The sequence below is a fragment of the Pezoporus flaviventris genome, unplaced genomic scaffold, assembly GCF_033815535.1.
Source record: "Pezoporus flaviventris isolate CSIRO_AGI_PZ_B2104156 unplaced genomic scaffold, CSIRO_AGI_Pfla_v1 ptg000178l, whole genome shotgun sequence".
NCBI classification, from domain to species: domain Eukaryota; kingdom Metazoa; phylum Chordata; class Aves; order Psittaciformes; family Psittacidae; genus Pezoporus; species Pezoporus flaviventris.
The window spans coordinates 390,799-462,887 of record NW_026892726.1 but is presented as its reverse complement, the minus strand read 5'-3'; positions in this window follow the sequence as shown (position 1 = coordinate 462,887).

Sequence of the window (72,089 nt, the reverse complement as noted above, 5' to 3'; positions counted from 1 at the left end):
GCTAACTCAGAGCATCCTTGGGCTCCCTGGGGCTCCAGGTGAACCCCATGGGAAACAGTCTGAAGCAAGCATTGATGTTCCCTCCCTCAGACGGCAAACACACTGCCTCCCTGCAGTGTCATTTCTCTGATGAGACAGTTTGGTCTAAACAACAAGATTTTGTAGAATCATGGAATCGTTTAGGTTGGAAAAGACCCTTAAGAACATCGAGTTCACCATTAACCGAACACTGGCAAGTCAACACATTAACCATGTCCCTTGTTCAGAATGTGTTTTGAATACCTCCAGGGGTGGTGACACAACCACTTCAGCAGGCAGCCTGTTTCTTGTCCCCTCATCAGACAGGACAGGCAGGCCAGGACAGGCTGGGATCTCCTTTACCCCTGCTGAAGGAAGGGATTCACCCTGGTCAGTTGAGGCATCTCATCCTGGGATTGTAGCCCTGGGGGTGGAAGGGGACTCAGCTCCCTCTCATGAACACCACAAACCCACACAAGGTCTCACTTCCTCAGAAGGTGAAAATGTACCATTATGTAGATGATGTCTTAATCAGAGGAGATTCCCCCACAGAGGCAGGGGAAGCAGCACCAGCAGTGTGGGAAGCACTACATGATGTCAAAGTTCCATCTGAGCACTGCCAGAAACCAAGTAGAAACCAGCAGATCAACACTCACACCCAACTTGGGGTTTTCCGCAAATTTACACATCACAGTATGGAGCAGTACAGACCAGTTTGCACCAGTACAGACCAATATAGGCCACTATGGCCCCAGATACTGCTGGGGTTTCAATATCCCAGTGCTCCCAGTCCCTGCCACACATCTTCCCGCTTGAGGCTGTGCCCAACTCCCAATCCCTCCCAGTGCTCCCACTACCTGCTGCAGGTGCTCCCAGTCCCTCGCAGTCCTTCACAGTCCCTCACAGAGCTTCCAGTACCTGCTGCAGGTACTCCTGCTCATCCCCCACGTGACCTACTTGGGGGTGGTCTTTTGGGGGGGACACCCCAAATTAGGCACCCTGCTACTCTGGGGCCACCCTCCCCCCCAGCTCCCTGATGCCAGAGGGGGAGGTGGCATTGGGGTGCCCCATAAGGTGTGGTTTGGGAGCAACAAAGAACAATTTGGGGCTGGGTGGCTTGGGGGGGGGGGGAGCAGATTTTTGGGGCACTCACAGTTTGGGGCAGGGTTGTTTGGTGAGGGACTTCCAGGATTTTGGGTCCCTGGGTTCATTTGGGGGGGCCTCTGGTGATGGCAGAGTGCAGTTCACTTTGCGGGTGCTACAGGCCCCCCATTTGGGGGTCCTGCCTGCTAGTCTTTTGGGGTTACCCCAGGATTTTGGGGGCACCACGACTGCTTTGTGTTCAGTAGTGAATTCAGTGGGCCAGAGGGAGTGGACCCTCCAAAAGTGTCACCCCAATAAAGGGGCACCCCAAAACCACACTGCCCCTCACCAAAGGGCCCTGGAAACATCCAAAGCAATGTTGGGGTCCCCCCAGTGTATTTGAGGTCTCAGAGCATTTTGGGAAACCCCAGGGCAGGTGCTGGGGGGACCCCACTTTTCAGAGCACCCCTTTCTCAGGAGGCTTCTGGCCGCTGCACTGAGCCGGGGTGGATTTGGAGCTGCAGGGTTTGGGGGATTTGGGGCTCCCTGCTGGGATTTTGGGGTGCAGGGGGTGCCAGATTCGGGGGTGCCGGGTTCTGGGGTCCCACCTGGCTGCCAGGTGCTTGTGCAGAGCCAAGAGGCTCTGGAGGTGCTTCTTGTGCAGCTCCTTCAGGTCCCAGCGCTGCTGCTGCAGCAGCTTCACGTTGGCCTCGTGCTGCCGCAGCTCCTGCAGTGACTGCGGGGACACCTCTGCGGGGGGGTGCAGGGGCCAAAGCTCCCAGGGGGCAGGAATCTGGGGGACCCCCATGTCCTTCAGTAGAGGCACCTTTGTCCCTCAGTACCCTGAGTCTCGCCAGATGCCCTGTGCTTCCCCATGGCAGTAAGTGCAGGGAATTTGAGGGTTCAGAGGAAGATTTGGGGATTCAGGGGAGTTTTGGGGTTCAGGGAGGTCCCCAAGACTGTCCTGGGGGTGCACAGATTTGGGGTACCCCCCATCTCCTGAAAATGGACAGTATATCTGTCCCAGGCTGCCTGGGGCATCACTGGATGCCCCATGTGGTCCCTTTGCATAAATGTGAGGAACCTGGGGCTTCAGAGGTATTTAGGGGTTCATGGGAGATTTCAGGGTTCATGGGGGGTCTCCAAAAATCCCCATAGCGAGCACAGTAATTTGGGAGACCCCCCATGTTCCACAACATGGTCGTGTACATCCATCCCACGGCACCCCGAGTCTCTCCTTGGTGCCCCATGTTCCCCAATGGTGGAGATGTGTTGGAGGAAGAGAGCCTGGGTGTGCAGAAGGGATTTGGAGGCTCAGGGGGGATTCTGGGCTTCTCCCCAAAATTCCCCAGGGGGGTGAAGGGATTTGGGGGACCCCTCCATGTCCCAAAATAAGGGTACATCTGTCCCAGGGCACCCTGTGTCTCTCTTTGGTGCCCCATGTTGGCCAATGGAGGTGAATGGGAGGAATTTGGGTGCTCAGGGGGAGGTCCCCAAACTCGGGGGGGGAGAGTAATTTGGGGACCACCAGAGCCCTCAAACAGGGGCTATAGCCACCAGAAACCACCCTACAGATCACTGGGGAGGGGGAACTGGAGATCTGGGGGGACCCATAATAATAATAATACCAATAATAGTAATAATAATAACAATAATAATTACTATTCGTGTTGTTGGTATTATTATTAATATTACAGTATTGTACTTGATTTCAGTTCCTGATCTGTTCTCATCTCCACCCCCAGGTTTTACGTTGTTCCCATTCTCCTCCCCATCCCACCCAGGTGCTGAGCGAGCGGCTGCTGGTGCTGAGTTCCCGGCTGGGTTTCAACACTGACCCTGTCCTGGCCCCTTTGCTGTGACAGCAGGGGCTGGACGTTTGCACTCCTGGAGCTGGGCTCTTTGTACGGGCACGCAGCTGGAAGCAGCATTCTTTGGCTCAGGAAGCGCAGCTCCCGAGTGTTGCTGGGGCTGGGGCAGTGCTTGCCAAGGGCAGGGGAGGCCCAGAAACAGCTCCTGTCCTGGCCCTGTTGCTGGGGGAGCACAGGGGCTCCCACGGGCATTGCCCCAGTCAGGATTGCGCACGTGTGCCCAGACCCCATCAGCTCCTTCCCACCTCGCGCAATGCCCGGTGGGCTTGCGTGGGCATTGCAGGAGCCAGGCAGGTCCCCTTGTACTGAGCTCCCAATGACAGCACCAGCAGCTGCACTGCCCAGGGGCTGCTCCTGCCCTGACACCTTCTCAGCACCTCTGACACCAGCAGCTCCTGCACACAGAAGGCTCCTGCTTCGCCTCCAGCACCTCTTCAGGCAAAGCTGAGCTCCAAGCACATGAACAAACCCAGTGCCTCCTCCTCACCCATCCCCTGCTCCTACAGCTGGGATGGCACCAGCTCATCTCCTGACAGCTTCTCCTCCCTTCACAGCACGCACCCACAATGTGTTTCAAGCCAACACTAAAACAGGATTGCAAAGTCAAAGAACACGGACCTGGATGCGCAGGGCAGCCACGGGAGATGCAGCCTCCCGAAGGAGGGCTCTCCTCTGCACTGGTTACTGCAGGGCTCTCGCTCCTTAAAGAGCCCACGCTCACCGTGGGGGCCCCATCACAATGGGCGTCTCCACAGCGACTGCCACAGCTTTGTGATGGCAGCAGCATTGTGCCTATGGCACTGGGCACCCAGGGGTGCTCCGGGAGTCACCGCGGGGGGACCAGCCTCTGCTCTCTGCTGCCAGAGCCGCAGACTCAGTCTCAGTGGGAGAAAAACCTCCAGGCCCTGCAGCCAGTCACACTGTGCTCCCCTGCACGCTCGCAGCATTCTTCATCCCGCAACCCCACAATAAAGGGATGGCTCCATCCCATCAAGTGCTTCCTTTTATTTCAATCCGCATGAAAAACAAACCAGATTCCTGTGTTCCCTACACTGTGCACTATTAACTGTGAGCACAAATCCCACCGATTCAACATGCGGTCCCACGGCCCGACCCGACAGTGCAGACCGTCTGGGCCAGCTCCCCGTGCTCCAGCTCCAGACAAGACCACCCTGTGGAAAACAACCCTCAGCTGCAGGTTGAGAATCTGTCCATGGCAGGGAAACAGCAGTGACCACAACTACGGCCACAGGGAGCTGAGGAGCAGGAACCGCTCCGCACCTCCGCCAGGCTGTGGACAGAACGCTACAGACCCGGGACAGGCACAGGACACACACGGAGGGAAGGACCCACATGGAAAACCTGGCAATCAGCAGCTGAAGGAGCAAGGCACGGGTTGGAAACCTGCAGGAATTATGAAGAGAGAAATAACTCACCCACCAGCCAGAGCTCTTTAAAAAAACAAGAACAAAGTCATGAAAATAAGTGAAAAACCAAACCTGGAGCAACAACAGAAAAGGTAAAATCTTCCATTGATGCAAAGGGTTGACCAATGTACAGGGGGGTATTGATGCAAAGGGTGGACCAATGTACAGGGGGGTAGTGCAGGGGGGGTAGTACAGGGGTTGTGGTACAGGGGGGTTGAACGGGGAATTGTGCAAGGGGGTTAGAGGAATTTGTTTGCTAGAGGAATCTGTTTAAACAAATAGACTACCTGTTGTAAATGCCTGCTAAGCAAAACAGAGGCCTCCGGCCCTGTTAATGAGCAGATGCCTGAATCTACTGATAAAGGGAAAAGCAGAAGGTTTACGGCTGGAACACTGATCAAACTCTACTGATAAGGGGAAGGAGCAGAGAATTTATGGCTGGGAAACTGACCAAACTCTACTGATAAAGGGGAGAAGCAGAGAATTTACGGCTGGGATAATGACCAAACTCGAAGGCCACATGTAATGACTAGAAAAGGTGAAAAGTGCAAGAAGAGGAAGACTCATTTACTTCATCTTGAAGACCCCTGCCCAGAGGAGGAAGACTCATTTACTTCATCTTGAGACCCCTGCCCACGACCGGAGGGGGGCACTGAGCAGGCGCAGAGGACTTTCTGACTCATTATAATACGAAGCAGGGATAGGACATGAATATGTATAGGCGTATTGTGTAACCTCATGAATATATATAACTTTAGAGAATAAATGTAGAGGCAAACAACACTGAGATACGCATATCTTTGAGGAATTATCCCTATGCGTCTCAGCGCTGAATAAAAAAGCATACCTACTTTACAACTTTTAACGAGTTGTGGAGTTTATCCGCGCATCACCATCACTAAAATCACTATTAAGAGCTGTACAGCAAACTTTGCTCCTGTAGAACTGTTGTGGTTTAAAAGGGACAGAGCATAAAACTAAACAGGGGAAAGGAAAATGCTAACCAGCAGTGACACCCGATGTAATTGCTCAGCACCCACTGAGCGATACCCAGCCTGACCCAATCCCATCCCTTCTGGGTGACTCCCTGTAGTTTCTACACTGGACATGACGTGCTGTGGGATGGAATACCCCTTTGGCTAGTCTGGGTCAGGTGTCCTGTCTGCTTTCTCCCAGCTTCTTGTGCCCCTCCTCACTGCAGAGCATGAGAGACTGAAAAGTCCTTGATCAGGGTAAGTGCTACTGAGCAACAATTGAACAATCAGTGTGTTACCAGTGTTAATTGCCACAATAAAGCCAGAACACAGCACTGCACCAGCTACAGGGTAGAGAATTAATTCTATCCCAGCCAAAACACCACCCAGGGGGCTGGGAGCTCAGCCCTGAGGCCAGCACCAGCCCTGCTGCCTGACCAGGGGATGGGAGCTCAGCCCTGAGGCCAGCACCAGCCCCCCTGCCTGCCCAGGCAGCCTTGAAACCCTTCACACCAAGTAACTGCTCCACTTCCCAAGACAAGCCAGGGCTGCAGCAACCAGAGGAACTGTGGGTGCCTCTGGAACAGGGACTCCCAGGCAGAGGTTGGAAGCTCCCCACAAACCCTGGAGCCATCGTGCAGGGTTGATGCAGGGGTTCTGTGGCCTTGCACACCTTAACATGGGGTGTTCCAGAATCAGCCACCCCTGTGGTCCCCATGTCACCATGGTCACTGTGATGTCTGTGTCCCCATGGTCTCCATGTGACCCACCATGTCCCTACGGTCACCATGTCCCCATGTCCCCAGCGTGTCCCTGTGGTCAATGTGTTGTAACCTTAAATCTTACACTAACAGTATGTGTGCCTTTAGCATAGGAGAATAGGCAAATTGTTCTACCTTACTAACATGTAGAGAGAAAGGAAGGTTTGGCTGATGGGGGAAGGAACATCATGGGACTGGTAACACCTAAGGAGACAGTAAATAAGACCACGAATGCCAGCCTTCAAGACAGCAGAGTGGTGCCCAGCGTGGGGCGAGACTGGAACAGCAGAAGCAAGGACATAGCAACTGCTAACTGGGCACTAGGACCTTGCGAGCTTGAGCAAGCACTGAGGTCATTCAGTAAACACAGTGAGGAAGACTATCGGTGCCCACCAAAGACCCCACTCAGCAAGAAAGCACATGCGTAATTAGGATGCAAATATTAGAACTAGTTGCTGGAAAAGCTGTGAATATGCATGAGTATGTTAAATACAGAGCTGCTGTTGGCAAGTACCAGGTGTGCTCACCTTTGTGAAAGGACTCATGTGTGTGCCCAGCGCTGCAATAAAGAATGCTGCTTTCTGAAAGTCCAAATTGAGCCTTAGAGAGTTTCTCTGACCGACTTTTAGGGTAACAATTTGGCGCCTGAACAGGGACACTCAGCCGTGTTTCCCATGGATCCGGGGAGTCCCTGGGACCTTCACGCTGGCATCGGGGAAGTTTGCCTGAAGGATCAACGCGGGACCTCGGGGAGACCCCGATTTAATTTCTTTAAAAAGGCATTCCTTTTGGTCCCTTTCCACGTAAGGCAGAGAGGGACGCCCTGCGCGGTGGGTAAAAGGCAGAATAGTTTTGGTTGTCTGGACTTTGGTATTTAGTGGAGGTCAGGATCATGGGTACCACTGCCTCCAAAGGGGGGTTTGAAGAAATCCCCACTGGGTTGCATTTCACAACACTGGAAACAAATCGGTGAACCCCTGCGTAGTTCAGTCACTCGGGAGACTGGAACAAAGTGGTGGACCCCCAAGGGGTTCAGTTACACAGGAGACTCTGGTAAAATAATGTCACGTTATTCTTGAGACGAGAAGGAAAGTGGGATGAAGTAGCTTATGCAGAAATGTTTTTTACTTTGAGATATCATCTGGAACAGCAAAAGGATTGCAGTTTTCATTTTGCACTCCAGGACCTGTCAGTATTGTCCTTGGAGAAAGACCGTGAAATCTGCTTAAATGCTATTGGTCTTTGTGCACCACAGGGCAGTTATGCACTAAACATTTGAGGAATGTGGAGGAGGATTTGGATTTGATGGTAGGCCCCTGGAGAAGGGGTACTGTGAATAATGGGGCTGAAGGTGCTGACAATGAGAATCAAGCACAAGCACCAGCACAGGCACCTGAGATATAGGGGGGTCGCGCTGAAGGATTTTGCCTTACAGCAAGGCAAACTAGGGGAAAATGAGGGGAAACTGTGATTGCACCTTTAAGACAAGCGGTGCGTAATGATGGTCTGCTCATGATGAAGATTCCCTTTACCATTATAGATTTGAAGAGTTGGAAACAAGTGGCTGGTAATTACACATCCTGCTTTCGAGAGTGTTGACAGAAATACGATTATTCGTACGGCTCGGACCGCAGTACAGCAACAAATAACAGCAGGCACAGCGATAGGTACAGTGAATCTTCACATTCCTACCCCCAATCCTAACTGGGACAGGCAAGCTTTGAAACAATATCGGAGGTAGATTTTAGTCAGTACTAGGAATGCGGTCCCCAAGGCAGTGAGCTGGTCTAAGCTACATGAAATAAAGCAAGATGTAAATGAATCAACTGCTGGATTCATGGGAAGATTAAAAGACGTGATGCATAAATATACTAATATAGATCCTGAATCGGAGGAAGGAAGGAAAGAGTTAGGCCAGTTAACAAAAAGTCAATCTGTGGAAGACATAAGGAAAAAGGTACAAAAGCTTAAGGGGGAGGACCAACGTGAGTTGGTAAAAATAATGGACGTGGCTTTGGAGACTTACCACAATCGGACCAATATTGCTGTGGTGCAAGTTCTCTGCAATGGTTCAAATGGTTCAGTGGTACTGGGGAGGGCTTTCAGTCCCTGATTATTAATATATATATTATTGATAGAATTAATATAATTATTAATATAATACAATATTGTGTTTTGTGGGTTATAGTGTGTCAGGTTTCAACTAGGAATTTGTTAATATATATGCGGGAGCATAAGATAAGCTGCAGAGTAAAACTGGAATCTTTAGGGGAAAGAAAAGAGAGAAAAATTGCTGCCTGTAGCTATCCCCCAAGAAAGGGAGGAGAGGAAACAAGGATTACATGGAAAGGTTTGTGAACAGACTCCACAGGTTGCACTCAAAGGGAAAATGCCCTCAGAATCAAAATAAACACCGGAGATTTAGTGGAACGTCAGGACAGGCAAAGAGAATTATTACTTTAGATGAAGACTGAGGAGGAGTGGGGAAGATTTGAATCCCACCCCAGCAGAGCCCCTGGCTACAGTTAGGTTGGGGAATGAGAAGGTAAAAGTTCTTGTAGAAAGAGAAACTACTTATTCTGTTATAAATACTTGTAATGGGCAATTAAGCAAACAAACAGCTTCAGGCACTGGTGCCCCAGGTGGACAGGAACCCGGCCTTCCTTTGCATTTGAGAAACTGGCAAACAGATGTTGAACCATAAATTCCTTTGCATGCCCGAGTGGCCTGTGCTGTTATTGGATAGAGATATACTGAGTAAATTACATGCAGCAATTAGGGTTAAAGAAAGAAAATTCAGGTACATGTTCCTGATGAAAAGGCTGTGGAGGCCCGAGTTTTTATGTTACAGAAACCAGGTACTGAGCCGGATATCCCAGAGGAAGTGGGTATATCTGCAAGTATGGGCTGCCAGAGCACCAGGACAATCACGAGATGCAGCAGCAGTAACTATTCTTCTAAAACCAAACATCACACTGCTAAGACAGAAACAGTATCCTATAAAACTGGAAGCAAGAAAAGGACTAGAGCCTCTAACAGAAAAAATTATTGAATACACTGGGACAAAAATGGTCTGTATTTGTACTTCACATGCTAATAACCATTCTGGAACAGAAAAGTAGTCAGTGGCTTTCCCCAGGCAGGCTGCGCTTCTATGACAAGAGGACACAGAGTTGAAAGTATCAAACCTTTAGAACCAGCAGCGGTTTTGACAACAGATCCAGAAGCAGGAGTGCTGACTCACAACTGTTTACAGACCTTAACATAATAGAGCTAAACCAAACATAACAGACACTAAAGCCCTGCATTCCTCCTCCCCCAACACATCAGCACAGAAAGCTGAGCTGGTGGTGCTACTGAGACTTCCGAAATTGTCAGAAAGTTAGAATTTGCTTTTAAGGCACATCAGTTTGATAACACTCCAGTGAATATCACATTGCTGACAAAGCAGCCAAAGAAGCTGTGGGTGGGGACCTTCACTAATATTGCCTCATCAGTATCAGAGCTTGGATAATGAAGTTCCAAGTTATCAAACAGATAAAAAAAAATCAAAGAACACGCACCTGGATGCGCAGGACAGCCCCAGGAGATGCAGCCTCCCGAGGGAGGGGGTCTCTTCTGCACCGGTTACTGCAGGGCTCTCCCTCCTTAAAGAGCCCACGCTCACCTCGGAGGCCCCGTCACGATGGGCAAATCCACAGCGACCGCCACGGCTTGGTAATGGCGGCAGCATCGTGCCCATGGCCACTGGGCACCCAGGGGTTGGGGCTGGGTGAGCTTTAAGGTCCTTTCCACCCCAAACCAGGCTGTGACTGTGTGACTGCAAAACACGATCCCCATTTGGCTGCAGAAGAGCTCTCAGCACCGAGTCAGGCCCAGGATCAGGTGCAGACATTTGTGCAGAACATCCTGTCTCTGCTGCTGGCCTCGGCAGAGGCCCCTGGAGCCCCCTGAGGGCAAGTCAGGCCTGGAGAACAGCCAGGATCGAGGGCAGCACCGCCACCTCCTCTGAAGGAAGCCCAACGGCTGAGGCTCTGCAGTCTCTCCTTTCCTTTCCCTGCACCACCCTTGGCTTTCAGCCCCACAGCAGAGCCCTTCTGCAGCCGCTTCTCAGCTCTCGTTGTTCGCTGGCAGCTTCCCGAGGCAGTTGGTGTTTCTCGGCAGGAACCTCCGGTGCCGCCCTCCCCTCGGCCTGCACCGCCGCCATGACACCGGGCGGCGCGGGGGGATGACGTCAGAGCCGGCGCCACGGAGGGGAGGGCGGGAAGGGGCGGGGCGCGCGGCGACTGTGGTAGCTGGAGGGAGGGGGGGGATGTGGAAAGGGCGGGAGGGAGCCGGGATGGAGCAGGGTGAGGGGGTTGTGTCCGGGATTGAGTAGGAAGGGCAGGGCTGTGGGTTGGGATGGAGCCGGGGGGCAAGGGGTACAGCAGGGATGCAGGGGGGTGAGGTGGGCTGGGCTGTGCCAGGAGGGCACGGGAAGAGGGGCCTGACCCAGCAGGGAAGTGCAGGCAGGGCTGGAGGCCACGCTGGGGCAGGGGCTGGGAGGCTGGGGATGGCGGCAGGACCATTGTGCCCCACCAGGGCTGGGCTAAGGAACCCCTGCCGTGCTGAATCAGCGCTGTGTGCGATGGTGACCAGGGTAAAAGGTGTGTCTGGGGGATTCAAGGGGTGGTCACAGAAGGAAACACTGCAGTGCAGACGTTTCCTGGCCCTGAGTATCAGTTCCCAAGATCTGGAGTGCATCTTTGTGTGCTGTAAAATGTTACTGTATCTAAATGCAATTTGTTACTCTTGAATTGTGTGACATGGTAATGACTATGGAAATGATGAAAAGTCAGGTTTGGCTCCCATTTGATAGGTATATTCTTAATGCATACAGAAGCTGATAAGCTTAATCAATGGCTGTCTTGCTTTAGTCCTTTGCAGGACATCTTGTTTCTATTCAGGTGGCTGCAATGAAACGAGGCTGGCTCCAATGTGCCATCAGGGTGGAGAAGCTTCCTTGGGACTCCCTCCTGCCATGTCGCATTGATGTGTGATGCTAAAGCTGTTTGCATAGAGCACATGGGAACCAGACCTGAGCAAGGAAGGTCAAAGTGAAGTGAAAGCAGCAGAGCTCATCTCAAGCTTTGTTCACAGTTCAGCAACAGGAGCATAAGTGGAAATTGGGATGGTTGTTAGGACCTTGCTCCTTTCTGATGTGAAAATCAGGCCACGAGGAATAACATTTTAAAGAATCTGGTGTTCTCTCTTGTAAGGGAAACAAAGAAAGACAGGAATCCCATTCAAAGACTGTCTCAATGCATTGTTCTGCTCAGAAACATTATTGTCTGCGTTTTTGTTTTTCTTCTTTCCAGAGCACTGTGGAGAAAGTGGTGGCTGGCTCTGTCTCCGTTCCTGAGGTGATCTCACTTGGAATCTCTCTTCCAGGGAAGGCTAACCATGAAGGAGACACAAATGTTCTTGCAGAAATGAAGTCAGTTGTTAGTAAGAGCTCTGAACCCAGGTAAAAACTTCTCTTATGTGTTCATGTGGAACATTGAGCCTCCAGACTTTTGTTTGCATTTCATGATTTTTATGAGGGTGCATTTCATTAAGTAACTTAGAAAATTAACCACCATGTTTAAATACACCAACTCAACTTGCACTGAATTCTGTGCATTCAAACAATATTGCTGAGATATGAGCTATATCATACATGGTAGCAGTCTTGATTACTTTTAAGATCAAGTTCATAAGCCATTGCATTTTGCTTTGACTGCAAAAAAGAGTTTGTGACAGTATAGTATATATTATTAATTTCTCATCCATGTCCCCTTGTGCATCATTGGCCTTCACCCCAGCCCAGGAGATAAACATCTAAGACTGAGAGAGCTGGGCTGGGTCAGCCTGGAGAAGGCTTCTTAAGGGGAGACCTTAGAGCAGCTCTCAGGGCCTAAACAGGCGACAAGAAACCTGGAGAGGGGCTTTGGACAAGGGCCTGCAGGGACGGTACAAGGGGAATGGCTTGAACCTGCCAGATGAGCTCTTAGGCAGAAGCTCTTCCCTGTGAGGGTGCTGAGGCGCTGGCACAGGGTGCCCAGAGAAGCTGTGGCTGCCCCATCCCTGGCAGTGTTCAAGGCCAGGTTGGACACAGGGGCTTGGATCAAACTGCTCCAGTGGAAGGTGTCCCTGCCCATGGCAGAGGTTTGGAACTGGATGAGCTTTAAGGTCCTTTCCAACACAAACCAGTCTGGGATTCTGTGACTTTGTTCAATACCTTTAGCACCGGATGCAATTCTTAAATGATGAGCAAAATGAACCATAGATTTCTTCAAGTGCCAGACATGTTAGTAAGGGTAAGACTGGAAAAGTAAATTGTGTTTTCTTCGCAGTGTCAGGAAACATGACCAAATTCAGGTTCCTCTTCATGCTGCAACAACAACCACAGCATCTTCAGGACCTGCGCATGCATCTTGTTCCAGTGCTAACTAGTGCGGTTAGTTAGTAACTACTGCTTGAGTCATAGCTATAGAATCATGCCTCAAACTTTGAACAGTGGCAGGTGTGGGCATATATGTAAGAGGACCACGTTTTTACAGTGGTGCCTGTAACTGTCTTCTCTCTGGCTTTTTAATTTTATTGAAAACTAACTTACTACCTTTCTGCCCTAGTTTTAGTTGTCAGTAAAGTACCTCTTTACAGTTGTCTTCATATTTTCTCAATAGCCTTTGAGCTGTAAGGATCGGTACCAGCAGCTGTGGCTATCAGCTTCAATGTTTCTAGTGACTTTGCTGCTTCAGACTCTAACCAGGAAAATACTGAAAACCTCTTGAGAGCCTTAATGACATGATGTGATGTGGCTTTTTCCTCAGATGGCACCACGTCTTGAATGCAGACATCTGCTGCCAGTGACTACACCCACTTGCATTGGATGGGAGTCACCAGTAGCTCCAAAGGTGCATCCCCAAACCAACATCTGCATAAAGGGAATTGAGAATAAATCTAACAAAAGAGCACTTTACCTCCTGGCATGCATGTTTCTAACAGGTGACTTCTGTAAAAATAGTTTGATCCAGCTTGGGTTGCTCTAATTGCATTGTGAGAGCTTTAAGGGTTAGTAGGATTCAAACCACCTTGACTAGAAATAATCATTAAAGGTAAACCGTGTAAGCTGAGGAAGGCATCTTGAAAAGTACAGGATGTAGCAGTGTGAAAGACAGGACACATGCACTTGTGCTCAGTAGGGAGGTATTCTGTGATTCTGTCATTATGGCCTTACCATTACTGATCATTTTAAGTTTCTTAAATACGTCCTCATTACTCTGCTTCCCTGAGTTGATTGTAAGTGCTTGGCACAGATGGGCTGGCAGGACTGGGGCAGTGGGGAGATGCCCAAAAGGCTCAAGCGCCGCATTAGTCAGTGATCCAAAAGTGCTGGTGGGCCTAACTAGACAAAATCTGCCCTCCAGAATACTCCCTACCTAAGGGCATGGGGACTCCACCCTTGCAGTCAGGGGAAGGGGTGTGAGAAGGAGTAAACTCATACTGCATGTCCACCGTTGGTAGCTTATACACACTGCCCCAAATTGGGTGTTTTCTGGCAGTCCTGATTTGCAGGTGCAAATGCAGTCCTGAACTATTTGGTGGCAGCCATCAAAATAGCAGACTCATAATTCTCAGCTCTGGTGGAATTTCACTTGTGAGATACAGTGACTGTGCTCGGGCACCCTCATGCGGATAAGAATCATTTTCCTTGCAGACACTGGACTTGCTGTTTTGTGTGAGTGCAGTGGCTAAGCGAACTGGCACTAGTCTATAGAAACATCTGGAGGTATTGATGCTGCACCTACTGAGGGAACTGTACCGTAGTTTAAAATGAATTGTCAGCAGGATCCATGGATTTGTGATGGGCAGGCACTATGGCCTAACGAACACCTGAAGCCCACGGCACAGACTTGAAGGATCTCTTCTATCTGCAGGACTGAATAAGCACAGTACTTTGTAAGATCAAGTCCTCTTCTTATTAGTGTTGTTCACAATTTGCAGATACCATGTGAAATGCATTCTTTCTCTATTTAGAAGTGCAAAGTAATTTGTCAGGCATGTGGCACAGGAAATCTTCACCATAAACACTGTGTGACTTGTGCAAGCAAGCTGCTTGAAACACAGATGCTGAGGCTTCTTCCATCAGTCACAGTAGGGTTAATCAAATCAAAGCACAACATTCTTTTTCTCTGGAAAACTGAAGTCATAGCCCTGTGTCCCTGTTATAAAAGCAGAGATGCCCTCCCTCATGGGCTATTCAAGGCCCGTACTCCCACAGATCATCCATCACAAACGTCCAGCTAAACAGAAGCTTACGTTTGAGTTTCTCCTGTGGAATTCAGGATTGTTTGTGCCATTATGAAAGCTCAGAAGGCTCTTAGAAAATGGGTAGTCTTGGCTCCAAGGGAGTTTTTTTGTGTTCAGATTACTTTCAATTGCAGTAGAAAACTTGAGTGTCTACATCAGGAAGGCAATTTTTGTTGTTTTCCATTCTTTTGTGAAAATAAAATATTCTTTTCTACTATTTTTCTTATCTCCATTTGCATCTCCATCTCTGTGTGCATACAGCTCTGCTTGGATTTTGCTGTGAGCGTGTAATGGATGGGAAGCTCGCTGAGAGTTGATTCCCTCTCATGACAGAGACATAACACAGTGTGATTTTGTCACAGTGTGTTTCGCAGAGTGCATATGTATATGTTCATGGTGACTGTTTGTCAGAAAGAGGCAGGAAACCATGAGGGTGCAGCTGTTTTAAGAGCTTCCCACTTGGGCAGGCCGGGGTGCCTGGCCAACGCTCTCACTGCAGATGACGAGAAACTGCACGGCCCCACGAGTAAACAGTGACAGCTGGCATAAAGCCCCTTGTGTTTCTAAGGGCATAAAAGCAGGAGCCCTCTTGTAGCCAAATCTGAGGCCTCACCTGTGGGTGGATGGACCTTATAGGAACTTTCCCAGTAACCTGAGACTCCCAGCATCAGCTGCAACAGGGCTTTCCAGCTGAAGTGTGGGCCTGGAGGATGGTTGGGTTCTGATTGGTGATGCATTTTTTCTTAATCTCTGTTCTCTCTATGCAGTATTGATTTGATGCATAGCCAAATGTCCTCTGTACTTTTCTTATACACAATTTGTTTTAGTTATTTACTGTATAGAAATATCAACAAAGTTGGCTTTACTGTGCCTTTTTGCTTTAGTGTGCTTGTTTAATCCACTGTGCATGTTGTACAGCGAGTGTGTGATCATTTTGTTGAGTATCCTGCCTGTCAGCAGAACACTTGTGTACCCAGCAACCTCCCTGCCTCTCTTACAGACATCAGGTCCTACTGCATTCCCCAAGGTGGAACTGGACGTCTACAGAAAAGGGGCTCCCATGTACATGATGGAACCAAAAGCAGCCTTGGAGGAGACAAAGCAGGGAAGCCAGGGCCAGCAGACTACCACCCAGGAAAGGTAAGGCAGCCTGCTCACCTCTCCTCCTCTGCTTTGCAACTACCAGCCTTTGAGCATCCCCACCTTCTGTTGGGGCTTCTGAGAGCACACGACCACCTTAGCACAGTGACCAGTCACAGGACAGCAGGCCTGCTCTCCTTCCTTGGCCCAAAGCTGAGCAGATGGAGTCCAAGGAACACATCTTTGCCTCTCCACTAGCTCAGCTTCTAAAACCCCTTGAGGGATGTTTTTTATCTGCCCCTTAGCTCTGTCTCTCTTGCCTTCATCTTCCTCCCGAAAAAGAGGAGAGATGCCAGTCAGTACTGCAGCAGACCACTAGCCACATCATAATAACACCAGAGATTTCATGTGTGCTGCTGGGACAGGGGGACTTTAGCCAAAGGTGTTGTCATGATTTAGGACAGCCGGTAACTCAGAACCACGCAGCTGCTCACTCACTCTCCTTCCTGTTCTCCTCCCGGCGGCTCCCAGAGGGAAGGGGAGGAGAATGGAAAGAATGTAAGTCCCATGGGTTGGGATAAGAACAGTCCAGTAGCTCAGGTATAACACAAAACCACTACTGCTACCACCAATAATAATAATGATAACGATAATGGGAGTAACAAGGAGAGAGAACACAATTGCTCACCACTTCCCGACCAATACCCAACCTGCCCCGAGCAGGGATCTGGACCTCCCGGGTGACTCCCCCCAGTTTCCCCTGGGGTGGCTGCGGGGGTCTCTTTGCCCCTCTGCGGGATGGAGCGATGTGGGAAGGCGGAGAGAAGGGCAGCACGTGACCACGCTGGGGAGTGTCACAGACCTGGTCACAAAGGGCCCCGCTGTGACCCCACCACCAAGAGCAGGAGGCGTGGGGCATCCAGTGCAGGCTGGACCTGCAGCTGGGATAGTGCCTGTGCCAGGAGCTGTCCTGCTCTCGGGATCCTTCTCTGCAGCTCTCTTTGTTCCCAGCCTGGATGTGCTGGGCTTCCTCCATCTGCCATGGCCCTCAGTGGGGAACGGGGACATTGCTGGATCTGCTGCTGCACACCTGAAGGGAAGTGGACTTAGAGCTGTGACTCCTGCTTCACAGGGGAATGGTTCAGAGAAGTCATCCTTGTGGGGATAACTGAAAGGGCCTTATTAATTACCAATGGTAATTGATCAGGGACAGAATTAAAATCAAATGGGAATCCAGTGATATAGCATTAATTGAATTTTAATTCAACTGTGAATTCACAATGATTTGAAGATGATGTAGATGATAATTTAGATGATGACTTAGAGAATGAGTTTGCCTTCCAGTATCTGATATCTACAAGAAATCTGGAGGGGGATTCTTTACAAGGGCATGTAGTGATCAGACAAGTGGGAATGGCTTTAAGTTAACAGAGGGGGGTGAATGAGACCTTAGGAAGAAGTTCTGTGGGACACTGTCACAGGCTGCCCAGAATTATATCTGTGCAGCAGAGGGTCTTTCTGGTTCAAGGCATGCAGAGAGGCAGCTCTGCCTGGATTTACCACTGATTTAATATAGGTTTCATGAGAAGGAGAGAACTGCTATTGAATAAGGGTCAGGACTGATAAAATGCTCCCTGCTTGTGGCAAGATTGGAGTAAAAAAAATCAATAATGCCATGGTTTTCCAGATTTGGATGGGATTTTGTCTGCAGTGACCCCTAAAGCATGCCCAGAGTATCCTCAGGACCGCAAGAGCATCCTGTGGATACCCCTAGAGAATCCAAGAGAGTGCCTGCAGCACCTCCAGAGCACCCCATGGACCAAACCAGAGCTCATGCATCACAATGACCTTGGGGACATGGGGACCACAGGGGTGGCTGATTCTGGAACTCTCTGTGTTCAGGTGTGTGAGGCCATGGAACTCCATTCAACCCCTCAGCGGAGGCACCAGGAGATGACAGCTGCCCCACAGAACACAAGCTACCGGTGGAGGAGGCAAGAGCAGCTCCTCTGCTGGTTCCCATCTTGGTGTCTTGGAGCTGGTAACGCCTGTGGACACAGGAGCGTGGAACGAGGTGGGTGGTGATGGCGATCTTGGGGTGCTTTAGGAGTTGCCAGAACACTTCAAGTGACTTCCCCAGAGTGGCTGCTTTGGACTCGGTGTGCGAGTTGTGCTGGCTGAGCCGGCAGCGGAGCACTACGGGTGCTGATGGGAGATCCTGGGATCTGCCCTCATTTCTTGTGTGGAGAAGCAGGGCCTGTGGGGATGGGACAAGGGGAAACAGCTTTAACCTGACAGAGAGGGGAGGTAGAGATGAGGTCTTCGAAGTTGTTCCATGTAAGGGTGGTGGGACACTGGCACAGGGTGCCCAGAGAAGCTGTGGCTGCCCCATGGCTGGCAGTGTTCAAGGCTAGGTTGGCTGGGGCTTGGAGCAAGCTGCTCTAGTGGAAGATTTCTGTACCTGTGGCAGGGTTTGGAGCTGGATTAGCTTTAACATCCCTCCCAACGCAAACCGTTCCGTGCTTCTGTGACACCCTCAAGTCCCCAGGGCTGCTGGGTGGCAGGAGCTGCCCCTCAGGAGCTGTGCGCTAACGTCTCCTTTCTCCTGCAGGCCACACACTCGCTCCCTGCTGCTCTGCTGACATCAGGCTGGCGTCAGAGAGACTCGTCTCAGCCATGGGCTGCACCGTGTGTCTGACAGTTCCACCGCTGCAGGTTGGCAGAGCTGGCATCTGGGAATACAGAACTGCTCAGCAGGAAGCAGCCACCCTCAGTTATGCTTTTGATGGAGCCAGCACCACTGCTCACCCTACGAGAACCATGTGAGGTTCAACAATGAACTTCTTGCTGCAGATAGTGCTGCAGCGGGGGGAACACTGGCTGTACCGCTTCAGGTCCCAGCTGGAGGCCAAGGGCTGGTTGCAGCTGCACGTTGTGGGTGAGTGATGAGATAGAAACCTTCCTCCTCCATAGCCAAAGAGCTTGAAGGTGCTCTGGGTCTGAGACCTGTTGAACTGTGGGTTTGAACGCTTACAGTCACTTTGTCTCTCCTCGAACCACTTTCCAAGCCAGAAATTGTGGGCAACTCAACTGTGGAGGTAGACTTTTGCTTGGAGTGTGTTTGGGGGGCTTAAATTCAGTCTGGGTGCAGACACTGTGGATTCTCTTCTCCACAGATACAGCAAAGGTTTTGCTGCCCATAATGCTGGCTTGTAGTGCCATGGGCTCACTGGCAGGTGAGTGCTAGGCATGTCTCTTGCCATGGCTTTTTGGCCACTGCAGTGGCTGCTGCATAGAAGGAGGGATGTGGGAAGAGGCTCTGTGCTGGCTGAGGTGACATGGTCATGCTGGGTCCTAGGTTTCCCCCGCAGTAACCCTGTGGGCAGGGACTGGGCCTTGTCACTGCTGCCATTGCAAAGCAGGGCATCCCCTATCTAAGGAGGTTGTGTTGTTCTCCCCTCCCTTCCCACTTCTGCCTAGGACAGCCCTTAGCTGCAGCTCAGCGGTGCTGCTCTGCCTCCTTTGGGCTGCATGTACTCGGTCCAATGTTTCCTATATTCCAGACTGGGAAATGCTCTGTGTTGTCTGGGAAAGCCTGAGAGTTCCTTCCATCAGCCCTTCGAGGGCATCCTCTCCTCAATGTGCTATTGACTCATGAATTATGGAATCCCAGACTGGGTTGGGCTGGAAGGGGCCTTAAAGCTCATCCAGTTCCAACCCCCTGCCAGGGGCAGGGACACCTTCCACTAGAGCAGCTTGCTCCAAGCCCCTATGTCCAACCTGGCCTTGAACACTGCCAGGGATGGGGCAACTCCAGCTTCTCTGGGCACCCTGTGACAGCTTGGCATCCCTGTCCCCATGGGGCACACAAGAAGGGTTCTGTGTTTGACTCTGCCTTACTGATTGTTGTAGTGTTTTAAACCCAGCCAGACAGCTCATTCACTCACTTCCCCCCCTTCTTGCCCTCCCCCTACTCCCGGAGGGACAGAGGGGAGAATCAAGAAGAATGCAACTCCCACGGGTTGAGATAAGAACAGTTTAGTAACTAAGGTATAACACAAATCACTACTGCTACCACCAATAATGATAAAGGAAATAACAAGGGAAGAGAATCCATCACCTCACCCCCAGACGACCGATAACGCACCCCCTCCCCAGCCTGACCAAGCACCGACTGATACCTCCTCCAACCCTCCTGTCCCTCTAGCCTTTCCGGGTAACTCTCTGTTACCTCCTGGGCATGACGTGCTGTGGTATGGAATACCTCTTTGGTCAGCTTGGGTCAGGTGTCCTGTCGCTGCTTCCTCCTGGCTTTCCCTGCTCCCTGGCAGAGCACAAGGCTCACAAAGTCCTTGGCCAAACCAAAACATCATTGTTATCAGCTCTGTTCCCAGGCCGAAAGTCAAAACACAGCACTGCACCAGCTACTAAGAAGGAGAAAAATGACTGCTACTGCTGAACCCAGAACAATTGTCCAGAAGAGTTTGTGTGGGTGTGTTCTGTGAGAGCACTGCTGCTGCCTTTGGAGCAGTGCCCCCCATGTCCCTCCTGTCCCCTCTCCCTTTTCCCCACTGACTCTTTGTGCCCAAGGCTGCAAACCAGGGGCAGGTCCTTGATGATCCTGGCCTCCTCCTCTACTGCTGGAGCTGAGCCAGAGCCCCCGGCCTTTGCTCGGCCCCCCCAATCCCTTGGGTGTTGCAGGGCCTGCAGGAGCGCTGGGACGGAGGGGGCTCGCTCCGTGCAGTTCAGTGTCTTTGAAAGAGGCAACCTGAACATTGAAGTTCTTTTTGTTCTGTCAGGGCCAGTTTGAATAGGTCACAGGAAGAGCCATGCTCAGCAAAACCCCATTCTACTATGAGACAGTGGTGGGAGTGTACAGGCCAAGTGAGTGGTATGGTTTTAATTCCTGTATTAGCTACTCCTGCTTCCTCATGCTCTGGATTCCATTCCCGTGGCTTTCCCTTTCATAACAGTGAGTACAGTGGGCGAGCAATGATAGAGAACCCAGGTCCATGTTTCCTCCAGTATCCTGGAGGACCCATAAGCTGTTGTAATTCCTTCCTAGGCTGGGGCGTCTGCCCTTGTTCCGTTTTTCTGAAGGTATCTGCAGCAATCACTGCACTGCTGCTATCCACCAAGTACCCTCCGATTTGACTGGTTTCTGCTTGGTTTCTGACATTCCGTAGGTGGAACTTCAACTTCTGCACCACAGAGTGCTTGCCACACTGCTGTTGCTGCAGTTCTTTGGGGCAACCTCCTCTGATTATGGCATCATCTATGTATCGGTACATTTTCACCTTCTGAGGAAGTGAGACCTTGTATGGGTTTGTGGTGTTCATGGGAGGGAGGTGAGTGCCCTTCCAGCCCCACGGTTACAGTCCCAGGATGAGATGCCTCAGCTAACCAGGCTGAATCCCATCCTGCAGCAGGGGTAAAGGAGATCCCAGCCTGTCCTGGCCTGCCTGTCCTGTCTGATGAGGGGACAAGAAACAGGCTGCCCGCTGAAGTGGTTATGTCACCATCTCTGGAGGTATTCAAAACACATGTTCTAAGGGACATGGTTAATGTGTTGACTTGCTAGTGTTCGGTTAATGGTGGACTCAATGTTCTTAAGGGTCTTTTCCAACCTAAATGGTTGCATGATTCTACAAAATCTTGTTTAGACCAAGCTGTCTCTCATCAGAGAAATGACACTGCAGGAAGGCAGTGTGCCTCCCAGCTGAGGGAGGAAGCATCAGTGCTTGCTTCAGGCTGTTTCCCATGGTGCTCCCCTGGAGCCTCAGGAAGCCCAAGGATGCTCTGAGTTAGCTGGTGACTGAATGTTTCAACAGCCATACACTGCCTGCTGTCCTCTGCAAAGGGCTCCAAGTGTAGGTCCATGACAGAGCACGTCTGTCTTTACTGCTTTACACTTGACATTGCTATCTTCAATGACATGTCAGTTTTCATCCCCTGCTACTTATGTATCTATGTAACTTGTCTGACCCACAGACTTTGTGTCAATGGGGGTCTGTCACTGTATTTGAGCTGGGAGTGTCCAGGCTGGCGAAGAGGAGGCTCCAGGGAGACCTTACTAAGCCCATACCTAAACAGGGCCTACATGAAACCTGGAGAAGGGCTTTTTACAAGGGCCTGTAGGGACAGGACAGGGGGAATGGCTTGAACCTGCCAGAGGGGAGACCGAGATGAGCTCTTAGGCAGAAGTTCTTCCCTGTGAGGGTGCTGAAGCGCTGGCACAGGGTGCCCAGAGAAGCTGTGGCTGCCCCATCCCTGGCACTATTCAAGGCCAGGTTGGACACAGGTGCTTGGAGCAACCTGCCCTAGTGGAAGGTGTCCCTGCTCGTGGCAGGGGTTGGAACTGGATGAGCTCTACATAAATATTTATTGCCCCTGTACATAAATATTTATTGCCTCTACAACTGAAGTGTTCTAGGGAGGTCACGTTTTCACAGTATGCTAGAGATTGGAAGGGACCTCAAAAGATCATCTAGTCCAATCCCCCTGCTGGAACAGGAACACCTAGATAGTGTTATACAGGAATGTGTCCAGGCGAGTTTTGAATGTCTCCAGGGAAGAAGACTCCACAACCTCCCTGGGCAGCCTGTTCCAGTGTTCCGTCACCCTCACTGAGAAGAAGTTTCTTCTCAAGTTTAAGTGGAACCTCTTGTGTTCCAGTTTGTACCCATTACCCCTTGTCCTATCATTGTTTGCCACTGAGTAGAGCCTGGCTCCATCCTCGTGACACTCCCCCTTTATATATTTATATACACTAATAAGGTCACCCCTCAGTCTCCTCTAAACTATAGAGACCCAGCTCCCTCAGTCTTTCCTCATAAGGGAGATGCTCCACTCCCTTAATCATGTTAGTTGCCCTGCGCTGGAAACACTGTGGTGTTTCAGCTCTGTTGGGATGTCTTACCCCTGGAAGGGTGGACAGTAGAAAGAATTTGGTTGTTCTAAGGTAAATGAACTCCTCAAGCGAACAGGGTACCTGGATGTCAAGTGTCACATTTTTTGTTATGTTTTGTAGTAATACAGTCTGATGCAAAACCAATTTGGTTAAACTTCAGGGTGTATTGAGGTCTAGTAAGAATGACTGTTCTTAACTCTTGGCAGTTATGAGTAACCTTGAAACTCTACAAAATAGGACATGACAATTAAGCCACAAGTTCTCTTGACTGTTTAATGGGGGTAGGAGGAATCCTGTTATGTAAATGAGTATTTGCAGTACCTGAAGTATGCATCCAGTTCTTAAATCTTAACAACTAAAGACTTTGAATCCCACCTTTGACTTGAATAAATGCAGACATGTTCAAATGGCCTCCAGATGTTTCTAGTGGATGTAACAACATGTTCTTGTGAAAACAGAGCAATTGTAGAAAATGGTAAACTACTGGAAATGGTCAAGGAAGCTTGTGTCCATGTCATGTTCCTAGCAGAAGCATTTTATCAAGGTTGATACCACTCCAATTTAGGAGGAGTTAACACTGAACAAGTTAATGTGACCTTGTAGGCTAGTTTTGATACGCTCATTCTTACTAGCTTCAGGAGACAGTGATTTGTTTGTAGCTGTTTAAAAAAAAAATAAAATTTTTCTGTTAATACATGTATAAGTAAATGTTAAGAGGCTTTTCTGTACCTTTTCCCCTATGCTCTGCTTTTGGAAGCCTTGACGTGGCAGCATATTGCTGAATAGTGATCGTCATGAGGACTGAAGTAATTCTGTTCAAAACACTAAGAAATGGCAGCAAGCTTGTTGAGGTTAAAATAGTTCTATTATATGACCCTTTTTTAAAATCATCTTAGTTAAAACTACCTTGAAAGTGCTTTTACAGCACTTTGTTTAAAAAAATGGGTTGAAGATTAGACTTCACCTAGAGGTGAAGTTACTAAACTAGGATTAATTGCAAATGTTTAATGGTCTCTGTTTTTTGCCAGTACATGATTTGATACAGTTAGAACCAGATGTAGGGTACTTCAACACAGGCTTCCTGTGTAAGAATATTAGCTGGGAAAGGGTTTCAGTGTTGGAGTTGTGGATCACAAGTACTTTGACCCCTTTCGGGCACTGGGGTGGAGGGGAGAGATCATTGTAAGGATTAGGATGTACAGGCTGCTCTGATTTACCCCCGTTCCCTTCACTGGCATTCTGCCATCTCAAATGATATGGGCTTGAGAGTGAATCACAAAGTCCCTTCTTTGCGATCATTGGTTTTTAAGAACAGATAACTGTTGTCTTTCCATGGCCGTCTGGTGTGTAAGGGAAGGGTGGACGGACAGGTCCTATCAAGCTGTATCCTGGGTCTTCTTGCCGTCGTCATCTCCAGTTGCTTTCTGAGACTCTTAATTCATACATTTCTATAGTCCTGTCTTAATGCATAACCATACTAAATATGCATATGTGCTAGCTAATAAAGTGTGAACTTTGTAAAGGAATAAGATAGATTACACCTTCCAAATCTGTGTAAAAGTCCATGGTTATATGTAAGACTGATACTAAGTGTGAACAAGTGAGCATCCTTACCCACATGACAGTAAGATGTTTTGGTACAATGCTTGCAACAAGCTGCATTTTGAAGACTTCCAGATCCTCTGATTACATTCCTGGCTAATCACCAGTATTTGTTCTCATGTTTTAATGTATTTGCAGGTTATGCAACAGCCTTAGGGAATTGAACTACCAAGTTGCAAGCTTGGTTTTTACTCTTAAATACACTTGGCAATAGCTCTTAAATTTACTGCAACAGTTACTGTATATATTGGCTGCTGTCCATGTGCTTTATATGGCCAGGGAGGTGCTGCAGACTTTGATTCTCCCCTTTGAACAGTTTTTAGTGAAATCCTCTCAGCTGAGGCAGACTGCCTTTCGAAATGTGTCCTGTCAAAGTAGCAGAGATTTGGAGCTTTTTTCCTCCATGAGAAGGACAGACCACTTGGCACATCACTTGGTAGCAGCCACTGAGCTTTGACAGATGGGGCACAGTGGTTGCTGTTGGAGTGTATGAGATACTCCTCACCAGGAGCAGGCTTCAGCATCCTGGGAATGGCCTGGCTCTGTATCGCTGCCAAGGAGCCCTTCCATCTATCTACCTGGCAGTTTGTTGTACTTGCTGTTAGAAGTGCTATGCCCTGTTTTTTCCACTGAGAAGAGCGAAGTGGAAGGAGGCATCCCACAGGCTGCTGGTTGGACAGCCCTGTTGTGTTTTATTTCCTTCATGCTCTAAAATAGTCACATAATGCCAGTGCCAAATGAATGTTATAATAATCAATAACATGGATTGCTTGAATGTTTTTAAGCCCTCAGGACTCTGTTAGAACCCATTATAATGGCTGTATGTTTCAGGGGTGTGTGTGTAGGATTGAATTTTGACCCATGTGGGTCAAATTGTTGGGATTTATTGTTGGGTTTTTACTGTGTATTTTCTATGTCCCAGGAATGCTTGACTTGTGCTTCAAGCCCTAGTAAGCCAGCTTGCAACCCTTCCTGCTGCTGCCCTTTGCAAAGAGTAAGACCTCTATGAGCTCATATTTTTAGATGAGTTTTCTGCCTTGCTCAAAAGCAAAATTTCTTAATCTGACATGATTAATAGTAAAATGTTCCAATGTTTGTGCTGCTGTTTTGAGTGAAAAGGTAACTTTAGTGAGTCAGGAGGATAAGGTGTATATATTGCTGCTGTCAAGTGTGTCTGAACTTACTCAGTATGAACGTACCCAAAGCCGTTGGAATTCAAGGGACTGGTGACCCCTTCAGTCTGTCCCTCTTGTGCTGCAGAGACCACCAGTGCAGTGTCCCATGCTAAAAGCAGAACATAAATGTAAGCTTGAAGAGATAATTTGAGGTTTAGGGGTGCTTTTGACTAGGTGGCAGCTGCAGCTTCAAATACTTCATCTCACAGAGGCAAGGTGCCTGTAGCAGCTGCTTATGATTGGTGTCTCCCCTTCTAAAAGCAGCCTGGCCTGGCACAATGCACTTGTGACAAAGTATCTGTGGGTTTAACGAGGGTGAAACTTGGCAAGTGTTGCCCAGAAAAGCACTGCCAGGAGCGGGAACATTTTTCAGATGGGTTAATGCAGTTAATGATCAGTTGTTTCTATCCAGAAAGTAACCTTGTGAGAAACACATTGCCCCTTGGATTAAAATGATCTGCTCAGTTCTGTAACTGAAGACAGGATATACTCTTGCATCAGTCCAAGACTGTCCTTGGTCAGCAATTTGTATTTTCAAAGCATGATTGTGAGGATGTCTGAATGATGAATGTTCAGTGTGATCCTTACTTGTGCTTTGGTTTAGGCTCTGTGGATCCTTTTAAATGGGCAAGGAAAAGGAACTGGGTAATAGTATGCTCTTGCCTAAGGAAGGGAACAAACTAGAAAAACAGATGGTGCTAAAAATAGTTTATTACCAAGGTTTAAATATGGGTCTGATTTTATTCCCCTCCTTATAAATAATGCAGCTATAAATCCTGCTAGATATCAGTAACTATTGAATTATCTCTAAACTGCTGAGTGTTACAGAACCTTCTGGCAGCTTTCCAAGCTTGGTGTTGCCCTTCATTCATAGGATCAACATTTAATTCCTTAACAGGGGAAACCTGAAGAATTCATCCTCTTTGAATGGCAACATAGACGCAGGGAGCTTGAATGAGTGCTACAGGCTAAGGCATCCCATTGCAGTGGAAGGGGAGCCGTGCTTGATGAGTTCCTGCTAGGTCGCAGCCAGGATGAATCTCCTCTTTTCTTTTCTGCAACGCATGAACAATCAAAGGCTCCTTTTTTATCAATTGTTGCCATGGAGGGCGTCCATTTAAAGTTCAAATTCCAGCAGGCTTGGGAAGAAGGAAAGGAGATAGAAGTAGGCTGGGCTGGGAGGTGGTAGGCAAGCATCAAATGTGAGCTGAAGACAAGCCAGCACTTTGTGCTGGTGACAGGACAGACCAGGCTGGGGGTACTTGGTTTTGAATGGATGCCTGGAAGTTTGTTGGAGTAGTGAATGAAATGCTGCTGAGGTAGCAGGCACAGAGAGCATCTGGCGTTTTGCTTTCTATGCATCAGCAGAGTGGGTCACAATGTGAAATTATGCCCAGAATGGCATTTAATGAAGTGAGCCCTTGTGCTGGAGGTTCTCTGTGCTCTGACGGTGAGGGAGTAAAGCCTTGAGGATAGTGAAGGAAAGGAAATCTCATTAGGGATAGAGGTTTTCCCCCTCTTTTGTTAATAGCAGTCTGTAACTAATGCCTTGCAAATAGCTGCAGCTCCTCAGAGCTGTTCAGTGCTGTGTTGCTTTGTCATACCTGAAACCAGCTTTGTAAGTGTATGGCACTTTTCTGTAAACAATGTGCTAAGAGGAGGAGGAGGAGGCAGCTTAACATACGCTGCAGATTTGCTTTTCTTTTCTGGCAAGTTGCTGTATGTACAAGTGTTCACTGTTGAAAGAGCTAATGAGTCCCAGACCAGCTGCATTTGACATTATGAGGAAAGGGGCCATCTATTAAGTCCAACCAGCTGTGGATATTTTCTTTCTTAATTATGACTTTGCTGTCATAAAATTGGATTATGCTAAAATTATTGGTGATGTTGTTTGGGATACAATGCAATATTGAGTTAAGAGCCATGGTTCGGTGTTATATATAGGGTACTTAATGTTCCTAAGCTGCACCAGAGGGTTTAAAGAGAGGTGAGAGCACTTTACTCAGGTTTTACCATTTGGGTTTTGGCAGGTGGCAGGGGATTAGGTTTGGTTTTTTTTTTCTTGCTCTGAACCACATGAGATGGTGGTTAGCAGAAGAGGTAGAAGTGTTTCCTCATTGATATAGGAACTTTTCCCAGATCTCATGGCAAAAAAAAATGAAATCTCAGTGTAACTTTAAAAAACTTGTTAGGAACTGAGTTACATCTCTTTAACTTGGGGTAATTTGGGGAGAAGGGGGTTCCTTCAATATTCAGTGTTCTTGTAATAATACATTAAATCAGTTTATCTTAAATGAGTATATCTTATCATAGATCAGTGAATCTTTATGGTAACAGAATGGAAGGATTCTGAACTCTGAAACTAGGCTTTGGTCTTCCATACTCTGAATATTGTCTCTTGTGAACCTTGCCTTGCTTTTTGACAGTCAATTCCTGACTTGGTGCATCATCTTCTGAAAAGAGACCTGAACCGAACTGATTCACCTGAGTGTTTTTCTCTGCAGAGAGGTTTATTGAAATGGCTTTGGAAAGTCTTATGTTTAACTGTCACTTTGCCTCCTGTTAGGCTTGTACTGCATAGATCAGTTCCTGCTGCATGTGTATACTGGTATGTAGGTGTGATAAAAGCAAAGCAGATGTCTGAAGCACATAAAATGAGCTGATTCATTTTATCTACATCAATTAGTAATGTCAGTTTGCCCTTCCATTGTGATAGGAAGTATTGACTTGTTTATTTGCTCTTTTTCAAGTATTTTCAAACTGTAGAGAAGCTTGTATGGCTTTTTAAACTTACTGTTAGATGTGATTTTTAATGGAGTACAGTTTTATAAGCAGATGTTTTCTGCATACGTGATCTGGGAGGTGATGGCTTAGCGTTAAGGTTAGCTGCAGATAATCAAGTAGCTGATCTGTTTGTATACCTGAAAGTACTCAGTTCTTACGCTGCTGATGACACGTGCTTCTGCAATAAAACTGAAGTATTACCAAATACTGAATTTTAAGTAAATGAGAATTCTGACTAATTTCCCAATTTGTTTTCATTATAGTAGCAACCATGTGACTAAAACATAAAAGGCATTTATGGTATGGTAGGAAGCTTGCAAGTTGTGGTAATATAAACAAGTTTGAGTCTTTAAAACAAAGTGTGTGCAATACTTGAATGTATGGCTTTCTGGATGTTACAGCTTTTTCATACAAACTGATCCTGTTACAACATAAAGCAAAACCGAAGTTGGCCATACAGTGAGAAGTTGAGCTCAGTTTTAGTGTTACTGTAGTGCGTTAAGATTCTGAATGTTGGCTCTGCCTTACACAAGTTTCATATAGAATCGTAGAATACTTTGCTTCTCTTCTGACTTGATATGATGTATTTTAAAACATGTATTGTTTCTCAGTGCAGCTGAAGGATAAAGGACCACATATGTGGTTTCCTGACCTAACTTTTCTTTTGAGAAACCACTGAGCATCAACTGCTTAAGTGCTGTCAGCTCTGGTATTTGAACAAATAAACTTGTCCAAATCGTATTTATCAAGCAAGTTTTAGCACAGGTTGACTCGGTATTAAAAATACACGTTAGGCTTGCCACTTGATGTCAAGAACACTTCTTGAGCCACACTGTTTCAGAAACTTTCAAAATGGTCCAAAATCAGATACTAAGCTAGAAAAATACAGTACACGTATCGGAAATTGAAGGTGAACAGTGCTAATTCTATTCTTTCTAAACAAATGTGTTGTGTTCAATGTGTCTCTGGAAATAATTAGTGGTGAGAGTCCACCTACAGTTTGAGTTAATGCTCCTACAAGAATTTATTGTGGTTTTTGCACGGAGTTGGACAAAAGATTCCTGACATCACTTGCACTTTGTCCACACGTGTGTGTAGACACCTATGCGTGCATGTGTGCACTTGTAGAACAAGATCGTAAGGCTTTGTTTTGGACAAGTATTTCTGTAGTGGAAAATGGGTCTGAAGAAGGGGAAACTGTTCCTAAACTGAAGTGTTTCGCTTTCTATCCCATCCCCCTTCCCTGGCAAAAGTGAACTTTGTGGTCCAATTATAGAATCCCTTAAAATGTTAATTATGATAGAGCGCCAGCATAACCCAATAATATAGGTGAGGCTGACATCTATCAGTAACTAATGAGGGTAGCTTTAGAATCAGGATTTGGAGTTCACTTCTCTAATTTCTTATAAATTTGACCCATCATATCAAGTTAATATTTGACCTGAGAATAAAAAATAACATGCTGGAATTTTAAGAGAACCTGGTACATGGGTGTACTCTGCAAAAATCAGTACATATGTGATTCAGTTGTGAAAGTAATTGTTTGCAGCTCATAGCAAAGTCATGAAGGAGTGAGACCTTGGCTAAACTGCTCAGGAATAGAAGTTCTCTATAAACATAGATGACACATAAATGGCAGGAAATGAAGCCAACATGGTCATGTTTTGAAGCCACAAGGGTCAAATCCTGTCCTGTGTTACTCTGGTGCACAATCAGTCAACTTAAATCATGTTACTTGAGAAGAGGGTTTGGCATGGTGAAGTCAACTTCAGAGTATGACTGATTATTAGGAGTTTTGTAGAAGCACAGGCTACAGCTTTTTCTCTTCTTGTTAGAATGCATTTAGCTAGAAATTTAGTGCAACTCCATTGTGTTGTATGTAATTTTAGAGCTGACTGTAGTATGCAAGTCTGTTGATTCCCCTGCCAGAGGATGAATGCATTAAAAGGCTTTGGCTACCCAGGGTGGTCTTTGGTTTTTGGATTTTGAATGCTGAGAGATGATATTGTCAGAAATAGTATTCTTGTTAAGCAGTTTTACTGCTCATTTTGAGCAACTGTGAAGTGTGTCAGTGTATATCTGTGTGAAGGGAAGTATATGTAGCTCATGTTAATGATATAAGCATGCTTCCTTTATTTCCCAGTTTAAAATGTAAAAAACTAGATGCATCTTTCTAAAATCTGTATGAATTGGGCATCTTTTTAAACCAAGTCTCTATAAAATTATTCATATTTTTAATGAAGGTGGAAATGTGCACTTTGTTTCTTGTTTCCAGAGACTCTTCTGTTTCTGAAAGGAAAGGTAAAAGATCTTGAACCTGAAAGGAGGGAACAACTCTGGTAAAACATGAATCATTTCTGCTGGGGGAGAGCATGTGCTTACATTGTTTCCCTCTGCGCCCTTCTGCTACAAAACCAGATGTGTTCATCATCCCTGCATGAGCACAAATGGTGCAGCTGTTTGTTCGTCACATCGTCACACCACTCATTAATGCAGTTGGATGATGTGAATTTGCTGGACTGAAGCCTCTCAAGCTTGTGCTTGGAACTGGAGGCCTAATTCCACACTGTCCAGCTCTCCAGTTTATCCATAAAGTGGATAAATCCACTGTCCATATTAGAGACGTGCTTAGGGTCAAGCAGGAAGTAGGAACGTAACTACATGGTGTACAAATACAGTTGTTAAGGCAGAGCAGTTGCTTTGGTTCTGCAAGAGACCCCAGACTGCAGCTGCTGCCTAAGAGCTAGAACCCACCTTCCAGGGCACTCTTCCTGCAATTTCAGTACCCTTTTGGGTCTTTCTTTCTGTGGTGCTTCTTTCCTTTTGAGAAAACCTCTATTCTAATGCATCAGTGCATTGCAGACAAACACTGCTGCAGTATCCAGTAGTTGCCTTGTTTGGCTTTAATCGTCTTTCTCCTTGGCCAAAGTCTTGTACTGTACTATTAGCTGAACAAAACAAATGTCATTATGTTCTACTTTGTATGATGCTATATTATCAGCCGGTTCAGAACAATTGCATCTACTGTGTGAGCCTCTTCTGTTGTAGTTCGTGGAGTAATTCATAGCATCTGTAGATATTTATGCTTGCTAGACTGGTACTAAGAATAGTTGCAACTTTCTACTTAATTACATGCAGGTGAAATAGGTAGACCTGATGTTTGTAGAATGTAATTCCACGTTCTTATAATAAAAACTTGCATGATTTATACTTACTCCAGCAGGAAAGGTGAAAGGTTGCTGTTCATAAATGCACTGAATTAAAAAATGTAAGATGCCAGCATCTTAATTAAAATTCCATACAGTAAACTTTTTAAATGCAGTTTAATGTTGGCCTAGATTTTATACAAGGGGAAAATTACTATATATGTTCACACTCCTCATGGTAGTACTGGTGTTAAATCATGTTCTTGACTGTATTATGTTAACTCAGCTTCCAGTTTGTCTTTAAAAACAAACAAGTTAACCCCTATGATGAATGGTCCTGGACTGCTAAACCCCAGCACCTGAATTTCCTGCGCTAAACTGCCCCCTTCAACCCAAATTTCATGTAGAAAGGGATGAATGAAAAGTAGCAGCAGTGTTTTGTCTGCTTAAGTTCAGTTTAAACACCTTTAGACTGCCAAACTTTAATCTGCTTGAATTCCTGAGTTTCTTATGTTACTTAATGTTGGAACTTAATTGAGCACATGTGCATGCAAAGCATGTGATGGGGTCTGTGAATTTTCTTCTCAGATGTTCAGGTGATCTTTGCAAACCACTACAAGGAACAGAGGCTATTTGGTTTGAGTGTGAAACTTAATTTCATATATGGAGTGCCTGTCATGAATAATTTTGTCTGAATTTGGGGCAAGAGGGAAGCAGGTGGTTGTAATCCTTGCTGTCTCTGGAATTTGCTATGCCTGTGACTTCACACGTGGCTGTTTGGCTGTTTTGATAAAAGCTTTTTTGATAAAAGTACTGAATGCACAGTGGGTTGGTGTGATTCTGAAAAGGGAATAGAGCTCAGCTGAAGCAGTGACCCCTGATGTCACAGAGAAGAGTGTGTGTTTCCTTCCTGTCACTGGTGGATTCCTTGGGAGAAGAGGTCCCAGCTATTTCTGGAGTCCCCAGCTGTGCAGTTCCTAGCAGGGCACTGCAGGTACAGCTGAAAATTGCCTGCCTGTTTCCTTGGTACATGATTGAGTTGAGTTGGAGATAAATCTGACTCTGCAGTTCTAACACCAAAAGGAATTGTTCACCTTCATGTGCAGTAGACACGCGGATTACCTTGCAGTTACTGAGGAAAGTATCCATGGGCTGGGAAAGGAAACAGAGCAGGAGGGAACTTTTAGTTAATTGTTGTTCTTCCTGGTAAAACCTGTTGGGCTTTAGCATCTTGTTCCATATCTTCAATGGTAATAGGAATGTATTTTAGTTATTAAAAGTTATATTTCATTTTCTATTCCCCTGTGTTCTAGGAGAAACATGAGCAGGGGTCTCCCTCAATCCATCCTTCTCAGAGAGTGGTGTGGTCACCTCTTGTCTCTGTGCCTCCAAACAGAGTAGTGCTGAATTCCAGTTATAACTTGAGGGAAATGTTTGGTTGGTTTACTCAGTTAAGAGTTTATTAAATGTGTTTCAGTCCCTTATCTATGCAAGGAGTTTTCTGAAATTATGGTAGGATGTAAAATTGTGTAAAATTCACAGGTTGCTCTTGCTGACCATCCAAACAGGGTACCCCACCAGTGATGTTCTCGTGGTAAGTGTGTGGACTTGTGAGGCACAGGTTAATGGTTGGCCTCAATGTTCTCAAGGGTCCTTTCCAAATTGAATGATTCTGCAATTCTAAGAAAAGTTGATTTTTGGACTCAGCTCTGTCCCTCATCAGAGAAATGGCACTGCAGAAAGGCAGTGCGTCTGCCACCTGAGGGAGGGAACATCAGGGCTTGCTTCAGGCTCTTTCCCGTGGTGTTCCCCTGGAGCCCCAGGGAGCCCCGGAGGGAGCCCAGCGGGGCAGAGGCAGAGCCACCTTGGGCTGGGCGTCTGCTGCTGCTGAGCTGGGCCGGGCTCCTGGGACGTAGATAGATGCTGGCAAGCGGGCAGAGCTGCAGAGAGACCTCTCTGCCCAGGAGCGGGGCTGGGGCACTGCCTGCAGGCACCCAGGGGGAGACCTGCGAGCCTTGGAGAGCTTAAAGGCACTCTGCAGTGGAGGATGCCAAGAGGTCTCTGCAGGAGAAACGTTCCGAGCCGTGCGCGATAAGGCTCTGGGTGCAGGGCAATGCAGCTGCAGCTCCTGGAAGGATCTCCTCAAGCTGCTGCCTCGGACAGTCCATGGGATCTGTCAGGAGGGCTCTCTTGGTTTCTCTGTTTAGGTAAGGAGGAGGATGTGATCACAATGATGAAAAAGAAGAAACAAAGGGATAATCCTTCTTAATCAAACGCTTTGTTACTTTAAGGGGTACTTCGTTTAACTACTTGAATGTCTAAAACGTTTTGCTAATTAAAGGGGTACTTTGTTTAACTGCTTGAATGCCTTAAGGGGGTTAGGTAATCGAGAGATCCATCCTGTCACAGGATGAGGTGAAACTTGTGTATTGAATAAGTAACTATATAAGAAATGGAATTTAGGGGGGCTAAAATGGTGGTTAAGCTTGTGATAGACATCCCCCGTTACTGCATTACCAAGGAATTCAATAACTCTTTAAGAAGTTTCTTCACCCGAAGACAAGACCCCAGCAACAGGAGGAGAACAATGAAAAGGACCCACGTCAGCGAAGAAAACACGGGCTGCTCCCGCCGGGCAGGCAGTCCCGCGCTCAGTTCACCAGGGACCGGTAGGCAGGCAGGAGACAGTGGTCGGTGAGCAGGCGGGGAGCCTGGCGCACGCAGAGGTGGGCTGGGTGTGGGGGTGTATGTCTTTTCCACAGAAGCCTTCCCGAGGGGGCGAGGGGACGAGTGCCGGGCCGGAGAGCGATCGATTGATCGATCGACTGATGGGAAAAAGTGAATTAAAAAAAAAAAAAAAAGGAGGCCTCACCTGTGGGCGGATGCACCTCATAGGAACTTTCCCAATTACCTGAGGCTCCCAGCATCAGCTGCAACAGGGCTTCCCAGCTGAAGTGTGGGCCTGGAGGATGGTTTGGTGGTGACTGGTGATGCATTTTTTCTTAATCTCTGTTCTCTCTATGCAGTATTAATTTGATGCACTGCTAATTGTCCTCAGTACTTCTACACATATACACAATTAGTTTTATTTTACTTATTTCCTGTATAGAAATATCTACCCAGTTCCCTTTACTGTGCCTTTTTGCTTTGGTGTGCTTGTTTAATCCACTGTGCATGTTATACAGCTAATGTGTGATCATTTTGTGGAGTACCCTGCCTGTCAGCAGAACACTTGTGTTCCCAGCAACCTCCATGCCTCTCTTACAGACACCAGGTCCTGCTGCATTCCAGAAGGTGGAACTGGACGTCTACAAAAAAGGGGCTCCCATGTACACGATGGAACCAAAAGCAGCCTTGGAGGAGACAAAGCAGGGAAGCCGGGGCCAGCAGACTACCGCCCAGGCAAGGTAAGGCAGCCTGCCCACCTCTCCTCCTCTGCTTTGCAGCTACCAGCCTTTGAGCATCCCCACCTTCTGTTGGGGCTTCTGAGAGCACACAACCACCTTAGCGCAGTGACCAGCCACAGGACAGCAGGCCTGCTCTCCTGCCTTGGCCCAAAGCTGAGCAGATGGAGGCCAAGGAACACATCTTTGCCTCTCCACTAGCTCAGCTATTGAAAGCTGACACGTGCTCACACATCATGAGCTGTTCAGAAAGCATAAGCAGATCTTGGATCAAACCTTTCACTGGGCACTGGGGATCAGGTGGCAGAGCAGGGGCATCTAGCAATGTCTTGCTGTGGCTAGAAGGGCTCTGGACTTGGAACTAATTCCATTGCCAGCTCAGCTCCAGCCATGAGCTTGCCCTGCCACATGGAGTGAGCATATCACTCCAGTTTTCATCAGAGACTAGATTTTTCCTTTGAGTGGCCTTCTAAAACCCCTTGAGGGATGTATTTTATCTGCCTCTTAGCTCTGTCTCTCTTGACTTTAACTTCCTCCGCAAAAAGGGGAGAGATGCCAGTCAGTACTGTGGCAGACCACTCGCAATGTCCTAATAACACCAGAGGTTTCAAGTGTGCCACTGGGACAGGGAGACTTTAGCTAAAATTTCTGTCATGGTTTAGCCCAGCCAGTAACTCTCTTTCCTATTCCTCCCACTGTCTGCCAGAGGGAGGCAGAGGAGAATGGAAAGAACATTAGCTCCTATGGGTTGAGATAAGAACAGTCGAGTACCTAAGGTGTAACACAGAACAAATGCTGCTACCACCAATAATAATGATAAGGTGAATGACAAGGGGAGAGAATAAAACTGGTCACCACTTGCCGTCCAGTACCCAACCTGCCCTGAGAAGGGATCTGGGCCTCCCGGGTGACTCCCCCCAGTTTCCCCCGGGGTGGCTGCAGGGTCTCTCTTCCCCTCTGCGGGATGGAGCGATGTGGGAAGGGGGAGGGAACAGTAGCACAAGGGACGTGGCCATGCCAGGGAGTGTCACAGACCTGGTCACAAAGGGCCCCTCTGTGACCCCACCACCAAGGGCAGGAGGCGCAGGGCATCCAGTGCAGGCTGGACCTGAAGCTGGGATAGTGCCTGTGCCAGGAGCTGTCCTGCTCTTGGGAACCTTCTCTGCAGCTCTCCTTGTACCCAGCCTGGATGTGCTGGGCTTCCTCCAACTGCTGCCACAGAAAGTATACGGACTCAGTCAGAGGTCAGTATGATCAGAGAAAAGCCATTTATTACAAAGCCTTAACTCCTTATATACTATTTCTTATGTGCACTTACAGTGATTTGGCATATTATGATTGGATACATGTCTTGAAGACCCTTAGTGACTAACATATAATTGGTTAAGCACAGGTGTGAGAACTTGACAGACCAGAATCTGTAATTACACACATACAACCTCGACCAGTTAGTTTTACTTCCACAGGACCTTTCCAAATGCCAGTTTCCAAATCCTTGTAGTGGACCAGAATACTCAGAGTTTTAGTCATATAACTTGAACCTAATGCTTGACCATGTATTACAGCAGGGGGGTCATTAAAGTCTCCTGTCAATTGCACAAAATTCATAACATATACAGCTTTCTGTATTCTTGCTACCGGTGTAAGTCCTTCTTCCCCCGTTTTTTGTTTTTTTCCAACAACTGTTTCAAAGTTTGATGTCTTCATTCAATAATAGCTTGTCCTGTAAGAGAATAGTGTCAATAGTAACATGGACATATGTCAATTTCCCAAAAGAGGGTACATGAGTCACATTCATTTGTCAAAGCTGAAGAGGCTGGAGGCCTCAAGGGTTGACTCCAAGGCCTATACCTACTGCTTGGCCTTGACAATCAGGGCAAGGTTGCACAATGCCTCGGGCATCTGTTAGGGACAGTCCAAACTGTCGAACTAACATTTTTGTTGATTGATGGAAGAAGGCATAGGATGCTTGAGCTTGTTGAGAGATATTTACAGAGGGTCCTGCCCATGCTGGGGCAACTAATTTATCCACTTTGTTATTGCCTTCACTAAGGCTTCCTGGAAGGCCTGAATGACTGTGAATATGCATAATAAAATATGTACATTTATGAGTATTCACAAGATGTAATAAGGTTTTTAACAAGTTCCACAACCTGTGATTAGAGACTTGTAAAATTGCCCTTTCTGTATGTTGAACAATGCCTACAACATATAAAGAATTGCAGACAATATTCAGAGCGGTGTCAGGCCATCACTGAAATACTGCAATAACAGCACTTAGCTCTAGTGTTTGTAATGAATCGGAAAAATGACCAAGTATCTTCTGCTCTTTCCAACCATCATCTGTTTGCCAAACATATCCGGCCACGTGATTGATTTTGCTTGCATCCGTAAAGACATTTAATCCTACAACAGGTTTACTGGAATAAAAGGTAACATCTTCAAACTGATCATCCTTTAGCATTGTAAACATCTTATGAGGTGGAAAATGTATATTAAGAGGACCAACAAAACCTATCAGAGCACACTGAAAAGCAGAGCTAGATTGTTGTACCCATTCTAACCATACCCTGGTAAGTGGCAAACAAATCTGTGATGGTGATCCATTATGGAGCCCATAATTTCCTGACAACGTGAACGACCTCCTTCAATCAAAAGAGCAAATACTTCTGACCGAGTAGTTACAGTTATATGTAATAGATAAGGCAGGAAGATCCATTCTAAAATGCATAAAGGATCAGTCTTTTGAAGATCACACTGTGCTAGTAGACTAAATGGATGATACTCACTGTTGACAATAAACAGAATAACCTGTAAATCTGGATTCCATTGAGAAGCATAAGAGGTAGTGATTTTTGTCATGATGTGATCTAAGGCCTCATACTGAGCTTTTGACAGAACTCTTTTTTGTTCTGCCTTTGACTCACCCTTTAAAAGGGGCATCGGTCAGATCATCATTTGTGATTCCACACAAAGGACAGACTCATTGGATATCACCCATCAATTTCTGCACGTCAGACAAGGGTTTTGTCTGTGTGGTAATTTTAACTTTCCTAGGCCTAATTTCAGTTCCGGAAATGATCCACCCCAGATATTTCCAAGGGGCTTCACATTGCACCTTGTCTGGTGCAATTACCAGTCCTGCTTTCGCTAATTCTGATTGTAGCAGGCAGAGCAGATGGCCCTTGTTTAAATCTTTGCCTGCAATTAGGATATCATCCATATTTGCAGTTTTTGTCAGATCGGTTGCAATGCCCAGGCAACATACAGTTGACAACAGGAGAATTTTTCATACCTTGAGGTAAAACAACCCATTCATATCTCTTAGCAGGCTCTCCTTTGTTACTTGCTGGGACAGAAAAAGCAAATTTTTCACAATCTCTTGGGTGTAGAGGAATAGTGAAAAAAACATTCTTTTAAATCAATGATTATTAAATCCCAACCCTGAGGTATCATTGAAGGGCTAGGCAAGCCAGGTTGCAAAGCAACGACATTCAATTGTCTTGTGGCCAAATTTGTCACATTTAATACATTTGTCTGCAAAACCAGTAACACCACCCTGAGGGGGGCAGGTTGCTGAACTAATTTTCTTTACGCTGTGGTTTTTAAATATCCCATCCATCCACAATTGTAACATCTCATACCTTTAGTACCCACATGATTACCCTGACCTTGTTGTAGAAGGGGTTTAACAGCAGCGGCGAAGGCAGTAGCCATGTATCCAGCCTTTTCCTCTGCTGTGCCCACTTTAGAACATGCATCTATCATCTCCTGAAGACCAGCAGATTTTGGCAAAACCTGCAAAATACGCTTACAAGCTGGGTTAGCATTTTCCATAGCCAGAGACATAAGCATCGATTCTTTAGCATTAGATGCCAGATCAATATTCTTTCCAATAGCCTCTGTCAATCTGTCAATAAATTGCATATAGGGCTCAGCAGGTCCCTGCTTTACTGATGTATATGAAGGATTAGGCTTTCCTGCTTCTGGCACAGCTTTCAGAGCAGCTAAAGCCAATTGCTGTGCTTGCTGTAAAACTTCAATTTTCATATGAGCTTGTACTCCATCAGGGTGAGATTGTCCCTTTCCCAGTAACATTTCAGATGAACCACCGTGCAAAGGGTGATGAGGATTACACTCTGAATTCTCATCTGCAGCCCTTGCAGCAAGCTCCTCAAACCCACTTTTAAAATGTAGGAGCTGTGAAGGAGTTAATAAAATTGCAGCCACTCTGAGACAATCATTTGGAGTTAGGACAGAACTAGAAAAGAAAGCAGATAACATTTGCTGTGTATATGGGGAAGACAACCCATACTGAGTAATTGCTCCCTTAATTTCTTTCATAGCTTTCCAGTCCATAGGAGTCCAGACAGACTGTCCCTGAGTATTTATAATAACAGGGAATGCAGCCGGAACATCTATTGGTAAAATAGTACCGTCTATGATTGCATCCTGAATGCAGCCTCGCCATCTCATGGCACTTGGATTAGCTTTATTAGAAGGAGCATTAGTAGGAGTCCGTGTGCACATCACACAGACTGATCTTATCTGTTTTTTTTCCGTTTTTTCCGGTTTTTCTGGGGCTTGCTGCCTCTCCTCCCCCAATTTGCCCAGACGGTCCCGCAAGTCCTGCAATTGTTTATCTAAGGATTTTGTCCGTTGTCCCCAGTTCCGCTCATTTTGCGGCTCCGGTGGGAGCAATGCAAGTGGTGGTGGAGGTGGTGGAGGTGGGCATTTATTCGGAGTTACACTCTCCTCCTTAGGAGACTCCCACCCCGGCAAAAAATCTTGGAGATTAAGTTTAGGGGCAGTAGCAGCACGAAAAGGGTTAACATCAGTTTGTTTCGGTTGCTCAGTAGCCGCTACTGGCTCCCGAGTATCAGCTGGAGCTACCGCCGGTAAAGGCGTTGTCGACACAGGATAGGGGAAAGGCGCAGGGTCCTCAAACATTCGTACCGTACTGCGCCGGTTTTTGGCCAGAATGTTTTATGCCCGAAACAGACGACACTACTATGGCTGTAGCACCGGGTGCTGAATCTGATGTAGGTGCCGAGCCCTGCTGTTGTGAAGGCGAGTCAGATTGAGCTGTAAAAACGGATTTTGCCGCCTGTTTCTCAGCCTTCATTGCGGCTAGAGTCCCTCTCAGTAGTCGCCAGGGGGCAGCAAGAGGCTTCGCCTCCTTAGACCCACAAGTAACTTGATCCCACAGGCATGCCCCAATTTTTTCCCAAGTCCCAAGATCAAAAGCTTCATTAACACCCTGAATCAGCTCTTTTTCTTTACTCCAGAGCAACAATCTTTTTAACAGATTACCGTCATATTCTATCCCTCTATGCTGGAAGAGCTTAAGGATGACCATTTTTTTTTTTCCCATCCTAACCCTCTTCCAGACCCCGTCGGCTGTTACCTTATTTGCACTGCGCAGTGTCTTCCGGGCTCACAAGGCTCCGTTCCAAGGCGATTACCTCCCGATCCTGGTCCTGCCGGCTCAAACCCAGCCGACGTCCCTGCGGCTCCGTGTTTTCCACTTTCTTTGGTGCCACGCACATTAATTCCTTCAGTTTTAATATGAAAAATATGGGGGTCCCTGTTCAGGCGCCATTTGCCGCAGAAAATATATGGACTCAGAGATCAATATGATCAGACAAAAGCCATTTATTACAAAGCCTTAACTCCTTATATACTATTTCTTACATGCACTTACAGTGATTTGGCATACTATGATTGGATGCATGTTTTGAAGACCCTTAGTGACTAACATATAGTTGGTTAAGCACAGGTTTGAGAACTTGACCTCGAAAGCTTGCCAAGAGTCCACAGTTCTCATTAACTCGGTGAAGTCCAGCTTCTTATCTTGCTTGTTTAGACTTCCTCAGGCCTCTCATGGCCTTGCTGTATCTTTCAGGATTTTCAAAGTTTATGTACCAATTATCCATTCTCCTGTGAGAACACTGCCTCCACAAACTGCCATACCCCTCAGTAGGGAGTGGGGGCACTTGCTGGATCTGCTGCTGCACACCTGAAGGGAAGTGGACTTGGAGCTGTGACTCCTTCTGCTTCACAGGGGAATGGTTCAGAGAAGTCATCCTTGTGGGCATAACTGAAAGGGCCTTATTAATGACCAATGGTAATTAATCAGGGACAGAATTAAATGAAATGGGAATCCAATGGTGATTTAGCAATAATTAAATTTTAATTCAATTGTGAATTCACAATGATTTGTAGATGATGTAAATGATAATTTAGATGATGACTTAGAGAATGAGTTTGCCTTCCAATATCTGTTTGATAACTGCAAGAAATCTGGAGGGGGATTCTTTACAAGCACATGTAGTAATCAGACAAGTGGGAACAGCTTTAATTTGACAGAGGGGTTGAATAACATGAGACCTTAGGAGGAAGTTCCTCCTTGTAAGCATGGTGGGACACTGTCGCAGGCTGTCCAGAGCAATATCAATGTGGCAGTGGGTCTTTCCTGGTTCAAGGAATGCAGAGAGGCAGCTCTGCCCAGATTTACCTCTGATTTAGTATGAATTTGATGAGCAGAGAACTGCTATTGAATAAGGGTCAGGACTGAGAAGATGCTCCCTGCTCACGGCAAGATTGGAGTAAAAAAAAAACAACCCCCAGTTTGCCAGTGGGATTTGGGCTGTGGTGACCACTAAAGCACCCCCAGAGCATCCTCAGGACCGCAAGAGCATCCTGTGGATACCCCTAGAGAATCCCAGAGAGTGCCTGCAGCACCTCCAGAGCACCCTGTGGATCAGACCAGACCTAATGCATTATAATGGACTTGGGGACATGTGGACCACAGGGGTGGCTGATTCTGGAATACTCCATGTTCAGGTGTGTGACTTCACGGAACCCCATGGAACCCTTCAGCGGAGGCACCGGGAAACGACAGCTGCCCCACAGAACACAAGCTACCGGTGGAGGAGGCAAGAGCAGCTCCTCTGCTGGTTCTCATCTTGGTGTCTCGGAGCCGGTGACATCTGTGGACACAGGAGCGTGGAACGAGGTGGGTGGTGATGGCGATCTTGGGGTGCTTTAGGAGTTGCCAGAACACTTCAAGTGACTTCCCCAGAGTGGCTGCTTTGGACTCGGTGTGCGAGTTGTGCTGGCTGAGCCGGCAGCGGAGCACTACGGGTGCTGATGGGAGATCCTGGGATCTGCCCTCATTTCTTGTGTGGAGAAGCAGGGCCTGTGGGGATGGGACAAGGGGAAACAGCTTTAACCTGACAGAGAGGGGAGGTAGAGATGAGATCTTCGAAGTTGTTCCATGTAAGGGTGGTGGGACACTGGCACAGGGTGCCCAGAGAAGCTGTGGCTGACCCATGGCTGGCAGTGTTCAAGGCTAGGTTGGCTGGGGCTTGGAGCAAGCTGCTCTAGTGGAAGGTTTCCGTACCTGTGGCAGGGTTTGGAGCTGGATTAGCTTTAACATCCCTCCCAACGCAAACCGTTCCGTGCTTCTGTGACACCCTCAAGTCCCCAGGGCTGCTGGGTGGCAGGAGCTGCCCCTCAGGAGCTGTGCGCTAACGTCTCTCCTGCAGGCCACACACTCACTCCCTGCTGCTCTGCTGACCTCAGGTTGGCGTCAGAGAGACTCGTCTCAGCCATGGGCTGCACCGTGTGTCTGACAGTTCCACCGCTGCAGGTTGGCAGAGCTGGCATCTGGGAATACAGAACTGCTCAGCAGGAAGCAGCCACCCTCAGTTATGCTTTTGATGGAGCCAGCACCACTGCTCACCCTACGAGAACCATGTGAGGTTCAACAATGAACTTCTTGCTGCAGATAGTGCTGCAGCGGGGGGAACACTGGCTGTACCGCTTCAGGTCCCAGCTGGAGGCCAAGGGCTGGTTGCAGCTGCACGTTGTGGGTGAGTGATGAGATAGAAACCTTCCTCCTCCATAGCCAAAGAGCTTGAAGGTGCTCTGGGTCTGAGACCTGTTGAACTGTGGGTTTGAACGCTTACAGTCACTCTATCTCTCCTAGAACCACTTTCCAAGCCAGAAATTGTGGGCAACTCAACCGTGGAGGTAGATTTTTGCTTGGAGTGTGTTTGGGGGGCTTAAATTCAGTCTGGGTGCAGACACTGTGGATTCTCTTCTCCACAGATACAGCAAAGGTTTTGCTGCCCATGATGCTGGCATGTAGTGCCATGGGCTCACTGGCAGGTGAGTACTAGGCATGTCTCTTGCCATGGCTTTTTGGCCACTGCAGTGGCTGCTGCATAGAAGGAGGGATGTGGGAAGAGGCTCTGTGCTGGCTGAGGTGACATGGTCATGCTGGGTCCTAGGTTTCCCCCGCAGTAACCCTGTGGGCAGGGACTGAGGCTTTGTCACTGCTGCCATTGCAAAGCAGGGCATCCCCTATGTAAGGAGGTTGTGTTGTTCTCCCCTTCCTTCCCACTTCTGCCTAGGACAGCCCTTAGCTGCAGCTCAGCGGTGCTGCTCTGCCTCCTTTGGGCTGCATGTACTCGGTCCAATGTTTCCTATATTCCAGACTGGGAAATGCTCTGTGTTGTCTGGGAAAGCCTGAGAGTTCCTTCCATCAGCCCTTCGAGGGCATCCTCTCCTCAACATGCTATTGATTCATGAATCATGGAATCCCAGACTGAGTTTGGCTGGAAGGGGCCTTAAAGCTCATCCAGTTCCAACCCCCTGCCAGGGGCAGGGACACCTTCCACTAGAGCAGCTTGCTCCAAGCCCCTATGTCCAACCTGGCCTTGAACACTGCCAGGGATGGGGCGGCTACAGCTTCTCTGGGCACCCTGTGACAGCTTGGCATCCCTGTCCCCATGGGGCACACAAAAAGGATTCTGTGTTTGACTGCTTTATTGATTGTCTGGAAGAGTTTGTGTGGGTGTGTCCTGTGAGAGCACCGCTGCTGCCTTTGGAGCAGTGCCCCCCATGTTCCTCCTGTCCCCTCTCCCTTTTCCCCACTGACTCTCTGTGCCCAAGGCTGCAAACCAGGGGCAGGTCCTTGATGATCCTGGCCTCCTCCTCTACTGCTGGAGCTGAGCCAGATGCCCCGGCCTTTGCTCAGCACCCCCAATCCCTTGGGTGTTGCAGGGCCTGCAGGAGCGCTGGGACGGAGGGGGCTCGCTCCGTGCAGTTCAGTGTCTTTGAAAGAGGCAACCTGAACATTGAAGTTCTTTTTGTTCTGTCAGGGCCAGTTTGAATAGGTCACAGGAAGAGCCATGCTCAGCAAAACCCCATTCTACTATGAGACAGTGGTGGGAGTGTACAGGCCAAGTGAGTGGTATGGTTTTAATTCCTGTATTAGCTACTCCTGCTTCCTCATGCTCTGGATTCCATTCCCGTGGCTTTCCCTTTCATAACAGTGAGTACAGTGGGCGAGCAATGATAGAGAACCCAGGTCCATGTTTCCTCCAGTATCCTGGAGGACCCATAAGCTGTTGTAATTCCTTCCTAGGCTGGGGCGTCTGCCCTTGTTCTGTTTTTCTGAAGGTATCTGCAGCAATCACTGCACTGCTGCTATCCACCAAGTACCCTCCGATTTGACTGGTTTCTGCTTGGTTTCTGACATTCCGTAGGTGGAACTTCAACTTCTGCACCACAGAGTGCTTGCCACACTGCTGTTGCTGCAGTTCTTTGGGGCAACCTCCTCTGATTATGGCATCATCTATGTATCGGTACATTTTCACCTTCTGAGGAAGTGAGACCTTGTATGGGTTTGTGGTGTTCATGGGAGGGAGGTGAGTGCCCTTCCAGCCCCACGGCTACAGTCCCAGGATGAGATGCCTCAGCTAACCAGGCTGAATCCCATCCTTCAGCAGGGGTAAAGGAGATCCCAGCCTGTCCTGGCCTGATGAGGGGACAAGATGTCTCATGAGGGGACAAGAAAAAGGCTGCCCACAGGTGTTGGAAATACCTTTGCTGGACATATTTAAAAGACATGTAGATTTGGCAATTCTGGACATGGCGTAGTGCTGGACTTGACAGTGTTTGTTTAATGGTTGGACTCGATCTTAAGGGTCTATTCCAACATAAGTGATTCCATGATTCTACAAAATCTTGTTTAGACCAAGCTGTCTCTCAGCTGAGAAATGACACTGCAGGAAGGCAGTGTGCCTCCCAGCTGAGGGAGGGAACATCAGTGCTTTTTAATGCATGAATGCATGATTGCAGTTCTTAGTGCAAACCAGAAAATATTTATTAATTATGCTGGCACCTTCTGGATAAGCTTTTCTGAATGAGCATCTATACTCCCTGCTGAAGGATGAAACCTAGCCAGGTTAGAAAAAGGCAGTAATCAGTGCAGGTTGGCCCAGTTCCAGAGCTAGGTATGACAGCCAAAACAGAATAAAACAAAACTACCAACTTAACCTCACAGTAATTCTAGCAATATTAGAGAGTCTTCAGCAGAGGTGCACTGACACTAAGGAGGTTATTGAATTTTAATTTCTTTCTTTAAGCAAATGTATCTAAAGTAGTCATCCTTGAATAGCAAAACATATCAATAGCTGTAGAGAGCTTAACAACAGAATGGCTAAGTAACAGAGGTCATGATACTGTGCAGCTGGTGGAAATATAGGCCTCAAGGCTACGGTAATCTTGTGGTTAATGTTCACCCTGAGTTGCTCAAGAAACAGGATGTACATCTTGCTGAAGGTGGCGCCACGGTATCTTGCTGAGATAGCGCCACGGTATCTTGCTGAGATGGCGCCACGGTATCTTGCTGAGATAGCGCCACGGTATCTTGCTGAGATAGCGCAACGGTAATGCTTGGGCAAGCTGGGACAAGCCGGGACATGTCGAGGCATGTTGAAGCAGGAGGCGGTCACGGTTGCTTGGGAGGCCCCTGCGTCAGCACGGGCTGACCAATGATTTTGCTGTATCCTAGCAGGAAATGTATCTAACACTGCAGGCTATAAAAGGGGTTGTATCTTGCTAAATAAACGAGACTTGCTGACCATGAGAGCATGAGGCTTGTCTCCCGCGACTCCAACAAATAGCCAACTAGAAGATCATGCAGTCTGAGAGGCTTTGTGGATGCTCATGCCACATTCTTCAATCTTCAAAGGAGGTCATTTATATAGATTCAGTAGAGACATTTATATAGATTCAGTAGAGACCCCTCTTCCACCTTCGAAAGCAACTCTAAAAGCTTAAACAGTAAAATTCAAGCAAAAATGCACCTCTGCTGCTGCCAAACAGATAGATAGCCTATGCCTGAACTCAATGTACAAAACAAAAACATCGCTGTATGTTAACCACTTTAGCAGATTCAAGTTTATTTTCAGAATATACATCTACCTTCAGCAAACTGCAAAGCACAAAAAGAATAAAAATGCTGACAGAGACAGCAGCCTATAACTGATACAGACAACTGAAAGAACAAACTTTACACATTATAATAATTATTTTATTTTCATAGCCATTAAAGCGGGGTTCCTTCATAATTCGCCATAACAGGAACACCAATAATGCTTGTAAAACTCCTAATCCAGAAGTCCACTGTATTTGTCCATCATATTTCAAAAACCATGGCAGTCAGGTGTAGTTCCCGACAACTGGAAAAAGGGAAATATAACCCCCATTTTCAAAAAGGGGAAAATGGATCACCCAGGGAATTACAGAGCAGTCAGTCTCACCTCTGTGCCTGGCAAAATCTTGGAGCAGATTCTCCTGGAAGGCATGCTAAGGCACATGAAAATCAACAAGGTGCTTGGTGACAGCCAGCAGGGCTTCACTAGGGGGAAATCCTGCCTGACCAATTTGGTGGCCTTCTATGATGGGGCTACAGAACTGATGGACAGGGATAGAGCAGTTGATGTCAGCTACCTGGACTTGTGCAAAGCGTTCAACACTGTCCCACACGACATCCTTGTCTCTAAATTGGAGAGACATCAATTTGATGGATGGACCACTCAGTGGATAAAGAACTGGCTGGATGGCCGCACGCAAAGTGTGGTGGTCAATGGCTCAATGTCCGGCTGGAGACCAGTAACGAGTGGTGTCCCTCAGGGATCGGTGTTGGGACCGGGTTTGTTTAACATCTTCGTCGCTGACATGGACAGTGGGATTGAGTGTGCCCTCAGCAAGTTTGCTGATGACACCAAGCTGTGTGGTTTGGTTGATACCCTGGAGGGAAGGGATGCCATCCAGAGGGACCTCGACACGCTTGTGAGGTGGGCTGATGCCAACCTCATGAAGTTTAACCATGCCAAGTGCAAGGTCCTACACCTTGGGTCGGAGCAATCCCAGGCACAGCTACAGGTTGGGCAGAGAAGAGATTCAGAGCAGCTCTGCAGAGAAGGACGTGGGGGTGCTGGTGGATGAGAAAATGAACATGAGCTGGCTTCAGTGTGCACTTGCAGCCCAGAAACAAACTGTATCCTGCATCAAAAGGAGCGTGACCAGCAGGTCGAAGGAGGTGATCCTGCCCTCTCTCTCTGTGCCCACTCTGCTCTCGTGAGACCTCACTTGGAGTATTGTGTGCAGTTCTGGTGTCCTCAACATAAAAAGGACATGGAACTGTTGGAACAAGTCCAGAGGAGGCCACAAGGATGATCAGGGGACTGGAGCAGCTCCCGTATGAAGACAGGCTGAGCAAGTTGGGGCTGTTCAGCCTGGAGAAGAGAAGGCTGCATGGAGACCTCATAGCAGCTTTCCAGTATCTGAAGGGGGGCTATAGGGATGCTGGGTATGGACTCTTCATTAGGGACTATAGTGATGGGACAAGGGGTAATGGGTTAAAACTTAAACAGGGGAAGTTTAGACTGGATATAAGGAAGAAATTCTTTCCTGTTAGGGTGGTGAGGCACTGGGATGGGTTGCCCAGGGAAGTTGTGAACACTCCAGTCCCTGGTGGTACTCAAGACCAGGTTGGAGAGAGCCTTGCGTGACATGCTTTAGTGTGAAGTGTCCTTGCCCATGGCAGGGGGGTTGGAGCTGGATGATCATAAGGTCCTTTCCAGCCCTAACTAATCTATGATGCTATAAGTCAGAAATTCCATTGGACCTATTCATGCACAATGTGAAATACGAACTCCTCTAAACGAGATAACAAGGTTTTATTGAGGGACAAAGTCAATAAAACAAAAGCAACAGCGCTGGGCGCATGACCGTAGTTAGAGGCGCAAGGGATTAGCATTTGTTACAGGTTTATATACTGTCAGTATTACATTAGTTACACGCATACTCATAATTCCCGCATAGGCGGGGGATATTATAACTAGCTTCAAGAATTTATTATCACAAGTCTCCTCCTCTTGGCATCTGCGCACTGCTCTGCGGTGATTGTGGGCAGGGGTCTTGAGGATGAAGTAAGCAGTCTTCCTCTTGTGAGTAGGGGTCTTCGAGGTGAAGTAAGCAGTCTTCCTCACAGTGTACTTTTCACCTTTGGCACAGTTGGACCCCCCAGCAATCACATAACCAGCTATATCTGTAATTATTCTGAGAACTAGCAAAGATTTAAAACAGTGTGACCTGCCTGCAAAATTTGTTGCAGGATGGGCAGACAAGGAGTATCCCAAACTAGCAGATGCTTGGAAGGTTCTGTCACTGATAAGGATGGTGTGAAATAACTCATTAATGTTTAGTGGGGCCACTAAATCCTGTTATCTCACCACACACTTACAACACAAACATTGCTCTTTAAAACTACTTTAGAAGACTAGTGTGAAACAATTAACTCATGTTTAGTGGGGCCACTACATTCCACAGACTTACAACATAAACATTGCTCTCTTTCTACAACCTAAGTTAAGCTAAAAAGTACTTTATGTTTTCCAGGCACTAGCTTTCCTTATATCAAGCTTCACCCCCCACTTTCTTTTACCTTTACAAATTCTTTTGCTATGTGACTCCATTTAGATCAAGAGATCTGAACCTTTTTAACTTGTTTGGTCTTGTGTCTTTAGCTTGTTTTGTTTCTGTTATTGTAAACTTGTACAGTTATATCCACATAAGCACACCTATGATTTGTGAAAGCCAATACATTTATGTGTTTATCACACACAATATATTGCAGAAACCTGTCAGGACCTCTGATGTAGTCACCCTCAGGTCTAATCCCAATTTACTGGACGAAACGCTACAAGCATTCGTACAGGACGTACCCTACCTAAGAAACATCAAGGAAAACCTACAGTACTGTGTCTGGCCTTAAGCGTTGCTAGAACAGGAACGAGCTGCAAGCAGTCTATGAATCTAGAAATGACAGTAAATAGGATTGTGTGGAGGATGGGTGCAGCTTAGTCTCCACCACGAGCAGCGACTGAGACTTCATACAGATAATTGGATGCAGGCCTTGGGAAAGATAAAGAAAAGAAAAGGAACCAGCACTAAGGACAAGGAACTGGCTCTGAACATAGATGAAACATGTAGACGCTGTGTTAGCAATAATATAATCATAAGATGCTGTGTTAGCAATAATGTAATCAGTCTAGGATGCTGTGCCTGCAATAATGTAAGAATAGAATGCTGTGTTAACGATAATGTGATCATAGGACTAATGTGAGATAAGCCTGTGCTAAGAAAAAGAAATAATGTCATAATGTTGTCAATAATACTCTATATAGCAGTAAGGGAACCGAAAATTTCAGTGCAGCACTTGCAGGGCTGGGACAGGGGCTATAAAGCTTGAGCTGTATCTCTTCTCTCCACCTCACAAGAGGAGTCCGTGTCATCTGTCGTTGCATGATTGCTTTTGGTTTATGAGCTGGTAAGCCTGTTTCATAGAGCAGTTCACAGTGGCTGACAGTTAAAACATTGGTTCATCCAGTAGTGCTTGTGCTACATGCCAAGAGGCATGGGGCCATGAAGGCTGAGGAAACTAAAACACACTCAGAAAATAAATACAAAAAAATGCATAACAAATGTTCATCTGATGTAGTTCCCCTTTAGAGAAGATGAGCAAGAGTTGGAGAAATAGTCCTAAGCCATAAGCATCACTACAAGGGGGCATACCACAAAAGTAAGTAAAAGTTCTCTAACTGGTTACTGAAACTCTAGAAACAATAACAACATCTGCATGTGGTACTAAACAACACACTCCCCCTCTCAAACCATTTCAAAAGTGTCAGACTGGTGGTTTTGCTGCTTTCTTGTAACCGATTTTTTCTTCTTCTTCCTTGGAATAAATTGCAAGTTAATTTCAAGGTAGAGAATCTTCTCAGAGAAAGTCTTTTTGATCCTTCTTTGTGCCATAGAAGAATTTGTTTGATATATTCTAATGTGCTTAATTGTAAAGGTAGTCACTTAATAGTCTTTGCAATCATTTAATGGAACAAAGCAATGACCTCTAAGAACAAAGAAGGGAATTTCTGCATCATTTCTATTCTCCCTACTGACTGAAACAAGCAAGGTGCAAAAGGGTAGAATGGTGAGTCACACTTCCTTTCATTCGCTCAATAAATCAAATGCAGAGATGAAAGCACACAAAAGATATTAAGACTAAACTTGAAAGAGTTATTGACAAAAATATGTCCAGAAAATGGAGAGGGAGCAAGTGCTCTACAATTCTGTAAATGGATGCTAGCAGCATCCACTGTAGTGGAAGAAGACAGAATAAAATAATGGAATATTAAAAATAATATCTTCTTCAAAGTTTCTTCTTACCCTTTCCTTTAGGTTAATCAAGCCTCTCAAAATAAAGCTTTCAATTTACTAATATATATGGGGGGAAAAAAAGGGTTTTGATGTTCCCGATCAGCAACAACACAAGATATGCTACAAGATCTCATGTCTGTAACAAGCCCTCTCTTGTTTCTTTGAATTGCCAAGTTATTTTCCTTACTTATAAGCATCCAAATCCTTGGTGCACAACACCTCAAGAATGCAGAGTATGTAAAGTACGCCATTCATCTGGGAATTCATCTTCAGGATACTGTTGCTAAACAGTATCATGGAAATTTTGAAGGTTGAGAAAAACAGTCTCTTTTGTTCCCAACCTTTGCCTAGAACTGGAAATTTTTAGGAAGAACTGAAGAACTCTCTTCCCAAAATTAAATTTCACTATTTCTTTAAAGCATGTTTACTATACGATTTAGCTGGCTCACATAAAGTACATTTAGGGATATTTATTAGCTATTATTTACATTATCATAGCAATGTAGTTATGTATGAAGGGAATAGAACTGCACTACACTTAAGAGCCCAAGGGAAAATACGAACCACTAACAGGAAGCTTTCTTGTAATGTAAACCAACAGGAAAGCCAGCTACATGCAACTCAGAAGCAGTACTTGCAGTGGAATGATGAGGGAATTGAGTGTACTATCAGCAAGTTTGCTGATGACACTAAGCTGGGAGGAGTGGCTGACACGCCAGAAGGCTGTGCTGCTATCCAGCGAGACCTGGACAGGCTGGTGAGTTGGGCAGGGAATAACTTGATGAAATATAACAAGGGAAAGTGTAGAGTCCTGCATCTGGGCAGGAACAACCCCAGGTTCCAGTCTAGGTTGGGGAACGACCTGTTAGAGAGCAGTGTAGGGGAGAGGGACCTGGGGGTCCTAGTGGACGACAGGATGACCATGAGCCAACACTGTGCCCTTGTGGCCAAGAAGGCCAATGGCATCCTGGGGTGTATTAGAAGGGCGGTGGTTAGTAGGTCGAGAGAGGTCCTCCTTTCCCTCTACTCTGCCCTGGTGAGACCGCATCTGGAATATTGTGTCCAGTTCTGGGCCCCTCAGTTCAAGAAGGACAGGGACCTGCTGGAGAGAGTCCAGCGCAGGGCAAAGAAGATGATTAAGGGAGTGGAGCATCTCCCTTATGAGGAAAGACTGAGGGAGCTGGGTCTCTACAGTTTGGAGAAGAGGAGACTGAGGGGTGACCTTATTAGTGTATATAAATATATAAAGGGGGAGTGTCATGAGGATGGAGCCAGGCTCTACTCAGTGGCAAACAATGATAGGACAAGGGGTAATGGGTACAAACTGGAACACAAGAGGTTCCACTTAAACTCGAGAAGAAACTTCTTCTCAGTTAGGGTGACAGAACACTGGAACAGGCTGCCCAGGGAGGTTGTGGAGTCTCCTTCCCTGGAGACATTCAAAACTCGCCTGGACACATTCCTGTGTAACCTTATCTAGGTGTTCCTGCTCCGGCAGGGGGATTGGACTAGATGATCTTTTGAGGTCCCTTCCAATCTCTAGCATACTGTGATACTGTGACTTCTACAAAAGAGGAAAACCTGTGGATCCCTCAACAGAAAAGGAAAACGTCATACCATCTCTATTGCTTATAATGCAGGTGATTTAGTACACTAAATTTGGATACCAAATCCTGAATTTTATGGAAACTATTTTTTAAGAAGAGTCTTACTGGACATAAACAAAACTACTAGACATGAGCATCTGGTGAGAGTCAACAATTCAAAGTTTTCAATCATGCACACACAGGTAGTCTACATGCAGGAATTAAGGCCTAAGACTATATCTTTCAAAATGTAGTCTATTTGTGTGAAGTGTTGCACATTACTAAAATCCAAGATCAATATTTTAAATAACACTTTAAATACTCTCACTGATTATTTGGAGATGAAATCATTGTTTACAGAATTGGTGGCTCCAAGCTTCCTAAAACCCTTATCCAAGAGGATAGGCAAAAAAGATAGGGGTTTTTTTGTTTAGGAAAATTCCTCATTTTTCTTGTAATATTTCTAGTAAAGGATAATGTCAGCAGATCAGTACTGTTTCTACAGTAAGAGAGAGCGAGCATCATTTTCTGCTTTTGACAAGCTCCCCCTTAAATGTGCCTCTTAGATGTGATGCCCTGTGCCACCATCTAGCTCTGTGGAGCCTCTGTTTCCATGCCTGCTTTTAAGGGTTTTAAAGCCACTTTTTCACCTGGAAATGTAAAGTGGGAAACTCTATCAGGGGGATCAAAAACTAAATTTTAGGGGATACATTTAGAGAAAGCGTCCCTTAACACAGCCCACAAAAGTTGCAAGCGCATCAGGTTTGCACCCATAAAAACTGCATTTGTGTGAATAAACAGGGCAATTTGCAAATGTAAACTTGATCAGTCATCTCATTTGTGTGTACAAAAGCAGATTTGCTGTGTGTGTAAGCCTGAGCTAGCAAATTACCACCCAGAAGTATTAGAAACATCAGTACTTCTATAGTCACATTGTTGAGTAAAAGCAAAAACATTCTAAGACCAGCTTTTAAAATTAAAGAAAACTTCTCACAAAACATTGCTTAAGGTTCAATAGGATTTATCACTTTGACACTACCCTATTGTGAACCCGTGTCTTCCAGACCTTAGGATCTTAAGCAAGACCTGAAATGTACACATTCATAGAAACATAGAATCATAGAATAGTTCGGGTTGGAAAGGACCTTAAGATCATCTAGTTCCAACCCCCCTTCCATGGGCAGGGACACCTCACACTAAACCATCTCACCCAAGGCTTTGTCCAACCTGGCCTTGAACACTGTCAGGGATTGGATTATTCACAACTTCCCTGGGCAACCCATCCCAGTGCCTCACCACCCTAACAGGAAAGAATTTCTTCCTTATATCCAGTCTAAACTTCCCCTTGTCCCTTCCACATTACCCCTTGTCCCATCACTATAGTCCCTAATGAAGAGTCCATACCCAGCATCCCTATAGCCCCCCTTCAGATTCTGGAAGGCTGCTATGAGGTCTCCATGCAGCCTTCTCTTCTCCAGGCTGAACAGCCCCAACTTGCTCAGCCTGTCTTCATACGGGAGCTGCTCCAGTCCCCTGATCATCATCGCGGCCTCCTCTGGACTTGTTCCAACAGTTCCATGTCATTTTTATGTTGAGGACACCAGAACTGCACACAATGCTCCAGGTGAGGTCTCAGAAGAGCCAAGTAGGGGGGCAGGATCACCTCCTTCGACCTGCTGGTCACGCTCCTTTTGATGCAGCCCAGGATACGGTTGCTTTCTGGGCTGCAAGTGCACGCTGAAGCTGCCTCATGTTCATTTTCTCATCCACCAGCACCCCCAAGTCCTTCTCTGCAGAGCTGCTCTGAATCTCTTCTCTGCCCAACCTGTAGCTGTGCCTGGGATTGCTCCCACCCAGGTGCAGGACCTTGCACTTGGCATGGTTAAACTTCATGAGGTTGGCATCAGCCCACCTCACAAGCGTGTTGAAGTCCCTCTGGGTGGCATTCCTTCCCTCCAGGGTATCAACCGAACTACACAGCTTTGTGTCATCGGCAAAGTTGCTGAGGGCGCACTCAATCCCACTGTCCATGTCAGCGACGAAGATGTTAAACAAACCTGGTCCCAACACCGATCCCTGAGGGATGCAACTTGTTACTAGTCTCCAGCTGGACCTTGAGCCATTGACCACAACACTTTGTGTGTGGCCAACCAGCCAGTTCTTTATCCACCGAATGGTCCACCTATCAAATTGATGTCTCTCCAATTTAGAGACAAGGATGCTGTGTGGGACAGTGTCGAATGCTTTACACAATCCAGGTAGATGACATCAACTGCTCTACCCCTGTCCATCAGTTCTCTGGCCCCATCATAGAAGGCCACCAAATAGGTCAGGCAGGATTTCCCCTTAGTGAAGCCATGCTGGCTGTCACCAAGCACCTTGTTGATTTTCATGTGCCTTAGCACGCCTTCCAGGAGAATCTGCTCCAAGATTTTGCCAGGCACAGAGGTGAGACTGACTGCTCTGTAATTCCCTGGGTGATCCATTTTCCCCTTCTTGAAAATGGGGGTTATATTTCCTTTTTCGAGTCATCGGGAACTTCACCTGAGTGCCATGATTTCTCAAATATGGTGGCCAGTGGCTTAGCAATTTCATTTGCCAGCTCCTTCAGGATCCACGGATGGATCTCATCAGGACCCATGGACTTCTGTATGTTCAGGTTCTTAAGGTCGTCTTGAACCAGATCCTCTCCTACAGTGAGCCCAAGGTCTTCATTCTCACAGTCCCTGCATCTGCCTTCCAAGACTTGGGTGGTTTGGTCAGAGCCTTTGCCAGTGAAGACCGAGGCAAAGTCATTCAGAACCTCAGCCTTCCCCAAATCCTGTGTAGCCAGTTCTCCCAAGAGCTTCCTGAGGGGGCCTACGTTCTCCCTTGTCTGTTTTTTATTTGCTATGCACCTGTAGAATCCCTTCCTGTTATCTTTAACACCCCTAGCCAAGTTTAATTCTAACTAGGCCTTAGCTTTCGTAACCTGGTCCCTAGCTTCCCAGACAACATCCCTGTACCCTTCGCAGGCTGCCTGTCCTTGCTTCCTCCTTTTATAAGCCTTTTTTTTCAATTGAATTTTCCTCAGCAGCTCCTCATCCATCCAAGGAGGTCTCCTGGCCTTGCTGCTGCACTTCTTTCTAGTTGGGATGCAACTCTCCTGAGCTTGCAGCAGGTGATCCTTGAATATGACCAACAGTCTTGGGCCCCCCTGCCTTCTAGGGCTATATCCCATGGAACCTTACTAAGCAGGTTCCTGAAGAGGCCAAATTCTGCTCTAAGTCCAGGGCAGTGAGCTTGCTGCACTCTCTTCTCACTGTCCTGAGGATCTCAAATTCGAGCATCTTGTGATCGCTGCATCCAAGGCTGCCCTGGAGCATCACATTTCCAACAAGCCCTTCCCTGTTGGTGAGCACGAGGTCAAGCATGGCACCTCTCCTTGTTGGCACCTCTATTACTTGCAGAAGGAAGTTGTCTTCTACACAATCAAGGAACCTCCTGGATTGCTTGTGGCAGGCTGTACCGTCCTTCCAACAGATGTCAGGGTGGTTGAAGTCACCCATGAAAACAAGGGCCTGTGAGCATGAGGCTTTTCCTATCTGCCTATAGAGTGCTTCATCCACAGGTTCTCCTTGATCAGGCGGTCTGTAACAGATCCCCACAGTAATGTCTCCCATAGCTATATTCCCTTTAACCCTGACCCCCAAACTCTCTGTTAACTGCTCACCTGTCCCCAGACAGAGTTCCATACTCTCCAGCCTATCCCTAAGATAAAGGGCAACTCCCCCTCCCCGCCTGCCAGGCCTGTCTTTTCTAAAGAGCCTGTAACTTTCCATTCCAACATTCCAGTCATAGGAGCCATCCCACCATGTTTCTGTGATTCCCATTATATCATACCCCGTAGACGTGCACACATCTCTAATTCCTCTTCTTTGTTCCCCATGCTCCGGGCATTTGTATAGAGGCATCTGAGCCCAGCTCCCAATGAAGCCGGCTCATTGGCTGGAGCAGCTGGAATATCACTGCATTGCTCTGAGCATTTATTATAGGTTCTGGCAACTGACTGGGAGTGTTGGGATAGAATGATGCCCCCTCCCCCAACACAACTAGTTTAAAGCCTCCTTGACCAGTCTGGCAAGCCTCCTACCAAAACTGCTCTTTCCCTTCTTTATCAGACCAGCTCCACCAGCCCCCACAAGACCTGGCCTGCACACTTGGGTCCCATGTTCAAGACACCCAAACCCCTGACTATGACACCACCGTTTTAACCATTTATTAACCTGGCTAATCCTCCTAGCTTTTTTTTGGGTCCTGCCCTGTATCCTGGAGAATGGACGAAAAGACCACCTGAGCTCCAGAGGCCCTAACCACCTCCCCCAGGGCTCTGTAGTCCTTCTTTATGTTCCCCAGCCTACTACTGTCTATATCCCTAGCACCCACATGTATCACCAGGAGTGGGTAATAGTCCCTGTGACTTACTAGAGCAGGCAGCCTCTCTGCCACGTCCCTGATCTGTGCCCCTGGTAGGCAACACACCTCCCTTGAGACGGGGTCAGCCAACAGATAAGTGCTTCTGTCCCTTTCAAAGTAGTCCCCTACCGCTACGACCCACTGCTTTTTCCTGGCAGCACCAGTAGAGATCTTCTTTACCAGTGCATCAGCTGGCTGTTTCTGGCTTGAGTGCGTTTCCTCATTACCCCCCTGCAGGACAGCAAAGTAGTTCTGCGTGGGGACAACAGATTTAGGAGGAAGCCCCTTGCTTTTGATTGTCCTTTTCCTCCTTTTTTTATTGTTTTTTTTTGTCACTAATTCCCAGTTTCCGAGGTTAATGGCCTCCTTCTTTCCTTCATGAGCTAGAGAGGAAGCTTGAGGCCCCTGCACACTTTGGGCCAGGAGCAAACATTCCTGCTTACTCTCAGCTTCCCTGACATCTTGCAGCCTATTGAAGGCATCCCTCAGCTCAGCCACCTGCTGCAGAAAGGCCTCGACCACGGAGCACCGAGTGCAGCCCTGCCCATTGTGCACCCTCCCCTCAGGAGACCAGCGCAGGCACTCTCTACACTCCGAGCTCTGCACTGCAGCCTCCCCTCTCATTGGCTCTGTCTGGGTGCCTATGCTGGCCACCACCGGGGCAGGCAGAGCAGAGCTCCCGGACAGGGCCCTGGTCATACAACGAGTGCTCACCATCCTGCTCGCCTGCCCGTGCAAACTGCTGCGCAAACTGCCTCGACCCGCTCTGCCTCAACCCGCTCTCTTTGCCCGCTCTGTTTGCCGCACTCCTGGTTGCTCGTGCTCTAACCCTAACCCTAACCCTAACCAAAACCACACACACACACACAAAAGAGGAGTTAAAATAAGTAATGCTGCAAAAGATCCTCTCTATCCTGTTGGCTGAAAAATGCCTTTGAACTCGACATGTTTAATGGATAATCACTTTGTAGTGCAGGATAGTCCTGGGTTCAGCAGTAGCAGTCATGTTTCTCCTTCATGGTAGCTGGTGCAGTGCTGTGTTTTGACTTCCAGCCTGGGAACAGTGTTGGTGAAATCAATGTTTTCGGTTGTCGTTAAGTGATGTTTACCCTGACCAAGGACTTTGTGTTTTCTTGGCCGGTGGTATCGTGTTCTCTTCCCTTGTTATTTTCCCTTATCATTGTTGTAGTTGATAGTTGCGGTGGTGATTTGTGTACATTGGTTGCTGGACTGTTCTTGTCTCAACCCGTGGGAGTTGCACTTTTTTTCGATCCTCCTCCCCGTTCCTCCGGGAGTGGGGGAGAACCCTGGTGGGGGGGGGGGGACGACACGGACCTCGATTGCTGTCAGCTCGGCACCACTCACTGGGAGTGAGTGAACAAGTTACCTGACTGGGTTTAAACCATGACACTGCCTCAATACCTCAATAGATTGAGAGGTTGGGTTTTGTTGTTTTTTGTTTGTTTGTTTTGTTGGGTTTTTTTTGTTGTTTTCTTTTGTTTTTTTTTCCTTCACTCCTTGGCTCTGGCATCTATCCTGGCCATTCCGCTGGTGGAGCACCGGGAGCTGAATCGGAGGTCAGCTTTTTTTTTGTTGTTTTTTTTGTTTGTTTGTTTCTTTTCTTTTTTTTTTCTACAAAAGTCACTCACCCTGCTTTGCACAGCTACAAACGCCAGCCTGCTCAGCTGCTGGCAACCGGCAACCGCACTTTTGCATTAACCCTTTCTTGCCCGAAATGTTAAACTGCTACTGGTTAAAAACTTTTACATGAACCCAACACCAAAAAATACACAGAACACCGTCTGCCCTCAACACACACACACACGTGTGGGATCCCACAAGCACACTCCATACAAGTACAATATTTGAAGCACAAAATCCAGACAATCATTACTCCCACTACAGTCCCACGTACAGACCGTGGCACAAGGACCCTGTGGAGACTAACAGGAAACCAGCTCCGAGAAGCATCATTGCAGTGTGAGGTGGCAGGCTCATCCTTAGCGGGCATCCCTGCAGAGGCTCTGCCTCCCCCACAGCGCATGAGGCTTGGGCTTTTATACTGACCAAAATGCACACTCATTCCAACACAGGTGGCCAGCCTATGTTGGAAGAAGTGGCCAGCAATATCTATAAAGGTCTCCAAAGGTCGATAGAAACGTGGACATACTTATATTCACCAACTTCTAGTACATGAGTATCACAGAGAGACTGTATCAAATGAGTTGTATAAGGGATCCCAAGTCCAGGGTCCGTCACAGTATGCCCAATACCCCTGATAAGAGCATATGAGAGACCTTCCCACCACCAGAAAATCACACAATACGTCTGTATCCCGCGCTGATCTCACTTCCCTGGGGGAGGGGGGTGGTGGTGCTGGGTGTTTTTTTCTGTTGTGTTTTGTTTTGTTTTTTTTACTTTACTGTAAAAAAAGGTTGCTCGCTTCACTTTAAGAAAGGCTGAAAACATCCATAAAAAGGATGTCCTGAGCTCAAATTTCAGTTAATTCAATCACTGACAAGGGGGGTGTCCTGGGGTGATGCTGACTCTTTCCAGGGTTTCACCCATCGAGCTGGCACCCACCGCAAACCGGAATCTGTAATTTACACACATAAAACCTCGACCAGTTGGTTTTACTTTCACAGGACCTTTCCAAATGCCGGTTTCCAAATCCTTGTACTGGACCAGAATACCCAGAGTTTTAGTCATATAACCTGAACCTAATGCTTGACCATGCATTATAGCGGGGGGGGGGGGGGGGGGGGGGGTGTCATTAAAGTCTCCTGTCAATTGCACAAAAAAATCATAACATATATAGCTTGAGTATAAGAGGATTTTAACCCATATGTGGTCACCGCTTGTCAGGCCTCCTTAATTATTTTGAGATCAAAAGCTTCCCACTCTTTACCCCCCTGCTGTGCAGTAAACACAGGATATGCATAGAGGCCCATTGCAAAAAATTCACCTGTAATAACTGCATCTTTGATTAACCTGTGCCAATGGTGCGCAGGATTTGTGCCCCCCGATACCTCTCCCACCCCCTCCCCCTGTTTGCCTTCTTTAAGGAAGGGGTTTTGCGGAGGATAAGGTGGAGGCACCGATAGAGATGTGTCAATCCAAGTCTTGAGGGCTTCGAGCTTTTTCATCAATTGTTGCAGCTGAGTGTCTCCAAGGCCAGTGAGTAGTTGCTGATGAGCTGAGCAGACTGACCTGGGAGACGATGAGTCAGAGTCTGGAAGCAGAGGATATAAATCTGGCTCAGATTCAGGGGACTCGGAGTCGAACTCAGGGTCTCCGTTGTTCACAGCTATGTCTTTCTTGTCAGGTGTCTTGTTCGGTACGTGGCCATCTGCGGACCTGGCTCTTTCTTTCATCGGCTCAGGGCGTTGATTTTTTCAGTGCCGTTCCAGGTACCACAGGAGGTGCAAAAGTCATGGCTGCAGCACTATGATGGGGGGTAGGGGAGACAGCCCCTTCTGGAGCTGTGGCGGCAAATACAGAAGCTACCGCCGCCGTTTCCAATTTCATCTCTTTCAAAGTCTCTAACACCAGTCTCCAAAGTGTAGAGTGTTTCTGTGCACCTTTGGTCCCTTTACTAACCTCGCGATCACGGGACCACTTTAACGGCCTCTGTAAGGCGGCACTATCATATTGCAGTCCTCTCTTAGAGAGAATGTGTTGGAGGAGCTTCACCACTGCCTGTTCCTCTTTGGATAGTGAGTGCCCCATCTCCTCCCCGGCCGCTCACCTAATCAGGGCGAGATTCCCAAAGTTTTGCAGACGTCTGACTTCTCTGTGCCGGGGCAGCCCTGAATTTCGGCCGGCTCTCTGCCCCCTCCTTTTCGTCGGACCTTCAAACTCGTCTTTGTCGAGTTACCGATCGGAGGGTCCCTGTTCAGGCGCCACTTGTTGATGCGGGAGTCACGGACAAAGCAGAGACGATCAATGTGATCAAGAAATTGCCAAATTTATTACAAAGCCTTAACTCCTTATATACTATTTCTTACATGCACTTACAGTGATTTGGCATATTATAATTGGATACAAGTCTTGAAGACCCTTTGCAACTAGCATATAATTGGTTAAGCACAGGTGTGAGAACTTGACCTTGAAAGCTTGCCAACAGTCCGCAGTTCTCATTAACTCAGTGAATTCCAGCTTTTTCTTATCTTGCTTGCTTAGGCTTCTTCGGGCCTCTCATGGCCTTGCTGTATCTTTCAGGATTATTCAGAGTTTATGCACCAATTATCCATTCTCCTGTGAGAACACTGTCTCCACATCTCCAACACCCCAAATTCCATTTATGGCAAGGGGGCTCCCTAGGGCATCCAGTGTGGTAAGAGCATCTAGGCCGTGGCAGTTAAACCTCACGTGTAAAGGGTGGGGCCAGTTCTGCATAAGCTGTGCCTCACCTAAAAAATCCACTGCGCAGGCTGGAAGGGCTTACTCTCACTTGCCTGTATGGACAGGCGAGGGCCGAAACGGTAGGTGACAAGGTGCATGGGAAGCCGCAGATCCAACCTTACATGCGGGCGGACCAGCGCATGGTAGCTCGAGATTGCTCAGGAGATGACAGTCCTGGTCGGACACTTCCTGATTGCCTAAGCAGCCTTTTTTCCAAACAGATTTGCATATCCCACATCCCCTTGGTCATTGTGCTTGTAGTAAGTGTGGTTAAAGCCCTTCCCAAATCTTTGCTCACAAAGCAAAGCCATCAATATGAGAATATAAGATGTTCTTTGTAATGGTGAGGATTTAGAACTGCAGGTACATTGAGTGGAGGCAGGTACAGAGCCTGGTGCAATTGTGTGCTGCTGGAGAGGTATGTGCACCTCCCAGGGAGTTAGCTTCACGGGTGAGCAGTTATATAGCAGGCAGGTGGGTGCTCTGGGGTCTTTGAGGATTTGCTGATTATTTCAGTAGTCAAGTAAATATTTTTTTTTTAACATTTCAATATGATTATGGAATACTAGGATGTAAAATGAACACTTTTTTTCCCCTTTAATGTTCCTTTGAACAAGCAGCTAATAGTCTTGGTGTGTTTCAAAGACTGCATTCAGTAATGTCAGAGATGCTGAGTTTCACACAGTAGTGAAGCTGTTGTTTTTCTTGAGTATGTTCTCAAGAGTTTATCACCTCTTGAGCTATTCTTATGCTCTGTGATTTCTGGGCTTCCCAGAGTGCTGTGTTATGACATTATATTCTTTCAAATGTTAAGGAAACTCTGCTGCGTTTCTTTGGTTCTTTGATCATTTTCTGTCAGCTGTTTTTTACTGGTTTCAGAAGATGATAAAAATGGCAAGTTTTAAGACATAATCACTATTTATGGAGGAAGAATTAAAATGTGAATTTCTTATGTATTTAAAATATTACTTACACAAAGAAAAGTTATTGTTTGAAGTAATGTGTGCCAGGAAAGTTTATTATTTATCTATAGCATACTTTTGGAGAATTGCTTTTTAAGATGCTGGGTTTTTTTAATGTATCACATAATCTTTTCTAGGGGTCTTATTGCATAAGCTGCCTATCTGTAGGCCACACTCTAGCAGAAGTGTCTATATAAGCAGTCATTCTGAAGTGCTGATTCTGTTACTTGATTTGGGATTAAACAGTCTGTTGCAAGCCATCTGTTTCCCTATTCATGTGTCCTTGAGATGTTAGATTTCCACAGATATTGCCCCATAACTTTAGCCAGTGTTTGAAAGATCAGAACTAGCTGAGATATATGCCACTGAATTTATCTGTCTTGTCCTGGAGGACTGGCTGTTTTCTGACATCAGTGACCATGTTGGAGAACACTCTCTCATTGCTGCTGACAGAGAACCCTGCTGCTTTTGGCCAAATGCCACTAGACTCAGGAGCACATCCTTTGAGGGCATCTGAGCAGCTGATGCTCAGTGAGTGCATCAAAAGCTCCTTCAGCTCTTTAAGCCACAGGTCTCCTCAAGAACTGATCCTTCCAACGGGTGCTGTGTGACTTGGGACAAACGCAAACTGCTGCTATTACCCAAGTGCTTATCGCTGTAAGCATTAGGGCCAGAAGATGATATGTTTTGGTGTAGGTATGGGGTTCAGGGGCTTTTTGGAGACTTTAAGTTATCTTTTATGATTGTACCTTACTCTTACATGTGATATTGTAACAGTGTTTTTTTCAGGGGTGTGTGTTATTGTGTTGGTTTGGTTTTGTTTTTTTTTATCCCCCTGTTCATACAGCAGCACGTGGGCCCTGGATGTATGCGCAGTGCATGTATTGCTACTGAAGGATAAGTGCTGTAATACTGATCTAGCCCTGTTGGTTTGGTTTAGGTTGGAGAGCAAGTGCTTGAAGGTACTGTGAAAGCCAGTGTGTGATAAGCCATCTCTCAGTACTGTTTTCACAGGTGTAATCAGTGCAGTTCCTTAAGCTTGGGATCCTCAGGTTATAACTGTGCCACAAGTCATAAAGGGCTTCACAGGTCTGTCCCAGCCATTTAAAAGATATCTAAAAAAACACTCACAAAATATTCTGGATTGCAAACCCTCTTTGTTTCAGCTCAGGACTGGAAACAAATTCAGGTTTACTTCTACTTCGGTATTCCACAGGCATAACAATTTCAGGGCTGGTTTCATACCATACATAGTCTGTAAATTTATGCTACATCCTTGTCGTAGCCAAACCCGGTCAGGCAACTTGTTCACTCACTCCCAGTGAGTGGTGCCGGGGTGACAGCAATCGAGGCTGCCCCCCCCCCCCCCCCCGGCTCTCCCCTTCCCCGCTCCCGGAGGAATGGGGAGGAGGATTGAAAGAGTGCAACTCCTACGGGTTGAGACAAGAAGAGTCCAGCAACCAATGTACAACACAAATCACCACCGCTACCACCAACGACAACAATGATAAGAGAAAATAACAAGGGAAGAGAATACGATACCACTGGCCAAGAAATGAGTCCCACCCGGAAGCCCGTGTCCTTCCAGGTAACTCCCAGTCACCCCCCACCCCGGGCATGACGTGCTATGGTATGGAATACCTCCTTGGCTAGCCTGGGTCAGGCACCCCGTCTCTGCTTCCTCACGGCTTCCCCTCCTCCCTGGCAGAGCATGAGCCTCACAAAGTCCTTGGTCAGGGTAAACATCACTTAACAACAACTGAAAACATTGACTTCACCAACACTGTTCTCAGGTTGGAAGTCAAAACACAGCACTGCACCAGCTAGCACAAAGGAAAAAAAAAAAAACATGACTGCTACTGCTGAACCCAGGACATTATCTACCCCTTATTCCATACCATTCACGTCGTGCTCAGATCCCACATTTTCAATACACCATCGCTCTCCCATATATATACATCCATATACATAGAGACCAAGAGGAAAAGATCATTTTCTTAGTGCATGGACCAATCCCTATAATGCTGCCGAGTCCATTCGGTCCATGATGTTCAAAGTTCATTCTCTGTTGGGATGATGGCTGGAGGGAAGTCAGGGCCAGTCGCTGGTGACCTGGAGACATCTAGTTGATGGGCTATAAAAGCATTACACAGCAGACAATGGCATACAATTGAGTTCACTGGCTGTTTTCCCCTAAAATCAAATCCCCTTGAGGTATACATCGGACTTCCCCATCTTCCTGCATTACCCACCAAGTATATCCAGGTCCCTGAGCAAAAGCAATCCCACGAGTGGGTTTGCCTTTATCTGAAGCAGGAATTACCCAGACTGTCTTCCCCAGCAAATTCTTCATATGCACCACGGGAACTTTGTCCCCCTCTACAATATGTAAAAGTTCTGACTGGGCTGGGCCAGCCCTGTTGGCAGATCCTCTGGTGTTGACCAACCAGGTGGCCTTTGGTAAGTGTATATCCCAATGCTTGAAAGTTCCCCCACCCATTGCTCTCAGTGTAGTTTTTAACAGCCCATTGTACCATTCGATTTTCCCAGAGGCTGGTGCATGGTAAGGGATGTGATATACCCACTCAATGCCATGCTCTTTGGCCCAAATATCTATAAGGTTATTCCGGAAATGAGTCCCATTGTCTGACTCAATTCTCTCTGGGGTGCCGTGTCGCCACAAAATCTGTTTCTCAAGGCCCAGGATAGTGTTCCGGGCAGTGGCATGGGGCACAGCGTATGTTTCCAGCCACCCGGTGGTTGCTTCCACCATGGTAAGCACATGGCGCTTGCCTTGGCGGGTTGGTGGCAGTGTGATATAGTCAATCTGCCAGGCCTCCCCATATTTATACTTCAACCATCATCCTCCATACCAAAGAGGCTTTAACCGCTTGGCTTGTTTAATTGCAGCACATGTTTCACACTCATGAATAACCTGGGCAATAGTGTCCATTGTTAAGTCCACCCCTCGATCACGGGCCCATCTGTATGTTGCATCTCTGCCCTGATGGCCTGAAGTGTCATGGGCCCACCGGGCCAAAAATAATTCACCTTTATGTTGCCAATCTAAGTCCATCTGAGCCACTTCAATCTTAGCCGCTTTATCCACTTGTTGGTTGTTCTGGTGTTCCTCAGTGGCCCGACTCTTGGGTACATGGGCATCTACATGACGTACCTTCACCACCAGGTTCTGCACCCTGGCAGCAATATCTTTCCACAGTGCAGCAGCCCAGATGGGTTTACCTCTGCGTTGCCAGTTGCTCTGCTTCCATTGCTTCAACCACCCCCACAAGGCATTTGCCACCATCCATGAGTCAGTATAGAGATAAAGTACTGGCCACTTTTCTCGTTCAGCAATGTCCAGGGCCAGCTGGATGGCTTTCACCTCGGCAAACTGACTCGATTCACCCTCTCCTTCAGCAGTTTCTGCAACTTGTCGTCCAGGACTCCATACAGCTGCCTTCCATCTCCGATGCTTTCCCACAATACGGCAAGAGCCATCAGTAAACAAGGCGTACTGCTTTTCACTTTCTGACAGTTTATTATATGGTGGGGCCTCTTCAGCGCGCACCACCTCCTCCTCTGGTGACATTCCAAAATCTTTGCCCTCTGGCCAGTCCATGATGACTTCTAGAATGCCTGGACGACTGAGATTTCCTATTCGAGTTCGTTGTGTAATTAGTGCAGCCCATTTACTCCATGTAGCATCAGTTGCATGATGTGTAGAGGAGACCCTGCCTTTGAACATCCAGCCCAGCACGGGCAACCGGGGTGCCAGAAGGAGCTGTGCTTCAGTGCCAATCACTTCCGAAGCAGCTCGAACCCCTTCATAGGCTGCCAGTATCTCTTTCTCAGTTGGGGTATAGCTGGCCTCAGATCCTTTATATCCCCGACTCCAAAAGCCGAGGGGTCGACCTCGAGTCTCCCCTGGAGCTTTCTGCCAGAGGCTCCAGGTAGGACCGTTCTCCCCAGCTGCAGTGTACAGTACATTTTTTACATCTGGTCCGGTCCGGACTGGTCCAAGGGCTACTGCGTGAACTATCTCGCGTTTAATTTGCTCAAAGGCTTGTTGCTGCTCAGGGCCCCATTTAAAATCATTCTTCTTCCGGGTCACATGATAAAGAGGGCTTACAATCTAACTGTAATTCGGGATGTGCATTCTCCAGAACCCCACTGCACCCAAGAAAGCTTGCGTTTCTTTCTTATTAGTTGGTGGAGACATTGCTGTTATCTTGTTGATCATATCTGTGGGGATCTGTCTACGTCCATCTTGCCATTTTATTCCCAAAAATTGAATCTCCTGGGCAGGTCCCTTGACCTTACTCCGTTTTATGGCAAAACCGGCTTTCAGCAGGATTTGGATTATTTTCCTCCCTTTCTCAAAGACTTCTTCCGCTGTATCGCCCCACACAATAATGTCATCAATGTATTGCAGGTGTTCTGGAGCTTGCCCCTGTTCCAGTGCAGTCTGGATCAGTCCGTGGCAAATGGTAGGGCTGTGTTTCCACCCCTGGGGCAGTCGGTTCCAAGTGAACTGGACACCCCTCCAAGTAAAAGCAAACTGTGGCCTGCACTCTGCTGCCAAAGGAATGGAGAAAAATGCATTGGCAATATCAATCGTGGCATACCACTTGGCTGCCTTTGACTCTAGTTCATACTGAAGTTCTAGCATGTCCGGTAGGGCAGCACTCAATGGTGGTGTGACTTCATTCAGGCCACGATAGTCTACTGTTAGTCTCCATTCTCCATTAGACTTTCGCACTGGCCATATGGGGCTATTAAAGGGTGAGCGGGTCCTGCTGATCACCCCCTGACTCTCCAGTCTACGGATCAACTGATGGATGGGAATCAGGGAGTCTCGGTTGGTGCGATATTGCCGCCGGTGCACTGTTGTGGTCGCAATTGGCACTTGTTGTTCTTCAACTTTCAGCAACCCCACAGCAGAGGGATCTTCTGAGAGACCAGGCAAGGTGGACAGCTGCTCAATTTCCTCAGTCTCCAAAGCAGCAATACCAAAAGCCCACCGGTACCCTTTTGGGTCTTTGAAGTACCCTCTCTTGAGGTAGTCTATGCCGAGGATGCATGGAGCCTCTGGACCAGTCACAATAGGGTGCTTTTGCCACTCCCTCCCAGTCAGGCTGATTTCAGCCTCCAGCACAGTCAACTCTTGGGATCCTCCTGTTACTCCAGAAATATAGATGGGTTACACCCCTTGACAGCTTCATGGCATCAGGGTACACTGTGCACCGGTATCTAGTAGAGCCTTATACTTCTGTGGGACTGATGTGCCAGGCCATCTGATCCACGCAGTCCAGTAAATCCGATTGTCCCCTACCTCCACCTGGCTGGAGGCAGGGCCCCTCTAATGGTCGTCACAGCTTTGGACACTTAAGTCGTGGTGAAAGGGATTATTCTTCGTTATCACAGGAGCTGGAGTAAAATCAGCTCTTCCATTCCATCTGGGAAACTGCTCACTAGAGACTGTAGCCGTAGCTCTCATGGGACGATCAGTCTTGGCCCTTGCTCCCCTCTTCAGTTCACTCACCCGTTCCTCCAAAGCTGAAGTAGGTTTTCCATCCCACTTTGTCATGTCTTCTCCATGATCCAGCAGGTAAAACCATAGGGTACCCCGTGGCGTATACCTCCTGTATCTCCTCTCTTGAACAATAGGACGCCTTTTGTTAATAGCTGAGACGTGTGTTGGTACACGTGAGGAGCTGGATAAATCAGATAGATCGTCCCTCAATTGTTTGAGATCCTGGGACAGTTTTTCCACAGCTGAGATGATGGAAGGGGTGAGGTTGTCTTCGAACTCTCGGAGTTTATGAACCATTTCATCCACTGTTAGTGGTACTATGTCATTCCAGGTTACTGTTGCCAATGAATGGGCATATGATGACGGTGCATTCCATGTAAGTTTTCGCCACATGGGTTGTGTACATTCAACTTCATCTGGATCTATAGGTGTATCCCCGTTATTCGGCTTGATGTGATACAGCATCTCTACGATGGCCGATTCCCTCAGAGACTGGATGCCTTTGTCTATAGTAGTCCACTTGGCCGAACGACTCGTAACATCGTCCTTTCTTTCACAGCTGCCAAGAGCCTCCTCCAAAGGCTGAGGGACGTTTTCTCTCTTGCAATTGCTTTGTCAGTTCCCCCTTCTCTAGCAAGTGATCCCAGCTGCTTGGCTTCTGTACCTTCTAGTTCGTGACCATCGGCCCCATTGTCCCAGCATCGGAGCAACCAGGTGATGATGTGCTCCCCTGGTTGATGGGTAAAATCTTTTCGCATATTCCGCAGCTCGGTTGAGGTCCGAGGTCGAGAAGTTACCTCTTCTTCTTCTTCGTCATGTGATGATGACTCCTGATCAGATTCTGGACCGGGTGGTGAATTCATTGGTTCTTCATCTCGCTTCACCCTTTTTGCCTCCTTTTTGCTTGTTCTCTTGCGTACAGGGGCAACCGATATTGGTAAGAATTGGTCCTCTGGTTTGGCTGCAGTGATTATCACTGTGGTTTGAGTAGCAACTGTACTTGTCGCTGGGGGTGGTGTAGCTGCTGTACTTGGAGCTGGGGTAACTGCGCTGTCTGTTGCAGTTGAAGTTTGAGCAGCTGCTGTACTTGCTGCTGGGGTAGCTGCGCAGTTCATTGCAGCCAAAGTTTGAGTAGCGACTGTTGCTTTGCCCTCAGATCCGCCGACATTCTTTTCCCTTTGAAGGTGCTGGATAGTGTTGAACAAGGCCCTGTAAGCATCGGCCAAGCCCCAGCACGTTGCCGTGATTTGTCCATCTCTGGTATGGCCAGAATGACCACACACATCATTTAAGTGTTTTACTAATTCTTCTGGACTTTGCAGTTGTTCGGTAGTGAAATTCCAAAGTACTGGAGGGGCCCACTGACCTAGATACTTGCCCATACTATCCCACACACCCTGCCACTCATGGCTGTCCAGCCTCAGGGAAAATCTCTCGGTCCTCCTACATCCTCGTTTGACCCCAGACAAGACCCAAACCTGACTCTGCTTAACTCTTGAAATCAGTAGTGGGCAAAACACACTCTGTATGCGTGTTAGCATGGTGATTCCCATCACCATCAGCAAACAAGTCTCAACAGCATTAAAAGGCCATTCAAAAAATTCAAAACTCTCAAATGTAAATGGTCTGGGGGGATGACTGGGAGGGTAAAAGGATGTCTCCTTCACAGGTTGAGCACCTGAGAAGGAGAAAAAAGATGTGTAATTGCTAAGCACCTCCATCATATACCTCCCAAAGTATAAAGGTGGTGACCACACTGGGAACATAAGCCAGATCAGTTTCATGATCAATGATTCTATTGTATTACAAGTCATTACCATAAAGTACAATGGGACAAAAACCTTAGCCCAAGCCCCACACTTGAAAAACACTAATACAGCAAATACCGGATGGATGTAAGATACTATATACTGAAACTGTGAGATCAAGAGGAACAACCTTGAGAGCCAATAAATCAGCATTGTGACGAGTGACTATCAATCCAGTCAGATCTGTTCTTATCTCAACCCCTCGTGCCCCACGTTGGGCGCCAAAAAAGAACTGTCGTGGTTTAAACCCAGTCAGGTAACTTGTTCACTCACTCCCAGTGAGTGGTGCCGAGCTGACAACAATCGAGGTCCGTGTTCCCCCCCCCCCACCGGGGTTCTCCCCCACTCCCGGAGGAACGGGGAGGAGGATCGAAAAAAAAAGTGCAACTCCCACGGGTTGAGACAAGAACAGTCCAGCAACCAATGTACACAAATCACCACCGCTACTATCAACTACAACAATGATAAGGGAAAATAACAAGGGAAGAGAATACGATACCACCGGCCAAGAAAACGAGTTCCACCCGGAAGCCCCGTGTCCTTCCGGGTAACTCCCAGTCACCCCCCACCCCGGCCATGACGTGCTGTGGTATGGAATACCTCCCTGGCTAGCCCGGGTCAGGCGCCCCGTCTCTGCTTCCTCCCGGCTTCCCCTCCTCCCTGGCAGAGCATGAGCCTCACAAAGTCCTTGGTCAGGGTAAACATCACTTAACAACAACTGAAAACATTGACTTCACCAACACTGTTCTCAGGCTGGAAGTCAAAACACAGCTCTGCACCAGCTAGCACAAAGGAAAAAAAAAAAAACATGACTGCTACTGCTGAACCCAGGACAGGCAGTTTGTAGAGACACCACAGACAAAGCCTAAAGAGCACCTGCAACACAGTGGGTGCATGGTAGGAGCCTTGCTTATTATGTTTAAGGTAACCTGGGGGTGAATCCAAGACTTGGATGAATAGAGGAATAGATAGATCGGTTGAAATAAGAACTGCTAACTGAAAAAGCGAGAGGGGTAGTGCAACCACAAGCTTTATGGGCCGTAATCTAAGCAGCATCAGGGTGGCAGAAAAAAAAAAAAAGAGGCAATGATGCAGCAAACTCTGTGACTGTTAGCAATGTGCAGTTTAACCTGTCTGCTTCTCAAGAACTGATAACCTGGGGGAGGGGTTATATTTGTGTCCTAATGACTACAGGTCCATGGCAACTGCCCGCAACGTTTGTGAAGCCTTGCCATGAGCTGGACAGATGAATGGAAAAACCTGATGCCTCAGCTACAGGAGGTGACCGTGAATACCCCAAGCAGAATGAGATAGAGGAAGAGAAAAACGAATGATTGCAAAACATCACTTGGGGACAACTGAAAAGTAACATCCTGAATATGTGTGCTTGTAAAGTAGCTATTATTAGAGGCTGTGATTTTGTGTATAAAACCACCTGTATTTACTAGCCAGTTGCTAATGAGGAACTACACCTTGTATTGTATAGATTTGTCACTTGTAAAAGAGATGTTAGAGTATGGAAATTTGCAGTAGCTGCTAGAAAATGCTAAGGCAAAAGCTGGAAAGATTCTAATACAATGGTAGTGTTATAAAGCAGGTAATGGAACAAATTAAGAGGGTGGGAGAATTCCACTGGTAAGAAATTTCTTTGGCTAGTCCCTCGCTGCCATCAGCATCTTCAACATGCTGCTGCACCCTGTAATAGTTACTCTGCTAATGTAAATTTGTGTGTGCCTTGCTGTAGTAGCGACTTGTTACTGGATGAAGCAGGTGAAACTCTGCATTGACAACAAGGTGCAAGGACTGAGGCTGACCAAATGCCTGCTACCACAATCAAGGGCAAGACTGGGTTGGCCTCTGTGTTTGCCACCAAGAAGAACCTTTAGCTCCACTGTTGGCTGCAACCCGGCAGGCGTGGAGCGGTGGGGACACATGCCATGCCAGACCTTGATGTGAAGGATGGCCTCCCCTGTTACCAGAGAGCCATACAGCAGAAAAAAGGGGCAGGCCCAGCAGCCTGTAGTTAGCATATGTTGGAGATATAATCTAGCCCAGACCCCCTGCTCAAGTAGGGTCACCCAAAACATATATAAAACAAAAAGGGGGAGATGTGGAGGCAGTGTTCTCATGGGAGAATGGATAATTGGTACATAAATTCTGAATAATCCTGAAAGATACAGCAAGGCCATGAGAGGCCCGAAGAAGCTTAAGCAAGCAAGATAAGAAGAAGCTGGATTTCACTGAGGTAATGAGAACTGCGGACTGTTGACAAGCTTTTGAGGTCAAGTTCTCACACCTGTGCTTAACCAATTATATGCTAGTTGCAAAGGGTCTTCAAGACATGTATCCAATTATAATATGGCAAATCACTGTAAGTGCATGTAAGAAATAGTATATAAGGAGTTAAGGCTTTGTAATAAATTTGGCAATCGATTGATCACATTGATCGTCTCTGCGTTGTCAGTGAGTCCTGCGTCAACATTGGAGGGATTTGGGGGATTCAAAGGAACATCTGGGGGTTCAAGGGGGAGGGTTGCCGAAACTCGCTGTAGAAGGCACATTATACTGGGGGAGCTCACATGTGCCGAAAATAGGGGGTACCCGGGTCCCAGAGCACCCTGAGTCGCTCTTGAGTGAGCAACGTTCCCTCAGGCTGGAGATGTTTTGAGGGGAAGAGTTTGGGGATTCAGAGGGGATTTGGGCATTCAGGGGAGATCCTCAAAGCTCCCTGTGGTGGTGCAGGGATTTGGGGGACACCCAGTGTCCCAAAACTAGGGGTTACATTTGTCCCAGGGTACCCTGACTCTTCAGTGCCCCTGTTGGCTCATGGCAGTAAATGGGGGGGATTTGGAGTTCAGAAGGGAACTGGAGGTTTGGGGGGATTTGGAGGTTCATGGGAATGTGCCCAAGCTCTGCAGGGGGCAAAGTAATTTGAGGGACCGATGGAGCCCTCAAGCAGGGGCTGCAGCCACCAGAGACCACCCCACAGATAACTGGGGAGGTGGGAACTGGAGATATGGTGGGACCCTGACAGGTTTTGGGGGTGCAGCTGGGGGGGTTCTCCCTAAATCTTACCTGTGAGGATGCTGGTGATGAGCTCATCCCTTTGGCCGGGGCAGGGAATGCAACTAAGCGGGTGTTCCTGGGAGCTGGGGTGACCCTTGTGCTTCCCCAGGCTCTGACAGGGAGG